Here is a 67,188-nt window from a genome sequence, read left to right as displayed (position 1 = left end):
TTGCTTATGCCTGATAATTCTCTGATTATACTTGTGACTGAAAAATCTTCCGAGTTGAATGAACACTAGGCTAGTTCAACATAAGACCTCTGTATTCAAATTCAAAGATTATATATCAGTTGTATGATCATCATTGCAATGGTAAAACCTATCATGTGCATTAAATTTGTTGACCACCACATAGAGCAAAGGTCATATATTGTTCATTGAGTTACGGTACATGACTGTTGATCATTTTGCACTGATACTCAACTTTTGATTGTCTATTTGATTCTATTTGGAAACAACATCAACTGTTTCAGAAATGACGTGTGATTAAATTATGTTCTACCACACCTGATGCTAGAATGAATAATCTTCTTTTTGGCTGGATAGAAATGATATGTTCAGAGTCTTGACAATCACGGAAAGTTATTTGATACCTTCTTATATCAGCATTGCTTAAATCTGGATCATGACTCGCCAGTCTTTATGAAGGTATTACCAGTGACGTGGTTTACATTTTATTTTTCAGCATCACTTAAATCTTGATGAGTATATCCAAATTCAACTATTCAAGTCTTGTGGAGACTTTTTAGTTTCCAGTATAACTTCATGTACCAAATACATTTCTTCTCTTGAAGAACCTTCATCAAAACGTTGAGGATATGGAAAATAGATTGAAACTTGAGATATAATTTTTTGCCTGGTTTTTCATACTGAAAAGCTTATATTGTAGAAACTATAACAAAGGCCTAGATCACTCACAACTTCATTTTATATTTACAGGAAAAAAAAAAAAAAACAAACAAACAAACCTAAGCAATATGTGTGGTATGTACGTATTCAGTAATAAAAAATTCATATGACCATGTGTAGAGGCATGATTTTGGATTTTAGTGAAATCAAAAAAAAAAAAGAAGAAAAAGTTAGTTGATATTAGGGATTATCAGTTATAAATCATGCATAGGTTCCCAAAAATAATATCATCTATCTGGCCTAGAGGGAGTTCTTTTGTTAAAGCAAATAACATAGTCTAGTGACATTTTAAATGAATATTTTTCACAGCTAAGAACCTACATAAAGCTAAATCCTCGTCAATTCACAAACTTCTCTTTTAATTTTTTTTTTAAGAGAGAGAAGGTTGATTCACCAACAATGTGAATCATGTCAATGAGAAAAATCATCAAAATACCACATTCTGTCGGCCCAGCCATTGCTTTCAAGGTGAAAAGCCCACCATGGTAATTGTCATCAACAGCAGATTTTTGCAGCCCTTCTAACATCAACAGGAGTAATTGTCATCTCATTGATTGAGTGAATAGTTGTTGAATGAGTTTTGGTGCTAGATGATGACAGATGTGACACAGCAGTTCTCTCTTATAAAAGTTGGGGGTTGTGTTGGTTGGGGAAGCACCATTTGCTCGCCTCACAGAATCATTACAACTGGAGACATGCTAGTCCTTTCTCTGGATTTTCCTAGACACAGCAACCTTATATTGATACATTTGATTGCTTCCCCTGTTGAACAGGGACCATCAAGCAATGGATCCATCAACACCATCTCTCTGGCTTCATTCCACAGTTGCCATGCCTGTTGCAATGCAATATAGAGTAGTAAACTGATATTATTGCAGAAACTTGTAATATGAGAAGTAAGTGCATCTTTTAACTTCATTTCAAAAATACTAATAGCTTACGCAACTCAGAAGGATCTGCCCATGTTGCTCAAAATGCGACCGTATTCATTTCCCCACTTAAAATTTCCAGTAGGCGTACTCGGAAGCTATAAACATCAGATTTTAGGGGGTAAACACTGTCCATAGCATACTTTAAAGCCATGTATCGACTGTCTCAAATTTTAGTAAGATTAAAGCCAAGTCTTGAGACATAAACAAGCATTTGGATAGCGTTTACATGTAGAACCTATTGGCACAGCTTTATGACTGAAAAATATATATTGCCCCAAAAATAAGAGAATGAAAAGAATAGATTCACTTACACAATTCCAACAACTGTGTTAGTATTAATTTCGCTTTCCTCTGGCCCACAAATCTTTACCATGGCGAATTCTGATATTTTCGGACTCGTCTCATTATCTTAACGTTAAATTGCTAGCTTTGAGATCTCCGTGAATGAGTTCCAAGTATTGAGTCCTCATGAAGATATAGAGAAGACCCCTTGCAATTCCTGCGACTATAAGGCGGTGTCTCGGCCAACCCAACTGAGAAGGCTTGTTTGGCTCTGGCATCGTTGATGGTAGATTGTTAAATATTCATGTTTTACACACGGTAAGTTTCACAGTTACAAGTAGGGTAATTATTTCTAGGAGCTTGATGGTTGGGACTTGGGATGGTTTGCCAACTTATGCATGTTTGACGATTTATTTATGAACTCTACTTTATGTCGACGCTTCGCTGTCACGGAAGCTTAGAAATATGTTTAGAGTTCAGTAATAAAACATTAAGAATTGACCAGAGAAGGGCAACGAGGCTTTTATCGGGGAGGTATTCATAGTTTGGCAGCTTTCCTTTTCTATGGACAGGGCAACACAGCACCCTAACAGGTTTCCTGTGCTGAAGTTCTGCAATTAGTTTTGTTTCAGAGTAGGTTTATTCTTGCACCCATCTGCGTTAGTGTTTCCTTTGCACTGAGAAATCTTCCCAGTAAAGTGTTTCATCAGCTGAAAGCTTGAAAAAGGTAATCAAACTTGAGATTTCTGATCTTGTCACTTTTCTTTTTCTCATCAATTCAGTAGTTTATGTTCTCCACATGACACATACTTGGGCATCCACATCTCTTTTTTTTTTTTTTGATAAAATGGGAGGGTAACCACCCAGCATTTTATTTCCAAGCAGATTTCTTACATCATAGCATAAATGAGGTACATAGCTTACAAAGACGATGAGACATCGTTTCAAGTAACCAAAGTAATGCCAAAAAAACTGCGTATGGCTGGTTAGAATCAGAAGGAGCATGGTTCCTAGATCTATAGGGCCTAAGTAAAGAGACCCAAAGTAAGGTAGATCACTCTATGATGTTAATCATCCTGCTTGAGACTTACCACCCACTAATTTGAGACTTATCCAGCTTTCTCAGCATATCCTTGAGGCCACCTTGTGCTTGCCATTATAGAGGGTTGCCCAAGATTTCAGCAAAGTGGCTTCTCTATAGAAAACATTTTTGTTCCTCTAACCATATAGCCCAACAAACTACAGCTATAAGACAGTCCATCGCCATTCTTTCCACTTTGCCCATGATATTTTCCCTCCAAAAGAGTCCAAAGCTTTTCAACTGTTAGAAGATCATCTCCAATCACCCAAGTTACTTCAAAGTGGTCCCAGACCATCTTTGAGAATGCACAAACAGCAAACAAATGATCCACTGTCTTATTTGCTTCACCACAAAGCATGCACAATTGTGACCCATGCCACTTTTTCCTCGCCAAGCTATCTGTAGTATGGATCTTTCGATGATAAGCTAACCAATTAAATGGCTTTACCTTTTTGGCAAAGGTATCTTCCATATAGTTTTAGCAAATGCAGATATTATTCCCCCATGACTTGAAAAAGTATAATAATTCTTTACCGTGAAGCTTTGGTTGGTGCTCCATTTCCACCTTGGTATGTCTTGTTCATCCCTTGGTATCATACCACTGATTAAGTTGAACGTGCATGACAGCTTTTTATTACCTCTATTGCCCAATGCATAAAATGCTAGCTCCCTTTGTTGTAGCTTTGCCATTACGTCTGCTACACATTCTTGGAGATACCTTGACAAGGCAAAGACTATAGGGAAGATAATTTTTAGAGGCTCATTTCCTGCCCACACATCATATCAAAAAGCAATGTCTTTCACATTACCCAAGTGGAACATTGTGCTGGAGAAGAACCAACGTCGACACTTCAGAATACCTTTCATTAGTGGTGAGGCATTTTTAACTCTACTTAACAATGGTTGACTTGGAGGTCTGTTTGAAAAGTAGATGCTACTGGCTAGCACTTTCCATGGCCTCTTTGATTCATGAAAGAAACACCACCATTTAGAAAAGAGACGATGGTTACGCAGACAGAGGTTTAGCACGTTGAGACCACCAACGGTTTTTGGTTGATAAACTTGATTCCAGTTTAGTAGGCTATACCTTTTATGGATTTTATATCAGAAAATATGTCTCGAGATTCGATCTATAAGGAGTCCACAGCAAGATTTGCAATGACAAATGAAGTCCAACGAGCTCCAAATCAGCTTAAACGAAGTCCAGATAGAAAAGATGCGTGCAAAAGAAGGTAACACGATCCATGGAGCAGCGGAGGCTGGCGGTGGGCCGACGGAGGCCACGGCATAGCGAGCACGCGGATGCACAGGCATGTGGAGGCACAGCCCAGGCACAGGCGCATGCACAAGCGCGGGCCGTGGCAGTTTTTTGCACGGTCTATCGCAGACCGAGTGGTCTATGGGAGGAGCATAGATCGAGAACCCATTTCCCATGCGGTTCTCGCGGTCCACAGTGAATCGGGGTCATTTTTGGATGGTTTCACATGCGGGATTGCACGATTTGACAGTCCAGATCGTAAGCGGTCTTGATTTGATGGTTTGGGATGCTGTTTTGATGCGATTACAAGTTCTGATGGGACTGAGACTTGGATTGAAGCTTTAAAAGACCTGTGGCGAGCAAAGGCCTCAGCAGATCCGGTGGCATGGTGTGTTTTGGCCGAGGATTCAAAGCAACAGCAGACCGAGAGGAGCCGTCAGAGAGCAGAGGTAGGAATGCTTCAGGCAGACTATCAAGCAGCAGACAACAGTCACTTCAGGAGTTCAACAGATCTTTTTAGAGAGAGAACTTTTGTGAGGGAGAGCTTCTTGTGAGAGAGAGAGAGATTGGGTGTATGAAAATTGAGAGTATGATCTCCTCTTGTAATTTTCTTTTTCATAGTGAAGCTTGCATGCTCCATGGAGGCGAGCCTTTTGGTTTATCTACGTATTTGATTATTTCTGATTTATTTCTTCTTTCTTTCGCTGCACCGAGTGGTATCGAAAAGATCCTGTGGTAGTGGTGTCCTGACCAAGGTATCAAAGTAAGGCAGTACCAAGGCACAGGTTGCGACGGTGGTGAGCAAAATTGAAAATAGAGGAAATAAGCTCAATCAAGATGGAGATCAATAGGTTTGATAGAAAAAGTAATTTCTTCTTGTGGCAAGCAAGGGTGAAGGATGTATTCATCCAGTAAGAGTTGATCGATGCTCTTTTGTGCGAGAAGAAGTCGACTACTATGGAGGTGCAAGATTGGAGATGGCTCCAGATACAGACGGTGAGTACGATCCATTTGTATCTAATGGATGAGATGGTGATCCATATGCTTGACGAGTCTTCTCCGACAGTGCTGTGCTCAAAGCTCGAAGAGTTGTACATGACGAAGTTTCTCACCAATACTCTCTTCTTCTGGAGATAGTTCTACCAGCTACGGATGACTGAAGGATAGAATGTGCAGGAGCATCTCAGCAACTTCCAAAAGATCCTCATCAACCTCTTCAATATTGACGAGAAAGTTGAGGAGAAGATCAGGACATTGATCTTACTAGCGTCGTTTCTTCCTTCGTATGAGTCCTTGATGATTGCTTTTCTAGTGAAAAAGAGCACCATCAAGATGGACGAGGTCACCACAGTGATTCTTCAGAACGAGATTTTCAAACGGAAGAATCCGGCTCGAGCTCAAGCAGCAGCTCAGCTTTGACGGTTTCTGAAAGAGCAGGAGGTAGCAGATAGAGCGACATGAGATCGCGACGAGGGCGATCCAAGTTCAAGTCGAAGGACTTCAGCAAGATCAGATGTTATTGGTGTGATAAATTGGGACATCTAGCTAAAGATTGCTCTCAACTCAAAAATAGGATGAGGGCTACTGCAGTAACGGTCAGTAGTAAGTCAGAGGATGATGTTCTGAAGATATCTGACAAGGTATCTACTTCTTTCCAGTAGTAGATTTTAGATTTTTATGCACCTATCATGTATATTGCAAAAAGGAGTAGTTTGACTTCCTGGAGAGTAATGAAGGTACTATTTATCTATCGGATGGATCGAGCTTTGCAATCAGAGGCATCGTAATGGTCAACTAGAGGACACGTGATGGTGCAGTGAGAAGATTGGAGGAGGTCTGATATATATCTGATTTCAGACAGAATTTTATCTCATTGAGTAAACTGGATTCGAAAGACTACAAGACAGTGGCTGGTGGAGGAGTTCTGAAGGTGTTGCACAGTGATAATATTATTTTAGAGAAAAAAAAAGATGATGAAAAGATATTACTACCTGGTGGGGAGCCTAGTGCAAGGTGAAGCTTCAGGAGTCAGGAGCCCTAAAGGATGTGGAGCTCCAGATGGAGGTAGATTGGATACGAAACTTAAGATTCGAAAGGATGAGAGACGATATCATAGGGTAAGATTTCTATTGCCGCAGGAGGATATCCCGAGCAGATCTCAGATCAGGAGGAGCACAGTATATGATGGAGATGAGATTGAGCAGTCTGATTCGACTTTCATGTTTACCCATCCATGATCGCAGGCGATTGTCCCAGGATATGTGGCGAGGAGATTCAGAAGCTCTCAGAGTTAGAAAGATGACGAATATCGAATCGAGATGAAGATTGTTAGAAAATATATCTCGAGATTCGATCCACAAGGAGCCCACAGTGAGGTCCATGATGACGAACGAAATCCAACGAGCTCAAAATCAATTCAAACAGAGTCCAAATAAAGAAGATATGTGCGAAAAAAAGTAGCACGATCCATGGAGCGGCGGAGGCCGGCGATGGGCCGATGGAGCGAACGCGCACGATGGCGCGTGGGCTGGCCGCGAGCATGAGGCCCAGCGCGCGAACGTGCTGGCACGACGTGTGGCAGTTTTTCACGCTGTCCATCACGAATCGAGTGGTCTATGGGAGGAGCATGGATCAAGAACCTGTTTCCCACACGGTTCTTGCGATCGAGGCCGTTTATGGATGGTTTCACATACGGGATTGCACGATCTGATGGTCCAAATCGCAAGCGGTCTTGATCTGATGGTCTGGGATGCTGTTTTGATGCGATCAGGAATTCTAATGGGATTGAGACTCGGATTGAAGTTTTAAAAGACCTGTGGCGAGCAGAGGCAACAGCAAATCTGGTGGTGTGGTGTGTTCGGCCGAGGATCCAGAGCAGCAGTAGACCAAGAGGAGTCGTCAGAGAGCAGAGGCAGGGATGCTTCAGACAGACTGTCAGGCAGCAGACAGCGGTCACTTTAGAGGTTTAAAAGGTCTTCCTAGAGAGAGAACTTTTATGAAGGAGAGCTTCTTGTGAGAGAAAGAGATTGAGTGTACGAGAATTGAGGGTGTGATCTCTTCTTATAATTTTTTTTTATAGTAAAGCTTATATGCCTCATGGAGGTGAGTCTTTTAACTGATCTGCGTATTTGATTATTTCTATTTTATTTCTTTTTTCTTCCTACTGCATCGAGTGGTATCGAAAAAGTCCTGTGGTGATAGTGCTGCCACTCCATAGAAAACCTCTTCTTATTTCATCAATCTTCTCAATAATCTCACTCGAAAATTTCATGGAAGACATCCAATAAATAGGCGTCGAGCTTAACACTGCATTCACCAGTGTGAGCCTTCCTGCCAAGGTGAGCACTCTTCCTCTCTAGGAAGACAACTTTCTTTGGATCTTCTCCACCAAGAATTGCTAATCTCTAGCCTTAGGCTTCCTAAGATGCAATGAAAAACTAAGATAATTCAGAAGGAATTCATTGTATTGACACCCTATCAAATCCGCAAACCTTTTACTTGTTTCTTTGAATAAGCCTATATCTATTAGAGCACTTTTTTCTGCATTTATCTTCAACCCAGATAGAAGCTCATAGGAAAAAATAATGAAACTTTAGGATTGAAGCCTACTCCTTTGATGTATTGCAGAGGATCAAAGTATTATCTGCACATTGGATGCTCTGGATTTTTCTAGTAATTTCCTTCGGACTGATGCCAGATAAAAGATTGTTTAATGCTGCCTTCTTTAACATCCAATTCAGAATATCTACTACAAGAATGAAGAGAAAGAGAGATAGTGGGTCTCCTTGTTTGAGTCCTTTTGATATTGGGAACCATCTAGTAGGTTCACCATTAACCATGATGGCCATTTTGCTTCTATATAAAGTATTTTTAATCCAATATTGTCATCTGTAATCAAAGCCTCTTGCTTCAAAAAATTTCAAGAGAAATATCCTGTCAATGTTATCATAAGCTTTCTCGAAGCCAATGTTATATATCAAACCTTTAAGATTTTTTTTTTTTTTCCAGTAAGAGATGACTTTCTGTTGGGCATCCACATCTTGTACCAATCTTTTGGTTCAGATTAGCAGTTTGCTTCAATGACTCTTGAAGATGCCTAAACAATTAAATGATGTAAGATTATTTGATAATCTACGGCCTTTTCTCAAACAATTTTTTTATGGATGATGCATGGTTTGTAGATTAATGCTATGCATGTCAGTGGTGTTGCTATGACTATAATTTTCTGTGGCTTCTCTTGTTGCACAAATTGATTGATTGGTTGTATGCTTTTCGAAGATTTCTTCCCTCTTCCCAATGCATTTTGCAAACCCATTTCTTCCACCCCAACCCAACGCTCACGAAAACCGCCCAGTTCATGTTTCGATGGTATTTAGCACCTCTTGCCACTTTATCAGAGGTTGGGGTTCGTTTCCAGCTAGAATCAGCCCCCAGGGAAAGGATATAGGGTAGCAAAAGGGATGATGCTGGCTCAACCGGGGGGGGTGGGTGTAGGCTTCAGGAAAAATCATGATTGCGGTAGGCTTCAGGAAAAATTCGCGCCCAATCCTGCATGGGCGGCCTCTCGAGAAAAGCGGTTCATGAATCATGATTTTTCTGGTCATCAGCACCCATAGCCCACCACCTTCGATTAAGGTTTTAAAAAAAAAAAATGTTGAGCTCCAGCGGAAATCTGAGGTATTCCATTGCATTCCACTTACTCTTGAGACTCGAGCTTTTTCAGTAACGTTGCAACATCGAGCATCTGAGGTCATTGAAGATGGAAGCATGGCTTGTCATGAATACCATCCGAAAAGGCAAAGTGCGTCCCCCAGAAAATACCATCTGATAATTTTTTATCCTAAAACCATCTCAAAGAGCAGATGCCTCAAATCTACAACATATAACATTCAAAATAGACTGGCTGTAAAGGATATAAAAGAAATCATTTGTTAGATCCAGCGCAATACAGCATCGGCCACACAATCCATTTGTACTGGTGTTGTTGCCAACTTGTGCAGATTAGCCAGTAAATCAACTGTAATACCCACCCCTATGCACGGATCTCAAAACAGTATCAAAAAAAATAAAGAAAAAAAAGAGAAAGAAAGAAAAGGAAAAAAAAGAAAGAGACTCTCTCTCTCTTGTCCTCTCTCTTTCCTCTCTTTCTCTCTCTAATTTCTCTCTCCACTTTCTTCTTCTGAAATTTTTTCTCTTTAGATTATTTCTCTCTACTATAATTTTCTAGAATTATGAGAAGAGTGATAATGAGTTTGAATGATCCTAGTAAAAATATCTGATCCATGATCGTCAGGCAGCATGTCAGCACTTGACCTCAGGCAACATGCCAGCACCTTGATCACACCATAAGCCCTTAGATTTGATCATCCATGATTTTATTTTGAATTATCTGTATACTGATTTAACTATGACTTGATTAGATTATTTTGATTGAACCAATCGAGCAGTTAGACCGTATCATCTGATCAATTTGGATGTACCGCATGAATTCTCTCTCCTCTGATTTTCTCTCTCTATTTGATTTATGAACTTAATGAAGCAATCTCGACCCTATTATTTTGAAAATCTGATTTGGTACGATAGCCAAACTTTAGATCATCTATGTCTTAATTGGATTTTGACAAGATGAAATTAGATGATCGGACCAATCTGGACTATAGGATGCGGGTATCCATCAATTCTATCTTTTTTAATTATTCATATCCTTTCTAATTATTGGAATTGATCCTGTATAAGATTATGAATATTTGATCATGGGATATCATGATATGATCTATGAACAAAGGATTTTGGAAGAAAATTTTTGAAATTATGTGGATTTATTGGAATGCGTATGAAGTAAGTAATACTTTATTTTTTCTAGATTATTCAGTAAATTATAAAATATCTTCTATATTGAATTATACATGATTTATGAATATGATGTGTGATGTTTTGAATTGTTGAATATGCTCTTTGTTGATTTATAAATATACATATTAAATTTGATATGGATTATATTGATTGGTTTCGATATCGTCTGATTTGTGATTTTTGAATTAGAATATGAACAAGTATTTTGAATTAAGATGGATTTTGATTCGCAACCTGACTAAGTTTCGAACTCTGCCAGTGGGGATTATATGCTAGTATTTCGATATCCTGCCAATGGGGGTTATATACTGATATTTCGATACCCTACCAGTAAAGGTTATATGCTGGTATTTTGATACTCTGCCAGTAGAGGTTATATGCTGGTACTTCGATACCCTGCCAGTGAAAGTTATATGTTGGTATTTCGATACTCTACCGGTGAAGATTATATGCTAATATTTCGATATCCTACTAGTAGAGATTGTATGCTGGTACTGTGATATCCTGTCATTGAGAGTTATAAGATGGTACTTTGATTTAATTCATATTATTTTAAAAGAAATTAATTTATAAATTTAAAAATTTGAAAATAAATTTTGAAAAACTAAATTTGAATTATTTTATTTTAATTAATATTTTATATTTAAACTGATGCACCTTGTATGTTTATTTTATAGTATATTTTAAAGATTAAATGACTAATTGGTAAAACCCATATTGCTTACTGAACTGTTTAGCTCACGACGAATTTCTATTATTTTTACAAATTCAAAGATCTAGTTTGATCCAAAAATTTAATATAAAAAAATAAATTAGTAAAAAATTTTGACATTTTATTTTAAATTAAAATTTAATTACAAAATTATAAAATTTTATTTTATAAAATATTTAATTTAATTAATTAAAATAAAATTAAATCATAAATTATTTAAATTTTATTTCACTGTGATGCATTGATATCATAATAAGATATCTTGCATATTTTTTTAAAAAAAAATTTATGAATATACAATGGTTGCCATAACCTCCGACTTATAATTTTGGATCGTGACACCAACGGATATAAACATAATTGCAAAAGACAACTAACATAGTGACAAAATCCTAATAACACAATGAAACTTTTTCTGCTTTCAATCCACTCTATTGTCCCACGTTCCTAAATCTCAGCTGTCAGAAAGCAGCAGGAAAATACTCACGTAAAATATCCACACGCTGTAATGACTTCCCCTCTTACATCTAGATTCCATGCAACACTGCCGTCGGTTTGTCACATCAACAAATGCGCTGGTCTAGTTTTATTTTTCTACATAGAGACACAACGAACCAAAGACCAAGGAAAGCAGTTGGCTCCAAATATGATAGGTGTCACCAAATCAAACAGCACTGTAACATCTCAACCGGTATCAGGTTATACTGTCAGGGGTTAAGAAACAAACTTACATAAGCCAACCAGAAAAGTATTTCCACTAGGCCACCCCCACCAGAGAGAATTGTTAGCGTACATCTGACCACTCCGTTCAGTATGTGAAAACCAGAACTCATTGTCATCCTTTTCGTTTTCTATCGAAGAAGCAGCACTCATTGTCATCACTTTGCAACACACACTCAGCACTACACGGGTGGAGTTGATGACAGCCTGTTACAATGATGAGTAACTTGTCAGTCCCTACTCTGTCTAAAGATCTTTTTAACTTAAATAGACTAAACAATATTGGAGAGGGCGAAGAAGAGAGATATTAAAAGCGTATCCGCTAAAGATGACTAGCTACAATAACAAATAAGCAGCTACTGCAGTACCACAAGGGCAATTCATGACAGATGAAGCCGATCACACCAGCATATGTAACATAATTCAAATTGAATAACACTATTGAAAAGAGCAACAAATATTTGCCACTACTGAATGTAAAATGACGATATTTAAGTTCAAGAAATCCAAAAATCCAAAGGTACATTTCCCAGGCTAACCAGAAAAGAGCTCTTGAGCAGACAAGCCTGATAGGTGATGGCAAACAGAGAAACGCACCGATTATCCAATTGGTGGGGAAAATGCCTACACACTGGCAACTTCCTGGCCTCAAGTGAGGTGGCTGCCCAAACGCCTGGGTTGGCGCCCATACAGGTGCCTGGTCATATATGGGCTGTCATCTATGGGAAAGCCTTGTCATTTGTTCATTTAAGACATTAAATTTGATGAGTAATTCTCTATCTTTTTTTTTTTTTTTTGGGTAAATCAGATTGTTCATACAAGTCTAATATGAATACATGCAAAAAAGTGAATACATGCAAAGAAGTAAAAAATAAGAATATCCTTAAAAGCCAAACAAAGATCCCTAATATCAGTCCATATAGTCTCTTTAGTATGCTCTACCACATAAGAAGCCATCCAGTCAGCAGCATTGTTGGCCTCATGGTATACATGACGAATCTCAATGGAGAGACAGCTCCCCGCCATGCAGTAAATATCATGAATAAGAAGATGCACCACCGCTAAAGGCGGTTGCCTATGTAACCAGGCTACCACCGTGGCGGAGTCCCCTCAATCACTAGTCTCTCTGCTCCAAGCCTCAATCTAGCAAAGGTAATGCCTACAGCTCTGCCGTTGGAACCGTGCTGCCGATGAGGTGACATCCGCCAGTAGCCAAAAAACTAAAGTCCAGGCCGTGAATCACAAATCCCACATCCCTCTGCTATCTCTGACACTGCCATCAAAGTTGACCTTAAGATAACCTAGGGATGGGGGCTCCCATATGATGAACACCAGTTGGGGCACTGCCGGAGCAACCAAGGAGTCCCAAATGTCCCAAGTGGCCAAGGTCAAACCGATTGATATACAATGCATGACCTCCATAGTCTGGAGTAACGTCCTCTCAAAGTGAGTCTCGCTAGCTGCCATACCTCCTCGAATATGCCCCTGTTGTTCCTAGCCGACTAGATGTGGTAGGTGATGCAAGCCGCCTGAATGCCCATGGCCCTAGACGAGTCACTCGATGCTCCTATGGAGAGCCTCTAAGAAAGATAGAGTTGGCCCCATAGGAAATGGTCATAGTAAGAAGTCCGGCCATCCTCCACACTTGTCAAGCTTGAGGGCACCGAAAGAGGATGTGATCAACGGTCTCCTCCGTAACGCAAGGACAGGTTGTCAGGAGCTCCATGCCTCTAGCCCGCAGCACAGCTCTGGTTGAAAGACGGCACCAAGCCACCTTCCAAATGAACAGATGGACTCTTGGATCGATATGCAACCTCCAAATCCATGCCCTATCCAATCTTTTGGTCGAGGGCCCCTTGTATGCCTTGTACAAATCCCTGATCACCACTCTCGGGATGTAGGTCGATCCACACACCCTCACATCTAGGCTGGCATGTACTGACAGCACAATAGAAAGCATCCTCTCGATCAAATCAGTGCCAAAGAGGTGGGTCACTAAACCAACGTACCACCCACTCCCTCTCGACTAGAACAACTCACAAATGCACCTTGACTCGATGGTCTCCATGTTTATGAAGGTAAGCCATCTGCTCAAGGGCAACTTAGCAATCCACAAATCTCACAGGATTTTGATCATCTGTCCATCACCCACAAGCCATGTGATTCGGTCCAAGACTGTCTGAGCCCGAGAACAAATCTCCTTCCACACAAAGGAGCTGCGCCAAGCTAGCTGGATATCATCGCCAAGGAATTAGGAACTGCACTAGACCCTCGTCATCACACTCCAAAGACATCCGACTATTATAAAAATCTAGCAGTGTCTGGCAATCAATGCCTCGCATCTCGCCGCAAGAGACTAGACACCAAGACCCCCATCCCTAGTGGGTTGACAAATCAAGTCCCATGCCAAAAGGTGAACACCTCTGCCTCAATGAGACCCCCATAAGAAACTTCTAAAATACTGCTCACACCTCAACATGGTCTTTGGCAATATAGTGTGTGACATCAAGTAGATCAACACATAGCTGAGCATCGATCTCACCAATGTGACCCTACCCAACATAGAGAAGCATCCGACCTACCAGCCCTCCAACTAACCCCGAATCGCCTCCTCAATCCCAGTACACTCCACCCTTCAAAGCCTGCGCCCAGTGATTAGGACCCCGAGATAATGACAGGATCCAATGTGCTCCACAATCCCTAGCCTCTCTTGGATGACCTGCCTCAAATGGCTCTTGATCTTCAGACTGAAATACAAAGCTGATTTCAGTAGGTTCACCTTTTACCCGAATGCCCTCCAGTACTCCAAAATCAATCGAAAACACGCCGCATTCCGAGCAGTGGCCCAACCTACCAAGAGGCAATCATCTGCAAAAAGATGCAAAATCGACCAAGCTCCCAATGCATGCTCATGGGGGTCGAGGTCCCGTGCCATGGTAGCTGCCTGCAATGCCTTGGACGAAGCATCAGTACAAGGTATAAAAGGGTAGGAGAATAAGGGATAACCTTAGCGAAGGCCAACTATTGATTGGAAATAGTCGATCGAAGTGTTGTTAATCAAGAGTGCAAAGAAAGTTGACCGAACACAGTCGATAATCCATCTGATCCATTGTCCATGAAATCCAAAACTCTCCAATGTGTGCACTAGAAACTGTCAGCCGATGCGATCATATGCTCTCTCCATGTCAAACTTAATGACCATGAGACTGCGTCAAACTGAGACCATCTATAAATTATGCATGAACTACGGACCTGATGATCGAAAACATCTGGAACCAGCTGACTGTACCGAAGGCCCTGTCAATATGGTCCCAAATCCTTGCTCCACCCTGATGGTTGTCGCACCAGATAAATCTCGGGCCAGAGAAATCCAAGTCAACCAGATCATTCATCTGGATGAATTCACGAAATTCTCTAGCCTCGATGATGTCAGCAAAGGGCGTGCCTCTCCTCTTCTCCTGAATACTGTCAATGCAATTAAAATCCCCTGCCACCAGCGAGCGAATATCTTGATCAATCAAACTCGCCATCTCACTCCACACCACATGCCTCTCCCTATAATCTGTACTCGCATAGACACTAGATAAAAGCCAAGGAGGATTATTATTCTCATATAGAACAATGATCACAAGCTGGTCACAATTATGGAAAACATCCATATTCACACCCCCATTCATCCAAGCCACAATCATACCCCGAGATAGCCCACCAGACTCAATTGCATAGTCCCTAAGTTCTCAGAAATCTCCGCCTGGCACAGATGAGGTTGTTCCCTGACAAACAGCTTTCAAACAGTACACAGAGCTCTGAATTGTGAAGGTAGATAAGTCTTCGAAAAGTAGACATGATGGTTTCCTAGCCCCTCGATTATTCCACATTAACACCTTCATGGATAACAGATCAATGGTGAGATGCCGGGTCTCCACTCACCCCAGCACGATCCTTAGAGACTGTGTCCAGCTCCTTCGCGGAACAAGCATTGAAACCAGTCCGATCAACATCCAAAGTGGCTTTCAATTTAGCCATTACCTGCTCTTGGCCCTTTTGCAATTGACAACCTGACCTACCACTAGCCAAGCCCTCGCCCTTAGCCATCTTCCCTATGCCATCCAGGGTTCTCCTTGGAATGCTCTCCCCACCTACCTCCAGCCATGAGGGTGGTCTTTGGGGCCCAAGGTCACTGCCAACAATGCCACCAACCTCACCTGTGGGTAGTGAGCCCACGACCAGCCACAGCTCCAAGACACCATCCTTCAGCTCCTTCCGACGGCTGGTGGAAATAACACCCACCACCGATCCACCTCCCTCCAGTCAGCCATTGCCCTTCACATCCTCCTCTGACCTGGTCACTTTCCATCGACATCTGAATTCCGTCGTCACCTCCTTGCCTTCCATGATCAACATGACCCACTATGGGATCCCAAATGCCACCCAATCCAGATGAATGACTGATCCAGGCCCCTCCAGACCCAACTCACACCCGGGCCTAGCATCTCCTTGGCCTTATGGGCCTTCAATAGGCTTCTGGCCTGTCTTAGTTTGGAGGAACCTGCCTCACTCATCACAGTATCGCATGCGCTTGGACCACCCTCCTGGCTCAAGCCAGCCCCCTCCGTTGGGCCACGATCCATGAGTTGAAAAGGCCGATCTAGCCCTTAGCTTCGACTCCGTTGAGCTCACTCACTTGAGTTCCAACCTAGTTATCCTTTTATCAGGTGATTTATGCCGAGCCGCCTTGATTAATTTTTGCCATCTGTCCAAGTCGAATGATGACTTAGTTGAACCCAATTTTTTCTTCAACAAACTCGACATGGAGAAGGACGAGTTAGGGTTAAATGACTCAACCTCCTTCCTCGGCTTCAATCCAACTCTAGGAGCCCGCGGCTGCCAAATCCGAGCCGTGACAATCCAGGGACCCGAACGCGATCGACCGTCGAGCTCCTAAGCACTGACCCCTCGGATGATAATTTTTTTCGATTCGATGAATATCCGATCTGATCTGAACGGGATGGATTTTATCCGATCCGATTAAGAGGCGGGATAGGTATGGATTTTACAAAACATATCCGAAATGAGTTCAGGTCGGATACGAGCAATGGTATGCCCTGCCCCCAACCCACCTCGATAATACTCTTATTTAAAAAATTTAAATCTCTCTCATTTACATCAAAATCTGCCCCCTCTCATTTATATCAAAACCCCCGCCGCCCCCGCCCAACCCCCACTCCACCAGATGACCTGACCACCTCAACATCCAAGCAGCACTACGACAGCCCGACGGGTCCCCACTCCCCTCTCTCATTTACATCAAAACCCGCCCCCCCCACCAGATGACTCAGGCCATCCTAACATCCAAGTGGTGCTGCAACAGCCCAACAGGTAGTGGGTCCCCACTCCCCCATCACTAGCAGCTACCGATAAGTCCCCACCCCTAGAGGCGACAGCTCGACAGCTAGGGTTTCGACAAAACCCTAGCCATTGTCTAAGCTTCCCTATTCGACAGCTCCAAGCCTCCCACCCGACTAAGACTCCTAAGGACCGAAAAAAACAGAGGAAACATCGGAAAAAAATAGGAAAAATCAACCAAAACAAAAGAAAGATGGAAAAGTTAAAAGATAAGACCTTTTCCCACATAGATTGATCTTTTTTTTTTCTTTTTGCTTCTTTTTCTTCTCATTTCACTCTTTTTCAGAGATCTATGGAAAAGGAGAGCCCCTGAGGGAGATTGAAGAGGTTTTTAGGTTCTAATTGAGATTTTTTCTCGAGCATATGAAATTTTGTGCGAGTTGTGGCGGTGTGAGTTGGTCCCTTGAGGTTTGGAGAGCTTAATCTTGGTGGAAGCATAATATTTTATAGGGTTTGGGGATGGTCGTATAGGGCGACAGTGTAAATGGGGAACAAAGAAGGGCGAAATGAAAGATCGATTCGAATAACCCAACCCAACCTGACCCGTCCTTGGAGCCTGACCCAACCCAACGTGAGACAGGTACATGGTGGATACGGATATGATTTTTTTTGGATGCGGGGGGTATGGATATCGATCGATCCGACCAATATCCGATCTGTTGCCACCCCTACTGACCCCGCCATCCTCCATTTGGGCCTCCGATGTCTTCTCCATCATTAGTTCCACCCCCAACCTTCAATCAATCTCACTGACATCCACGAAATTGACCAGCTGCAATGGGCAATTGCTACCATCTGAGCTCACTTTCGTTTGGGAAAAATGACACTCATCGTCTATGTGCCCCAATCGACTGCAAAGATAGCACATTGCCAGGATATTCTCGTAAATGAAGGGTCGCCAGAACACCCCTTTCTGCCCCCTGATCAAGACTTCAGGTTTCCATGGCATCGTCGCGTCGTGACTCGCATCCGAGCATAATCGATCTTTCGAAGTTGACCGGTGAAGTCATCAGTGGCAAATGGCTCCCCGACCTCCAATGCGATGCCCAAGATCTTTGATTCCTTCCAATACTCGATCGGCAACTCCAGCAGTCGGAGCCACACCGTCGTATAGATAACCACTCTAGCTCCAGGCATGAAGTCAACCACCCATGGTTCCATCGCCAATAGTTGGCTAGTGACAAACCAAGGCCTGCCAGAGAAGGCAGCGCTGCAATCCAAGCGGACCGAAAGCGAGGAGATGATCCTCCACTAGCACAAATATGTCAAGGTCATATTCAAGCTCCCCCTTCTCTTTCACCTCCTTCGCCACCCATTCGAGAGGTACCCTTCAGCCTAAGCTCCGGATAATGACTGCTACATCCTTCCATTCCTTCCTTGAAGCTTCCATCTCCTCCTTCGGAAACTCCAATACCTTAGTGAAGTAGTGTTGAAGCCTCTCCACCTCCTTAGTAATCTTGTGGGAAGTCCAGACCGGCTGCCACGGACTATCCTGTGCCACCTTCGCCCAAGATAGGTTCTCTTCACCAGAGCCCACGGACGACCGGCCTCCACCACTAGTCACGTTCCTCCCCTCCATTTCCACCGCCTATGAGTTGTTTGACAGAATGCCGCACAGATTGCACCAAATTTAAAGCAACTATCTCACCATTGCACTAATGCGAGCTCGATGTTGACTAATTATCTATTCAAGGAAAAAGTACTTAATTGAAGAGATAAAGAGTAATTCAATCTAAGATTCATTATTGCACAGTTGACAATCGGACTGAAAACGGTTCGGTTTTAAGTGATTTTTTAAAACCGAACTGACATTTCAGTTTAAGAAGTTCCTAAAATCAAATATTTGACTAAACACAATCGGTTTCTTCAGTTCGATTTTGTATCGGTTCGATTTGTTCATGTAGCTTTTTCAAGTATTTGAACGGTTTTTCGATTTAAGCGAGTTGGTCGATTGATTTCTATTTTTTGTTCTTTTATTATGATCTATAATCAAGTCAAATTTTATCTAAGTTGGATTGAAATAGGATCAAATCAATATTTTAAATTCTTAATTCACATAAAGTATATAGCCCAACTTTGAATATACATATAACATAAGTGTATATACAAATATATAAAGCATCTAATATAGGTGTATATATAAATATATAAAATGACGGTATTTTAATTTTAGCTTATCAGTTCGGTTCGGTTTTAACAGAACATATAAATCAATAAACTAATAACCAAACCAAAATATTGGTTTTTCTGTTTTATTCAACAGAACCGAACCAGTTAAACCGCCAAACCGCCATATTTGGTTCGGTTCGGTTCGGGTTGGATGGTTTAAGCGGTTTAATCAAAATTTACACCCCTAGTTAACAACCTTCCTTTATCAATATGATATCTTTGATATGCTTTTTATGAACTATATACAACTCTACAGACGAATGATACAATTTTTGTAACCTGTACAGAATTCTTTTACCCCAAAACCTGCCTGGTGTTGCAGGCATTTTGCCTAGACCTTTAATGGGCTCATTCCTAGGACCACCTAAGCGATTTGACAACCTTGCAACACTATAATCAAACCATGGGATCCTGTTACAATGATGAGTACCCAGTCACCCTCTGCTTAAATAAAGTCCAAACATATTGAGCTTAAATCCGTTTATCAAGATCAGGCAAGCACAAGAACAAAAGGTAAATTTTGAAACCAACTAGAAGAGGTGACTTGGCTAGCTTCAACAGCAAATTAACAACAATGTTGCCACAAAGTTTTGAATTGACAGCAATTTATGACCTATAATGGGCATCCAATAATTGAAAGGTAAGTCACACAAGCATATGAGTGATACACTAACTTGAAATACGAACAATTAACATTCTAAACTTCATGAAGGTCGCCAAAGTAAGGCATAAAGCTAACAGAAATGCTTGGTACTCAGTCATCAGTTAAAACATCAGTTGGAGATATGACTTAAATCATATGGGCAAGAAAAACAAGCCTGGACATAACTATGAAACTGATGAATGCATAAATCTGAAAGCTCAGCATCAAAAACTTAATCTCCAACACTTTTTTTCGGGTATGTTGTCTTGACTCAATTTTAGCAGTAAAGAAGTTTCCTCAGGGAATGTGTTGGAGAAATTAGACTGTCATACAATGAAAATCAGTTGAATCAATTCAACAATTTGCCGCAGAAAGGAAAAGGGTTAATCTTAAGCTATAAAGCACCATGAGAACTCATGTTCAATTTTAAGCTATATAGCAAGGAATTCCGTGATGTTTTGAAGTCTTAGCCTTGTCTTATCCCACAAACAATTGTCAGGTTATTGTCAATACCTTGGGTAAAAGCGATGCTCCTGCATGGTGGGCAAGTCAAGAAAAATCATAAACCGATTGTGAAGATCCAAAAATACCAAAAGTTTATCATGAAGTCATTGTCAAAAATTCAATAATTAAATCAAGTCTAATTATTTTTTAAATAAAGTTGAGTTTTATCTATTAAGACAGCTGAATATGATGCTTGATAAAATACAACAGAAAAATGAGGTTTATGATTAGGTTTGTGGATGATGGATTTACAAAGCATGTGGAACAAAAAAGAACGCAGCAGTCATTATAATCCAAGTGCTAAATTTTATATTTAAAAGCTAGCGAGGTCATGGTCCAACCTGGTAAGCCAAGAAGAATCAATAATCAAAAGGTAAGGTCTATGTACTCATACATGGGAAAAGAGGATGCATAGCTTCATTTTTGCTTGCATTTACGAGAATCTTTCACCAAATGGAAGCACCAGCATGACATCCTATGGAATGGAGCAACTAAGGAAACATTGAATTAAATTAAGCCATTATGAGCTTAAGGCAAATCATCATGCAGTGTTAAGGCTTAAACTCTGGTGACTATCAGAAACTGCACGGATGCCAAATCACCCTAAAAAGTTTGGCATTCCTTCACATATGAATCCTTCCCTAGATAGCCTCCTTGTACAACACTGACATCAAAGACCTCCGTATATGTCTCCATCACATTGGAACTCTCCTGCATAATGGTCTTTCTATTTCTATTTTATGTTGAACTTTAAGTAGCATTTTCGATTCTTATCTTAGGAAGCTTATAACTTATCTAGTCATGAAGAAGTTTTGGCATTTGACTAAGGAAATTTGATAAGAGTCTGATCTTAGTTATCAAAAGGATTAATTATCTGAAATTAGTAATGTTGTGCAAGGTCTATAGCACCAGTTTCAGTACCCATAATGGTACCCAATAGGCATACTGTTAGTACCATCCTGGTTTTGGTACCGAGTACCAACAATCAGTAAAAAGGATGTACCAAGTATGCATTTGGTTTCTCACCAGTACAAGGTACTGAAAACCATGATTTGGTTAATTGCATGTTTTTCTACTTCCTTTATTCATGGATAGAAACTGTACTAAGATTTATCTATCAGGTTCAGACTCTAAAAAGGGAATAATTTCTTCTGTGACAACATCTTATATAGGTCTGATAAAGACTCAAACCAACTTTTCTTCCATCATGAAGAACATGCTCGTCGAGGTTGTATGCATTCTAAAGTTTTCAATAAGAAATTCAGCATTTCTCAAACCCAGCACATACAAGTCCCCCACCCCCTCCAAAAAAAGAAACAAAGAAACGAAAAGAAAAAAAAAAGGTTTACTTGGCATGAAGTTGCTTACTTCTTGATGTATGTTTGATTCACCAAGTTTCTTACTTTAGTCCCTTGCTGCTTGTTTTATCATTTTTTCCATATCCTTGGTCTGAAATTCAAGTTAACAATGGAATTCAAGTTAACAATGAAGCATTACTGGCAAAACAGCAGATGGCTCAATTCTGTTACATCTCTTTGAGTAAGAAAATAATTTTAAGTGGCAATCAGTCACAACAGACCATAGTTGACTTAAATTGCTGTAATGAAAACTGACATGTGAAAGCATCAAAATATACCATCCCCATTCATTAGACAAACTATTTGCTCTTCCAAAACTTGTATTTATAAAACATGAAATAAAAAGCTGAATTATTTCTACAACTGATGAAAGGAAACAAATCTCTTCCAAGAGTGGATTATTATCCTCAGTTATTGTTATAAAATTTATGAATGGTATAAGTAGATTATCTTGTTTGGACTGTGTAATTACCTGTTAAACAAAACTGGTTAAAAACTAAATGTCAACCAAAGACAGAAGAATCAGAGTCATGCATCAGTATAAAAGAAACAAATAAAGTTACTAATGCAAGCATAGATTATATAATACATACAGTTCAGTCCGTGCTTTCTTGTGTTGATGTCCCCCCTTCTGCTTCTTCCTCGAGCGCTTTCTCTGGCTACGAGGAACCCCATATTGAGCATCATAGGATTGCATAGATGGCCCAGCCAGATCATTCACTTGGTTTTGTTCAGCTTGATAAGATGCATCAGATGACTCGAACAACCTACTCTTTAATCCCGAAGGCAGACCGCCTTGTGCAAGAACTGGTGGTGATGTGTTGTTTCCAATTGGCCCAAAACTTTGTTCACATGGATATTCTTCTTTAGGTTTCTTAGCTTCAAGAAGTGATTTTGTCTCTGCAGCAGCAGGAAGATGCCCCAAGAGCAATTGCTTCTGATTTGCAACACCGGCTAAGTCATCATTTGCTGAGGTAGCCTGAATTTCTTTTCCTTTCACAGCACTGCTGTTAGAGTCATTCCTTGCCTGCTGTCCTGAGGCCACATGTCCCAGAGGCAATAAATATGAGTCACTGTTCTTTTGTATTGCAGCATACAATTTACCCTTGGATTTTACAATTTGAGACATAATAGTCCTTGTATCAGAGTAAGCTGCAAATCATTACAAATGATTAAAGAGCTTCTTCTACAAGTAACTCTATGACTTCTCAATACATGCTCTAAATTAACCAGGTATAAATCAAGTAAGCATAATATAGAGAACCTAAGATGGACTGAATAACAGCACGTGCAGCAATCTGTTCTGCTTCCTTCTTGCTTCTTCCTGCAGCACCTGTGTAAGTTTTTCCATCAAAAACCAAAGATGATATAAAAGAAGGAAGCAGCACCCTTTTTAATTGAGATGTTGTATATGTAGGCTTCTCTACACTCATCTTCACTGCATACTCGTGAAGGATAGACTTGCAGAATGTAGTATCCTGAAAAGTGGTAGATAAGGTCAGATGTTTTAATATATATAATCTTTCAGAAGACGAAATTTATGCTATTAAAAAAAAAAATCAGAAACTCAAACATGATGTCATGAATAACACAAAAGCAAAGTCATTATCAGTACCATCATTATCAAGTATTTCTTCAAGAACACAATTAGCATTTTTTATGCACAAACTAGTAAGTTTACATAGAACCATAAATAATGGTTAGGTGGTATATTGTGATGCTCAAAAAATATTATGGGTTAAATATTTGTCATGACTAATGACAATACTGATTACAGCTGAGAAAGACACCTCAAAATAGTGGTGAATGTCACAATAATAAAAGTAGAAATAGTTGCATTCAGTTATAGCTGAATAAAAGATTATGAAGCTCCAAACTAAAAGTCTACAGTATTAGGGGCTAATTTCAAGCAGTTCCAGAGCTATATCAATTAGTTTTTAGTATGAAAATAAAGTGGGTAGAGTGGCTTATCTTGCCCTTCAAAATGGTAACAAGTTGTATTGCTTTATTGAGAAATTAACTCGCAACGTTCTCCTTTTTAAGTAATGCAATGCTGGAGATAATATAGCGGTGCAAATGAATTGAGCTTGCATATAAGCTACTCAAGCTTCAACTCAAGTCCAAGCTCAACTTGATTCGGCTATTATTGAGCTCAAGTAGCTTGAATAGGCTTTCAAGTCGAGCCCGAGTAACAAGATACTCAGCTCGAAAGCTCGTGAGTGTATTCAAGTTTATATATATTTTTAATAATATTATTTTTAATTTATAATATATACTTATTATTAGTAGACTAAGGCTCAAACTCAAGCTCGAGCATAGCTTTGTTGATATTCAACTCGGATCGATCAATCTTGAGTCAAGTTTCGAGCTCGAGTATTTTAAATCGAGTAGAGCTCGAGCTTCTAACTACTTCAAGCTGCAAATGGGTTGGGTTGACCCATTATCCGATCCAATCTGACCCGCATAGACCCAACCGAACCATTTTAAAGGACTCGTGGATCCGAGTCGGGTTCTAAAATAGGATCCGTTTCATTTTCCGGATCGGATCCATTTCATTGGGGTTATCATTTATATTCCACGATTTTGATTCTTTTTGTTGGATAATCTTAAATCATCCAAACCTTATTGTGCTTTATGAGCAACATACTGAATTCACAAACAAACGCATCACTTAGCAAAACAATCACAAAAAAGGAACAACACATTTCTTAATCTCCTTAGTGCATGACAATATAATTAAAGAATAAAAGGAAGGCTTAAATGTCTCAATAAAATATATTAGGATATGACATCTCTTGCATCATTTTTTTCAATGATCAATTGATCTGCAAATGTCCTATAAAGCATAGTGGTTATGATTTATATTCCAAGATTTTCATGCTTTCTGCTGGGTAATCTTAAAGTTACCTACATGGAACATATATGCCTGCCTAACCCTTAATTTGCATTATGACCAACATAATGAATTCACAAACAAATGCACAACTTAGCAAAACAATAACAAAGAAGGAACAAAAATATTCTTAAACTTCTTAGTAGATGAATATATAATTAATGAATAAAAAGTAGGCTTAGATGTCTCACAATAATATTATAGCAGGTCTTTTTGTTTTAGCTCTCTTGTTTTCTTTACAAGTATCAGAACAAAATAAGAAACAAATAACTAAAATTGCAAGACAGTGGTATCAATTTTTGAAGTATGGACATACAGACACCAAAAAACATTTGGAAGAGTAACAATGTTGCAAGGACAAATTTAAATGAAACCATGATTAGATACATGCAACATACTGCATGAATTAGGGGAATTCCTTCATCCTTTATCTTCCTAGATATGCCTTCAAGAGCCAGTTTTGCCACATCTTGCTCTGCTTCTTTTCGATGAGGAAATGTACGAGACGATATGAATGTCACTCCATCTATCAGAACAGTAGATCTGAATTGCGGTGCATGTGGATGCCCTTCATTAACAGTTTGATATATTGGCAAAGGTATGGATGACCTTTGAGCATATTCTTGTAAGCGATTTTTATGCATGAATTGCTCTGCCGATACATGAAGATCGAAATTAAATTAATCAAAACAATAAATATCCATTCAATTAATTGAGATCGCTCAACCGTGTCTATAACAAAGAAAAGCTATAACATTTACACGAAACTAAAATTAGTGCAGCATGTATTTCCTTTTCATTTATAAAGAATCAAATTCAAATTACATAGTCAAAAACAAAAAAAGAACCAAAAAGATAATCTGATCATATTTATAAAAAAAATCAAGAAAACCACAAGAATATTAGTCAACTCCTGCCCTACTCAAATATATAATATTCCACCATTTTACCTCCAGCAACAACAATATACAATCAACCCTTAGAAAAATCCACCTCAATAAGACCATGCCAGCTTGGCATTATTTGAGAATACCTATCACAAACAAAGATTTTAAAGTAGATTTAAAAAATATTTGCAAGTTATTTATGAAATTAACCAGACAAACCAACAAATTAACATTATAATTTCTTTCACGCAAGAATTGCAAAATAAGCAAGCTGAGAAAACAAACCAATAATCTTCTGCAGCATTGATTTTGCTAATAAAAATGGAAGCAAAAGTTACTATCCTGCTATCCCGTAGAAATGGTCACAGTTATTAACTTAAATCAGTACTGCCTGCTGATAATCATGAAACACAATGCTCTGAACAATGAGAGGGTGAAAACAACACCCGACATCAGTAATAATAAAAACCAGGTGATCTCCCATATACTCCATCAGTAGAGCAATTAAACAGAGGAGGTTAAGCCAGTCAATTTAGACTGGTTAGATTTGCCATTCAGAATCTAATTTTTCATGACATATATAACTTCTGCTCAACTAAATTAAACGTCCCACAGGACTCTTGGAACTTTCTCATAGTAAACTTCTGGAAAATCCTTGGTTAACTAATTATCTTAGTTTATATAGTCCTAGCCAAGGTTCGTGAAACTGTCCCGAACCAGACGGTTCAGGATGTTCTAAGCCGTACCGGCAACAAATCAAGACTGTTCGGACAGGTAAATCGAAATACCAAATGATGGATAGGGAAAGAGAGGGAGAGAAAGAGAGAGGAGAGGAGGGAGAGATGGGACAAGGCCACCGGAGGCTAACAGTGCCCCGTTGAGGCCATCGGAGGGCCGCAGAGGCCTCCACAGCTCGGTGTCGTCTGATAGAACGTTTAAACAAGAGAGAAAGAAAGAGAGGGGAAGCAACGATATCGGAGGGTCGTGCAACTGACGGAGAAGCTAGCGAAGGATGCCGAGTGGCCGCTGTGGCTACTGGACGGTGCAAAACGCACAGGTGGAGCCGCAGCTGTAGAATAGGGGCAACCACCCATGTTTCCTCATCGCATTTTTTTAAAAACGTCTATGAATAGTGAAGCCGGCAAATTTTTTAAAAAAAAAGTTAAAAACAGTGAAGCCCGTAATGGATTTGCCAGCTTCACCGTAATCCAGATTTAAAAAAAAAAAACTAATGAAACAGGGGCAATCGCTCCTATTTCACGCCCATGGCACCGCAGGCATCGATTGCATCGTCCGATGACCACGACGGCCAATTGGAGGCCATTCGACGGCTTCCCCTCCCTCCTTTTAGTGAAGCCGATAAATCCATTGTCGGCTTCACTGTAATCTGAATTTTAAAAAAAAACTGATGAAATAAAATGATCGTCCCTATTTCACGCCCACGGCACTGCAAACGTCGATTGCACTGTCCGGCGGCAACCTCTCCGATAACTTCTCCTCCTGCCTTTTCTTTCTTTCTCCCCCTCTCTCTTTCTCTCTTTTCCTCCTCCCCGGTTCCCTTCTCTTCTGTGTCGGTTCACACCAGTCTAGTCCAGTACAGACCCGTACCGCCGGCCGGCCAACACAGATCCCGATTCCGATTCCGCCTTCTTTGATCCTAATACTAATAATGATAGGTGATCTACAGACAATTTAATTTTCAGAGTTTTAGTAGAAATCAGTGATACAACTGCATACTTCCTATGATCCCATTCTTCGCCCTTATACAACTTCACCCTTAGGCAGCAGAACTCTTTACACCATGGTATAACATGAGTCAAATGATATACTGTTATTGAGTAGCTAGTGATATTAGTTACAAGACCTACTAGTAGGGCCCATGACCCAGAATATTAAGGCACAGATTGGATCAGATTAGTATTGAAGTGTGCTGAACCAATATTTTGATGATATTATTCAGCACCTCATGATTAAAGATAAGTTATTCAAATCAGAGTACTGTTCTGCAGGCTGCTTCAAAACCCTTCACATTCAGACGTAGATCAAATCCCAAATGATACAATATTAAAAAAGCCATATCAACAGTTCCTGCGAAAAAGCAGTTCAACCAGAGGATCAAGATATCAAAAATTGGATGTTGATCTTTGTCAAATTCTTTAAAAGGTTTTTCTTCAAATATCATACATCTAAAGAGGCCCAGCTCAAATAACTAGTCTGGAGAAAATGATCAAAAGCTTATTGCATGTTCATGTTTCGTTCTGGAAACTATGTGCGTCTTAAACAAAGATTTTATCAGTGTTATTTTATCAACAAATTTTTAAATTGAACCATTCCTAAGTATCAAATCAGATATATGGTATGATATTTATGCTCTTAATTGAATTGACTGTACCTTAGTTCATAAAATAGCAGTACAAGTAGCGTCTTGGAAATTTGTTCACCAAAGGCTGATGTAGAATTTATGATTGTGGATGAACTATCAAAAGGTCTTCCAATTGGCAAGAATCTGTCCAAAAAAACTTTCATATATAATAGCAAAAGGTATTGATCCTTTTTTTTTCTTTTACTATGCCCAGATAAAGTAATTTCTCCCATCAAATAAGTAGTTCTATTTGGCATGTTCATACACCCGGCAGCTGCAAGAGAAATTCTATTTAGGATGATGTCATTCACTTATCCGGTACATGAGCCAATGTCTACTGTGCTTTCATGAATAAACCAGCACAAGACCCTAGATGACATGCCATGGCACCATCTGTTATTATAAGGATTTGCATTAGGAATATTTCATGCAAGAAAATACTATCCAATAAGTTATTTATTGTTTAAATTTCAAAAAGAATTACATCTGAACATCAGGTACAAAGAAGTAACTCTGAAAATTACTTGCTCGAAGTGTCGAATTCACTTAATAGATGTCACTCATGATAGCACATTTGGGTATGATGACTTTTCAAATGAATTAGCATGCATGGAAACTCGGAAGTCAAGGAAATCAAGAATCAGCAATTTACTTTGATTGAAGTTCAACTGATCATTTTGATTTAGTGGGAGTCATCAAATTTGACAAGACAAAATAAAAAGAGTTTTTTTGGACAAGCTCAACCAAACAAAAAAAAAAAGATATACATTAGATGGTATGCTAATGTAATGAGAGCCTCAGAAGTCCCGCTAATAAATGGTTTATGATAATCACAGACAATAAAAGGGGTCCATTGATAACAACTTTATTGGTGTGGCAAGAAATGAACTGAAGAAACTCAGAATATGGCATATAATACAACCATATAAAAGTATAAAGTATGACAAGATATCCACACATAAACCAATTAAAGGACAATGTAGCGTGCGTGTGTGTGTGTGTGTGTTTATGCAAACATGCGTGGAGCGGAAACCTGCAATGAACATGCCTCAACAAAGTGCCTTTCTTTCACTTAGAAAATTAGGACCGGAAAAAAAAGACTCATAATTGATAAGGAGAGAGAACTCAAAAAACCCCGAGTCCAAACCCGGAGCAGGGGTGTCCACCCTGCTGCCAACCGAGAAAGTAGCCTTGCCCTTGGTAAACTGGCAAGGGGTGCACCAGATCGCACAAAGGAGACTCAAATCAAAGTATCCAAATTAAATATATGATATACATTATAGCAGATATACAAGGAGAAACAAATAAGAAAGAAAACCTAATGATAGAAACATATTTTAAGGAGAAAAGGAGAGAAGAACTGTAGCCCAAAAGAGAGAGAGAGATAGGTAATCAAGAATTCATTAAGATAACAACGTCCGGGCAATCTTCAAACAATCTTGTGAAAAGACATAGAGCTCTACTCCGACTGGCAAGCACAAAATTCCTTTATTCCAAGCATTGTGATTTACTCAAGAAACAACAAATAATACAGGTCACAACCACATGACTACCACCACATTGAACAAAAGAAAAAAGAACGCTCACACTCGGTTCACAACGTCAAATCGTGCAGCATTAAACTCAATAAACAGCAGTGTCACTTCCACGATAACCTCTCATCAACAACACTTCATTAAAATCACAAGAACCACACATTTATCACATATTTTTCAAATGCCAGCTATCTTGAGTGCATTGAACAACGTACAAACAGAAACTTCTAGGGGAAAAAAATACAAGCAGAAAGCCAGATAATAGATGAAATAACCAAAAGAAAGCAGAAAGAATACGAGTGAGCTCTGGAAACAAAGAAAAAGAGATCAAAAACAGCCGATGGGAAGGAGGAAAACAAGAATCCATCTACCAGATCGAAGTGGAGAACGTTTGGAGGTGCTTACCGGGGTTCGGTCGCGCCGCGACCTCCATCTGTGGGATGGCTGGAAGAGAGCAAAGATAAAAAGGGATCGGGGAAAGAGAGGAAAGAGAAAGAAGGGGGTTAAGGGGTTGGGATCGCTGTTCTTGGATCCTAGAGGAAGGGAAACAGATAGCGGCGTGTCAGAGAGAAGAGTCCACCGTTCTCCCCCACAAGAGGAGGAACTGTAGGAGGCTCACGCCGGCGGGGAACTAGGACGGAAGGCGGCCGCCGCGAGGACGCCTAGAAACGCCGACATCTACAATGGGACAAACAGATAAACAATACGTCTGACGCCGTTAATGTACACGACGCTTGGACTATCAGGGGCTGGAGTTACGAGGACTTTTTAGGGTTTTGGTGATAAAAAACGGAGCCTAGACCTTTCAGGAGCGGGAAGGGGAAATTGATATCTCAACATGGATAATGATCATTTTCGTCTCTTTATTAAATTATTTTTTGTATTAGTACGCTAATGCAACGGTGCTAATCACACAAAAGAGAGGATGCGATAATAGCAATTTGGCAACGGTGTAAAGAATAATAACAAGAAATTATTCCTCCTTGGACTAACCGAAATACTTGTAATGAACATAGCGCAAAAGTAATTTACTATAGAAAAAAATTATGGGGGTATCCCTTTAAGTTTAGATGAAAAATATTTTGATCTCCAATTTATAATTTTTTCAATTAGATCCTACAATTTATTTATCAATACAATATGGCCCAATCATTTACTTATCTACGAGGGTTATTGATAGAAGGAAGCTGCTTTTCTTTTTTTTTTTTGGATAAAAATGGATAGTCACACTATTCTAATGCGAGAGCACTCCAAATGATCAAGATCAAAATATCCCGCAGGTCTGATGGACAGACATCTCCTGGCCTCCAAATTCAATCCTCCGAATACTCCGTCACAAAGACAGCAACCTAGTGTACTGCACTGTTTGCCTTCCGATAGACGTGCTTAATAGACGACGTAGCGAAATAACTAAGGAAAGTCCAAATGTCACAGATCAATGGATGAGCCTTCTACTACCCCAAGCCATCCTGGATCCAGATAGTGAAGGGCACTGGGTCGTGCTTGACACGGTCCGACCCAAGCCCACTGGGTCTAAGGCTAAACAGGCCATGTCAAGCACGACACGATTAGCATCAGGCTCCAGTCCGGCACGATCCTAGGCTCGGTGGGTGGCGGACTGTGCCTGGTATGGTCTGTTGGCCCGTGGGCCTCTTTTTAAAAAAAAAAATTACAAACGAGCTGTGCCAGGCACGATCCGTTTCTGGCCATTACAAACTGTACTAGGCACGGACCGTTTTGGTCCGTTACGGGCGTGGGGTGTGGGCACAGCAATCAGGGGAGGGCAGAGAGGGTTTCGGGGGGACGGCTTTGGCGCAGACGGACGCTGGGGCCCGAGGGGAGAGGAGGGAGGGTGGTGGTCGTGTGGAGCTGGAGGTGGATGGCGGGTGCGACACGGACGGGGGTGAGGCAAGGCCGCGGCAGGTGCGGCACAGATAGCCACGACGGGTGCCTCACAAGGGGAGAGGGAGGGGAGGGTGGAGGGGGTTCCGAGGGGGCCGGCTTTGGTGCAGACGGATGTCGAGACCCGAGGAGAGGGGAGGGGAGGGATGGTGGTGGTCACGTAGAGCTGGAAGCGGACAGCGGGTGCAGCACAGATGACGGTGGGGCGAGGTTGCAGCAAGTGCGGCACGGATGAATACCCCCCCTCGAAACCCCCTCTGCCCTCCATCGGCCGCTGCGCCCGCACCCCATACCCCAAACTGACTATGCCAAATGGCCTGTTTCAAAGGGACCGAGCTGGCATGTGGGCCGTGCCATGCCTAGCCAATGGGACATGCCGGTCTAGACCCTTATGGGCCGTGTCGGGCCTGGGCCGTGGGTCAAAAAACTCCAGCTCGGCCCGACCCCCCTCTTATAGGCCGTGCCAAGCACGGCACGGTACTGTAGCTGATGGGACGTGCCTGACACGGTCCGTCTCGTGCTGGGCCGAGCTGTGTCATGGGCAGCCCCACCCATTGCCCATCTCTAGATCTAGACAATGACAGTAGCAGAGTCATCTTCAATGAAGATCCTCTCCATACGAAACTCCCATATAGCAAAGTTGATGCCAACCCAAGCAGTGTGAAGCTCCACTCTCAAGACTGAGGGCTCATAAAGATGGAAACCTCCAGCCACCGTAGGAGTCCTCCCCCTAAGTCATACTCTAACAGATCGTGCTCAGGAAAGACTCCAGCCATGAGTCCCTGCTTGACTCTCAGGGGTAGATACTGACCTATCTTCAAATCAGCCTCGCCCACAGACAACATAGGATGGCATGCTTGGTCGACTCTTCCACGAGTCCGCACACCAGATAGGAGATTGGAATGTCCATCCCCTCCTTCTGAGAAGAGTGCATGTCGATAGACAATCCCAGACAAGCTTCTAAAGGAAGAGCCTCACTCTGGGGTGGGCTGCCACTCTCCAGATCCAGGCCATGTCAATCCTCCTAACTATCATCGTTCTGCACATCTGGGTCAGATCACACAAGAGGATCTTCAGACAGCAAGATCCACCCCAAACACTTACATCTCCGTAGAGATGAATCGAAATTGGTGTGGCAAGAATCCGATCAGCAAGGATACCTCCTAACAGGTGGTTGACCTCCAAGACTGGCCAATTTTTACCATCCTCAGACATCAAGTTGCAGACTCACCCCCGAGCAATCATCTCGCTGCTAACAAATGTTAGCCAATGAGAAGGGGCCAGTCTCGAGATCCAAGCATCAAGAGTCATGTCAAGCGAACGGCCATCCCCAATTAACCAACTAATCTCATCCATCACACTGGGCCCCTGAGCACAGATCTCCTTCTAAATGAAGGAGCAACCACGAGTTGCCTGGATCAAGGGCCCCTGGCTCTACTTCCCATATCGGACCCTTATCATCCTACTCCAAAGGCAATCTGGCTGAATAAGAAATCTGACAGTATGTTTGACAATCAAAGCATCCCTCCTGATTAAGAGAGACTGGATCTCTAGACCACCATCTCTCATCGACTAACAAACCACCTCCCAGGCCAAAAGGTGTATCCCATGACGGTCATGACTCGAGCCCCAAAGGAAGTTCCGAAACTGATGCTCCAACTCTCTGAGGCAAAAAATTGGCATAATCATGTTTGGCAGGGAAAAAAACTAGGAGAGAACTCAAAACTGACCTCATAAGGATCGTCCTGCCCATCAAGAAGAGGGTAGAGGCTTGCCATCCCTTAAGGTGCTCCTATATCTGCTGCTCCATGGGCTGCACTCAGCTCTCTGGAGCCACCTCCCAATGATCAGAATGCCAAGATAGGTCAGCATTCCAATCTACTCTTGGATCCCAAGTCTCATCCGAACCACCTGCTTCGTCTGGATCCTCATCCAGGGGCTGAAGATAATTGAGAACTTCTGAAGGTTCACCATCTGTCCAAACAATGCTTCAATTATGATTTTTATTGAGAAGAATGGGAGTTGAGGGTTTGGAGAGGAAGGAAAGGGTGGCTAGCTTGCAACTTCGATGAAAGGTGGCAGTCTGATCAATATGAGTGAGAGAGAGATAGAGATAGAGGATAGGAGAGAGCTAAGAACAAGAAGAAAGAGGAATAAAAAGATAATAGAGAGAGCAAAGGGATTGTCATGCATTATAGTCAAGAGAAAAAGGAGTGGAAAAGGGAAAAAGAAGAGCTCCCAAAAACCATGATGGTGATAGGAGGCAGTCGGAGGATAGGTGATGCTGGCAGAATGTGATGGTGAGTGGCCGACGGAAAGGAAAAAGAAAAGCCGGCAATCTGCTCAAATTGTCGACAATTTCAAGTGGGCCCACCAAGTTACTATGTTTGGTATGCTTTTTAGATGACAATCCAGATTGTCTTCCCAAGAGGTAATCTTGAAAGCCTTGGGGAGAGATCGCTATCAAGATTACCATTTCTTTAGCAATATTGCAAAAAAAATTTTGAACAAAATTATTCCTCAAAAAAATACATAAAATCCGTCTCTTCGACCGTGGTGGTGCCATCGGTGGAGGCTAGCCCCGCCACTGCCTCCCCTTTCCTCCATCCCAAAAGGCTCCTCCCATTCCTCCCATAGCCGCGGAGACGATGACGATGACGAAGAAGAACACGGGCTCCTCACAAACTCGAGGACCTTCAAAGAGAAAGTCCTCAAGTAAGAGCCCGAGATCCTCCCATGCTGCACCGCTGCCTTTTTGCTCTCCCTCCCAACACTCTATCGCCTACACCCTGCACCTCTTTGGTCCCTCTGTTCAGATCTGGGACCCTCCCTCCATCTCAATAGGCTCCTATTCCTCCCACAATCGTGGAGACGGTGACAATGGCGACGACGATGAAAAGGAGCACGAGCTCCTCACAAACTCCAAGACCTCCAAGGAGGAGGTCCTCGAGCAAGAGCCCAATATCCTCCCATGCCACGCCACTGTCTCTCTACTCTATCCCTAGCTCTCCGTCACTAGCATCCTACACCTCCTTGGCCCCTCTATTCAGATATGGGACCCTTCCACCATCTCAATGGGCTTCTCCCATTTCTCCCATAATCGAGGAAATGATGATGACGACAACGACAATGAAGAGGAGTGTGGGCTCCTCGCGAACTTTAAGATCTCCAAAAAGAAAATCCTCAAGCAAAAGCTCGAGGTCCTCTCATGCCGCACCGCTGCCTCTCCACTCTCCCCCTAGCTCTCCGTCACCGACACCCCGTGCCCCCTTGGCCCCTCTATCCGGATCTAAGATCCATGCAACGTCCTTCTCTCCCCGCCTCTACCTGCGTCTGTGATCTCATCCAAAGGCCCCATGGACTGAGCCACCGAGGTGCTCTTTATTGCTCATGGCAAGTGCTAGGCTAGCCTGCGATTGACAGACGGTGGCCGATAGCAGGGTTGACATTCAAGGGGGAGTACTAGGCCAGAGCTTTGATCATGTTCAAAGTGTGAAGTTTACTTTCGTGTACATATCGCCGTTAGATCGGATGAAGGCCACTGTGATCTTTATTTATACCAAACATAGTAATTTGACTTAGGAGTATTTTAAAAATTTGATTTTATATTACTGATAATTTGATTGTCATACTAAATATATCAATAAAGATTTTCAATAATTTTACTATAATATTAGTTGTGTGTATCAAATATAATAATTAATATTATTAATAATTTAATGATGATAATTTATTTTAAAAATAATTTATATTATCTTCTAAGATTACGATGATGTACCAAATGCAATCTAAATTTTTTAGATAAAAAATGAAGCATAATCCTTTTCGAAGCGGGTAGGGGAAATTGATATCCCACCCATGGATAGTGATTATTCTCGTCTCTTTATTAAATTATTTTTTATATTACTCTCTGTACACGAATGCAATGGTGCTACACAAAAGAGAGGATGCACTAATAGCAATTTGGCGATGGTGTAAAGAATAATAACAAGAAATTATTCCTCCTTGAACTAATCGAAGTACTTCTAATGAACATGCTCAAAAGTAATTTACAATAGAAAAAATTATGGAGGCATCCCTTTGAGTTTGGATGAAAAATATTTTGAGCTCTGATTTATAATTTTTTCAATTGGATCCTACAATTTATTTATCAGTACAACATAGCCGAATCGTTTACTTACCATTTTCTATGAGGGTTATTGATGGAAGGGAGCTGCTTCAATTGTGATTTTTATTGAGAAGAATGGGAGTTGAGGGTTTGGAGAGGAAGAGAGGGGTGGCTAGCTTGCAATTCCAATGAAAGGTGGCAGTCCAGTCGTATGAGTGAGAGAGAGAAAGAGATAGAGGATAGGAGAGAGCTCGGAAGAAGAAGAAAGAGGAATAGATAGATAACGGAGAGAGAGCAAAGGGCTTGTTATGCGGTATAGTCGAGAGGAGGAGGAGTGAAAAAGGGAAATAGGAGAGCTCCCAAGAACCATGGTGGTGATAGGCGGCAGTCGGAGGACAAATGATGCTAGCAACATGTGACGGTGGGTGACCGACGGAATGGAAAAAGAAGACAAAGAAAGGCACCAGCAGAATAGGAGATGGGAGAGGGCCTAACATTGATTTGAGCTTCAACGCTAGTAGCAAAGTTTTGGCATTGATCCCGCAGGACTTCATATCAAGATGGGAACGTAGCTATTGAGGGAAAAAAAGGGGGGTCTTGCTTCAAAGAAAAAGCTGGAACCTGAAATGGGAGAGGCGTTGGGGGCTTGGATGTGACAGCGAGATAAAGGTTATCATAGCTAAGGGGATAATGATGGAGGTGAATGGAGGATGAGATAAGGCAATGAGGGCTTGGGAGATGGGCATGAGGCTAGAGGTAGGGATGGAGGTTGGAGGAGGAAGGGTTGATGGGGGGGTATGGGGACGAGGCGAGAGGTGGCCATGTGGTGTCCTGTTCGAGGCCGGAAGTGAGGAGCTTGTGTTGGCTCAGATCCCAGAATGGCATCAACGATGCCAACTTCATGGCACCTGGTATCCTAGATGATGTAAGAGGCTACTTGCAAATGAAGGGCTTCACGATCTTACGAGCATCCCGATGCATTGGTCTTGTTGGAAAAGACACGTCGATGCCATTCTCTCGGCTTTGTGCTCACCTCCTCTTCCTCTTCTCTTTCTTTTTCATTGACTACATGCTAGAGGGGAGGTTGCCATCGGACCGTGCATCCCCTCTCTCTCTCTCTCTCTCTCTCAAATTGGCATCGAGCCCTCGCACACCACCTCTCTCCTCAAGAGAACACAACCCCATCGGAGAGGGCACAAGCATCAACCCCTTCCCAATTTTTCTAGTTTTAATCTATTTTTCCTTTTATCATTAATAAGAAACAAAAAATACAGAAATTAGATGTTGTGATTATTTTGAATTATCAATAGATATTGGGATACTAATTTATCAATTTTTTGTATATTTTCTATGAGCTCCATGCAATCTCTCTGTCTTACCATTAATTATAAGAAACAAAACTCTGCTGCTAATCTAAATGAAAAAGGCATTAAAAGAATGGGAAGCCTGATTTTTTATAGCATGATAATTACATGATCATAGTTCCTAATGGAGATGTATGGTGACTCATTTAAATAATTTAAAATTTTTGGATCAAAATATTTCTCATGCAAATTGTGTCAATGTCAATTTTCATTTAATACAATATATATTATATATGTGTTAGTATGCTCATCCTGCGATAATATAAGGAGAGATAATAAAAAAGAGATGACTTTAAGACAAAAGATAGAAAATAAAAGTATCAGCTAATATGAAGCATCTATTGGGACATATATCACTCAACTACTTAAGCATACACCGTCCGAGATGCTCCAAAAAAATCTCACACCTCCCGACAAGAAATGTACGTGGCTGTCCAACCAGACAAACTACTATCAAACGATAAATTGCTCCCGCAGGGGAAAAAATGCAAACAAGAATACTAATAATGGAAAAACACAATTACCAATCACTAGAATTCTTCATGGTTGAATAAATTAAAAGTAAAGAAAAAACTCATGAGACCCCAATATAAAGTCGTTGTGAAAGCCTATTTCAACATTAGAACAGGGGACATGATTACAGAGATGTGTTATCTTCGTAAGACATTCTAATATACTGCTCAAATTATAAGGGTCTAACTCTATCACAAACTCGCTTCAACAATAACTTTAGTTTGATAAAATTCCATAAAAATCATAGGCAATTTTTTCAAACATATCAAGATTATTCAAGATATAAAATCTCCAAGAACCCTGACCGGAATGTGCATGATAGTCCAACTAGAAAAACTATAATCAAACGATGAACTGCTCATTAAGAAAAAAACCTACAAATTAAACACTGATTACATTGAACAATCACGTGATTACCAATCACTAGAATTTGTTATGATTGAAAGAATTAACAGTAAAGAGAACTCACGTGACCTCAAAATAGTGTTGTTATTGTTGCGGCCAATCGCCTCGTCGCCCGATCGCCGGGAAGCGTGCACCTGCAAAAGGAAGTCCGCACTGACCGGAGGCGGCTCCGGCGGAGACCCTCCGACGGTCAAGTCAGAGAGGTGACTGGGCAACAGTGAAATGCAGACAGAGAGCTCTGAGAGGGAGAGAGGGAGAGAGAGGAGCGAGCCTGCGTATGTGGGAGAGACGGGCGGATCGATCGCTTGCACTGTTGCCTTCTCCGGTATATATAGTGGAGCATGGTATGGCGCCATCATTAATGGCGCGGACAAGTGAGGAACTGTCAACTCACTGTAGGCTGTCAGAGCCGCCGTGAAAATGTCATGTCGCCGTGTAGCCGTCTAATCACCAGGGTTGACCCGGTTCTCGGCGGGACAATGCCCCTAGGTAACTGTGCCGCATGTCCGTGTCAGAGCTGACAACGTCTGGCGGCCGTACGGCGGTTGGTGGAGTCGGCCGACCCAGGGTCGGTGGCCAGCAGAGTGGCGTCGGACTCCTCCGTCGGTCGGCGAGCTTCATGTGGGTCGGCTACCGGACCTCTGGGTTTAGTCGGTCGGGAATGGACCGTGGAATGGCCGCAGTTAGCCGCTGATGGCGTCCGTCGGCCTGTCGCCCGACTTACGATCGGCCAGTCAGAGTCGTCCGTCGGGCCGTCGGTTAGTCAGTCGGGCTGCCAGGTCGGGCCCTCCGATAGTCGGTTAGTCGGGCCCTCCGATAGTCGGTCGGTCGGGCCGCCAGCCGGTCGGGCCCTCCGATAGTCGGTCGGTCGGGCCGCCAGCCAGTCGGGCCCTCCGATAGTCGGTCGGTCGGTGGGTATCCCCCAACAGTTGCCCCCCTCCACTCCCAAGTCGGGTGGAGAGCTGGCCGATGCCTTCATTCGGGTAGCAAGGCCGGACGACTGGGAGTGGATTTGTCGCATGTGCAGATCCGACCGTACCGCCGGCTGATCCGTTGTCAGACATCTCACGAATCCCAGTGATCCGAACGTCTAGTCGATGCCGGAAGTCGCGCCGGCGTCAGGTGTCAGACGCCACGTCTTGTCGTTGTCAGCCGTCACGTCGGTGCCAGAAGGTCGGGTGCCGGACGATACGGCGTCAGTCGATCGGATATTCGGCGCCGATCGTGGATGAGGCGTCCCATCGGGAACGCGGACCGGCGCGGGCGGCCGACTGCGGAGCCAACCCCCGCGCGCCGCGTGTCAAGGTGGTTGGCCGGCGCCCGCTCCGGCATTTAATGCGGGCGGTGCGGGCGTCCCGGGGCGAAGCGCGCCGAATCCTTAGCCAACCGGCGGGCGCCACGCGTCGCGCATCTGGAGGACCTTGGTCGGCGCGGGAGCATCTCGGCCGTCGGTCGGCCCTATATATATAGGACCTCCCGGACCCTGACCCACATTTGCCATTTGCTGGGGAAACTCTGTCCGGGCGATTTCTCGGTCGTCGCGGGCAGAACTCTTCTCTACTTCCGGAGGGTCCATCGGGTTCGTGGTCTTCCTTTTCCTTTTTTGCTTTCTTCCCTCCTTTCCTTTCTTTCGGTTCCTGCACAATGACCAGGAAACCGACTCAGGGAGCTCGGTCGGGGAACCCGACCGACGACACCCGATCGGCTCCGAAAGATGAGGCCTCCTCGCTTTCGGGGCCGAACGTCGATCAGCTTCGGGAGCACTATCGCATCCCGGAGCAGTTTCGGCTCTATGCTCCAGGGGCCGGCGGTCGGGTCAACAACCCTCCGCCCGGCGACCTGGGGCTGTATGTTGAGGACCTTCGTGCGGGTCTTCGACTTCCGATTCCGGAGTTCGTCCGGAATCTGCTTGATTACTACGGACTCTGTCCGGCGCAACTGGCGCCGAACTCTGTCCGGCTAATCATTTCTTTCGCGCTGTTGTGTCAGCTCTTGCCGACCAACCCCCGCGTTTCCCTCTTCCGGGCCTTCTTCGTGCTCCGACCCCACCCTAAGGCCCGAGGGTGGTGGCTCTTCAACCCCCGGAAGGGTCTTGCCTTCATAACCGGTCTTCCATCGTCCATTCATGGATGGAAGAACCAGTTTTTCTTTGTTTCCTCTTCCTCCTCTTGGGGCTTTCCTTCTCGCTGGGGTGTACCCGAACTGAGGCCAACGACAACAGTCGGGTCGACGTGGACGACCGGGAGGACTTCCACCGACTCAAAGACATGTTGGTCCCGAAGCAGAGGGAGCTTGTTACCGAGCAAGCTCTCTATGATGCCGGTCTGAGTCTGGTCCCCCGAATAGGTATCGCCCGATTCCTCAGCTTTTCTTTTTGTTCGGCTTTAGGGTAGTTCTGGTCCGGCCTTTAACATTGGTCGGTTTTGCAGGGACATCGCCGAGGATGAGGCTGACCGACGCCGAAATTCGTCAGTTTGCCGCCGCGAGGAAGAGGCCAGCGTTGGGGGCAGGCCCTTCGCGCCCTTCCAAGAGACCAGCCCCAGTCCCGCCAACCGTGGAAGCGTCGGCGACCGAGGGGTCGGAGCCGATTATAGCCCTCGCGGCTCCGACCGTCCGAGTTGAGGAGAGGCCGACCGAGGAAGTGGCCGAAGGAGTGTCGGCGGTTTCGCCGCCGCGGGTGGAGCCGGATGTCGTTCGGGAAGCCGAACATCGTCCGGAGGCGTCCGCTGGCGCAACGGGGGGCGCCGGGTCGAACTCCAGCGTCCCATCGCTGCCAGCCCCGTCGGTCGGGGCAGCTGATCGGGGGAAAGCCCCGATGGAGCCCTCGGAGGAGGAGAGATCAATGCCCCCCAGCGCATACTACCCCGAGGGTGCATCGGCCTTGGCCGACCACAACCTTGCGAGGAGGTTGTGCCAGGGGATCCTCCTCCCTACCGACGTTCAGTCGTTGCGATCTCGGCAGGTGACCGAGATGCTGTCGCGGTTCTACCCGTCGATGGTGGAGGTAAGCTTCGCGTCACCTTTTCCCTTAAAAATTTTTGCTTGCCACATAATTCTGACAAAGCTTTTTTCCGTCGGCAGCTGATCTTCACCATGTCCGAGTTGGAGGCCGGATACCGAAGGTTCGGCGACGTTCGGGCAGCCTTCAAGGAAAGGTCGGCGGCGGCCGAGGCCGAAAGAACGATGCTAGTCGACCAACTACAGGAGTCGGTCGACCGGGAGGCCAAGTTGACGGACGAGGTCTCCCGGCTTATGGCCGAACTGAAGTCGGCCAAGAAGGAGGCCAAGCACAAAGGTCGGGTCGTGCGTCGTCTTCGACGCGAACGGGACAGTGCCACCTCCGAACTCCAAGGGGAACGCGAGCAACTTCGGGTCAGCCTGGGGAAGCTCGCGGAAACCGAAGAGGACTTGTCCATCGCCCAAATCGACGCCGAAATTGCCAGGGCCGAGGCGGAGTTGGCGAGGGAGGAGCTGGCCCACACTGAGGACGAGGCACGGTCGGCGAGGGAGTCGGCCGATCGTGCGGTTGAGGACTTCCGGGCCTCCGACCGGTTCAAGGAGGAGATGCTCGAGTCGGGCTTCGCCTCCTACCGGGTCGGGTTCGAGGATGGTCGGGATGCCGTCCATGCCTTGTACCCGGAGGTGGACGTCAGCCGAGTCGTCCCATCGTTCGTCGAGGAAGGAGCCGAAGAAGAAGGAACGGAAGAGATGGCCGACCAGCTGTCGGGAGGCGTCATCGTGGTGGAGGAAGCCGTCCCGGAGCAGGTGCCGACCGAAGTTCCTTTATCGACCGAAGCCCATCTCTCGGCGGCCGATCAATCGTCGCTTATGGCCGAGACGCCGATCATCCCCGATCCTCCGTCGGTCGAAGAGATCGATCAGGACGGGTGATCGGCCCTGCCGACCATCTTTATTTTTGTCTTTTTTGAAAATACATGTAATCGGGCTTCGGCCCAACTTTGTAATGTTTTTTGATCAATGAATGAAATTGTCTTCTCTTTTGCTTCTTGTTTGTAATGTTTCTTATCGCTGTAATGTCGAACCCTAGTCGCCAACTTAGAGAAGTCGCCAACTCGGGTAAGTCGGTAGGACTTAACCGGCTTGCACAGCTCCGAAGTAGCTTGTATCCCGACTTTAGATCGGTTTCCAAAAATTGTAGTCGCTATTCGGGCGCATCTGTTAAGCCGGGATCCGACCGAACCTGGTAAAGGTTCGGTAGTCGGACTTCCGTAGATGCGTTCAGTCGAACATCGACCGGCGCAGTGTCGGGGGAGCGATAGTAAGTCGGATCCCCAAGCTCTTGCGTCGGGTTCTCATGTCCTTCGACAGACGGTGGCGAATCGAGTGTCGTTCAGTCGGCCGCAGGTCGGTCGGCGAGTAGTGGGTGCGACTGAGGTCGCATCATATGATAGACGGTGGTAAGCCGAATATCCCTCGACCGGCCGTAGCCTGGTCGAAAGTCGCGGCAATAGCCGCGCGGGCTTTTAGCCTTTCTTCGGTCGGGGTCCGATCGGCCAGTCGGCCGATGGATTCTGCCCGAAAATTCGACCGTAGAAGGAGTATAAACTCCCGTCATCGTAGATGCATCGGTCCGAGTAAGAGGCCGATGTGTCGTCGGTTCCAAGACCGTGTCGATGCGTCGGGGCTGAGCGCCGATCAGTAGTCGAAGAGTTAGAACTCCAATTTTTCAAACTGAACTTGTATTCCGATGATTGAATTACAGAATTCACTGGTAATACAGCTTCAAGTTGTCGGCGTTCCAAGTCCGGAGAATGGTTTTTCCCTCAAGGGTTTCCAGCCGATAAGCTCTCGGCCCGAAGGTGTCAGCAACCTTGTAGGGTCCTTCCCAGTTGGGAGCCATCTTCCCTTGGTCCAAGGGCTTCGACACCTCCGCCTTCCTCAAGACTAGGTCGCCAGGTTTAAAGAGCTTTGGTCTGACCTTGGCGTTGTAGTACCGGGCGACCCTCTGTCGGTATGAGGCCATTCGGATTTGAGCCTCATCTCGCAGTTCGGAGAGGAGGTCTAGGTCGGCCCTCCGGCTTTCGGAGTTGTCCGGCTCGCGGTACTGCTCGACCCTTGAAGATGGCAGGCCAATCTCGAGCGGGATCATAGCTTCTGTCCCGTAGGCCAAACTGAACGGCGACTCCCCGGTCGGGACACGGGGGGTCGTTCGGTAAGCCCATAGGACGGAGCCCAGCTCGTCGACCCAGAGACCTTTGGCTTCGTTCAGTCGGGTCTTGAGTCCATGGAGCAAGGTTCGGTTCGTCACCTCAACCTCGCCATTGGACTGTGGGTGCCCGACTGAAGTTAGTCGATGACGGATGTGGAACCTGGCGCAGAAGTCCTTGAAGTCTTGGTTGTCGAATTGCCGTCCGTTGTCGGTGATGATGGTGTGCGGCAATCCGAACCTGAAGATGATGGACTTTTGGACGAAGTCCTCCATCTTCCGCTCGGTGATCTGCGCCAAGGGCTCGGCCTCGATCCACTTCGTGAAGTAGTCGATGGCGACAACGATGAACTTCCTTTGGCCCGACGCCGGTGGGAAGGGGCCGAGAATATCGACTCCCCACTGAGCGAAGGGCCACGGAGCGACAATGGGAGCGATTTGGCTGGCCGGTTGGCGCTGAATATTGGCATACTTCTGGCATGGCTCGCACCTTCGGACCAACTCTGCCGCATCCTTTCTCATGGTCGGCCAGTAGTAGCCCTGTCGCAAGACCTTGAAGGCTAAGGACTTGCCCCCCAAGTGATTCCCACAAATTCCTTCGTGAACCTCTCGGAGAGCGTAGTCGGCGTCGGTCGGTCCTAAACACCTGAGCAGAGGAGGGAGAACGACCTCTTGTAGAGTCGGCCGTCCATGATCACATATTGTGACGCCGACCATCGGAGTCGCTTGGCCTCCGCGGGATCTTTGGGACTGGTCCCGTCGGACAAGTACCGGACGATCGGGTCCATCCAACTTGGTTCGGACGTTAGCTGCCGCACTTCTTCGACCCGATCAATGCTCGGTTGTTGGAGGTTTTCGACAAACGTCCGACCCAAAGAATCATAGGCCGACGTTGCCAATCTGGAGAGAGCATCGGCACGGGCGTTCTCCGTCCTGGGGATGTGGGAGATCTCGAAATACTCGAGGCGGGCCACGAGATCCTTTACCTTCTGAAGATACTTGATCATGGTCGGATCTCGCGCCTCAAAGTCGCCCTTGACCTGCCCCACGATCAGCTGAGAGTCGGAGAATGCCCGGAGGCTGTCGACGCCCAATTCCTTCGCCATCCTCAAGCCCGCGAGGAGTGCCTCGTATTCGGCTTGATTGTTGGAGGCCTTGAAGTCGAACCGGAGGGCGTATTCGGTGACTACCCCATCCGAGTTCGTGAGCAGGAGCCCGACCCTGCTTCCCTGAGCGTTGGAGGCTCCGTCGATGTGAAGTACCCAGGTGGAGATCGGGTCCCGCTCAGAGACCGAATCTCGTCCCGGGCCTTCAGCTCCCGACCTTTTGTCGGTCGTCGGGCATTCGGCGATGAAGTCGGCCAAGACCTGAGCCTTCAAGGCAGGCCTTGGTCGGTACTGAATGTCGAACTCGCTAAGCTTCATTGCCCACTTAGCGAGTCGTCCGGATGTGTCGGGTCGGCGCAGTACGGCCCTCAGGGGCTGGTTGGTGAGTACCACGATGGCGTGGGCCTGGAAGTATGGTCGGAGCCGTTGCGCGGAGACGGTCAGGGCGAAGACCATCTTTTCCGTCTCCGAGTATCTGGCTTCGGCGCCGTGGAGCACTTTGCTGATGTAGTAAATGGGCTGATGGGTTCGGCACTCGTTTTCCCGAACGAGCACCGAACTGATCGCCTCAGAAGATGTGGCCAAGTAGAGATACAAGGTCTCCCCGACCTGCGGCTTTACGAGCAGCGGCGGGGAAGCCAGGTACTTTTTCAGGTCTTCAAAGGCCTGTTCGCACTCATCCGACCAAGAAAAACCATTTGCCTGGCGCAAGGTTTTGAAGAACGGGAGGCACCTTTCAGCTGATCGGGAAATGAATCGGCTAAGAGCGATGATTCTCCCGTTCAGTTGTTGGACCTCCTTCTTGGTGTTCGGATGACGCATGTCGAGGATCGCCTTTATCTTCTCAGGGTTGGCCTCGATCCCTCTCTGAGAAATGAGGAATCCGAGGAACTTCCCCGAGGTCACCCCGAAGGCGCATTTGGTCGGATTGAGCTTCATTCGGTGTCGTCGAAGGGTGCGGAAGGTCTCCTCGAGATCCTGAACATGGTCCGGGATCTGCGTGCTCTTCACCAGCATGTCGTCCACATACACTTCCATGTTGCGGCCGATTTGGTCTTTGAAGACCTTATTGACGAGTCGCTGGTAGGTGGCACCGGCGTTCTTCAATCCGAAGGGCATCACCCTGTAGCAGTAGAGGCCCTTGGGGGTCACGAACGCGGTGTGCTCCTCGTCTTCAGGCGCCATCCGGATCTGATTGTACCCGGCGAAGGCGTCCATGAAGCTGAGCAGTCGAAATCCGGACGTCGCATCCACCAGCTGGTCGATCTTTGGGAGTGGAAAGCTATCCTTCGGGCATGCTCGATTGAGGTCGGTGTAGTCGATGCAGATCCTCCACTTCCCGTTGGTTTTCTTGACCATGACGACATTGGCGAGCCAATCGGGATACGTGGATTCCCGAATGAAGCCCGCTTCGAGCAGCTTGTCTACTTCCTCGTCGATGGCCTTCTGCCTTTCTGGGGCGAAGGACCTTTTCTTCTGCCTCACCGATTTCATCGTCGGATCGATGTTGAGTCGGTGAGTCATTGTTTCCGGAGGGATGTCCGACATATCTGCTGCCGACCATGCGAATATGTCGGCGTTGGCCGTCAGGAGCTCCGCCAGTCGGTGGCGTTCGGCGTCGGGCAATTGAGACCCGATCCAAACTTTTCTGTCGGGATTTTCTCCTATCGGGATCGCCTCGAGCTGCTCGGCCGGCGAACCCCGCTCTTCCTCCTCCCGTTGATCCAGTTTGTCGATTGTCAGGGGATCCTTTGTCTCGTCGCTTTGGGCGGAGATTTGAAAGCATCGTCGGGCGAGCTGTTGATCTCCGCGCATCTCCCCGACTCCGTTTCTGATCGGAAATCGAACAAGGAGATGGTACGTCGAGACGATCGCCCTGAGGGCGTTCAGTCCGGGTCGCCCGAGTATGGCATTGTAGGCCGAAGGGACTTGGACGACCGCGAAGATGAGGGAGACCGTGCTTTGCCGTGGTTCGGTACCGACCGTCACGGACAGGGTGATTTCTCCTTCTGTCGTGACGGTGTCTCCGGCAAAGCCGATCAAGGGCGTGGAGACCCCACTAAGTCGATCCGTCGGTAGTCGCATTTGGGAGAAGGTCGAGTAAAACAAAACATTTGTCGAACTTCCATTATCAACAAAAATTCGTTTTACATCGTAATTGGCTATTGTCGCCGACACAACAACAGCGTCGTCGTGGGGAGTCTGGATGCCCCGAACGTCGTCTTCCGCGAAGGTGATTACGTCGTTCGGTCGTGGCTTTTTCGTCGGCTCCCCCCCTGTAGACGTCCCCGATCCCAGCCGCTTGGAAATCATGTTGATGACTCCGGCCGTCGGCTGGTTAGTCGGTGCCTCTTCAGTCGGCTGGGGGCGTCGATCGGCAGTCGTCGGGTCGGCGGACCCTTTCGAAATTTGCCGAGATACCCCCGGCGGATGAGATTTTCGATCTCATCCTTCAGCTGGATGCATCGCTCGGTGTCGTGGCCGTGGCTCCGATGGAACCGGCAGTACTTCCGATGGTCGAGGCCCTTTGCCTTCAGAGGCGGAGGCCGTCGCAGGTATTCCTTCCCTTCGATCTCCATCAAGATCTGCGCACGGGGAGCGGAGAGAGGAGTGTAGGAGTCATACCTGGGACGCACCGACCTCGGAGTCTGTCGGCGGGGTGATTTTTGGATCTGTCGGGGTGGAGAAAGCCGACTACCGGCCGGGGGCCTGCTTGGTTCGGTGGGCTCCCGACCTTTTCTTCGCTTCTCCTTCGGACCCTGGGCTCGACCAGCGTCGGTCGGACGCTCCTTCGTCCGCGCGCATATACTTGTATGCGCGCTCCAGTAGCTCGGCGTATGTTCGGGGGAGGTCTTGTCCAGGAATAAGTAAATCGGGACGACCTCAGGCCCCTCTTCATGGCTGAAACGCCATGTCTTCGTTGAGTCCCGGACCTCGAGCGTGGCAGCGTTGAATCGCTCCACGAAGTGTCGGAGCGTCTCGTTTTCCCCTGCTTGAGGGAGAAAAGGCTATCCGACGTTCGCGGCGGCTTTCGGCTGGTGCTGAAATGGGCCACGAACGAGTGCTCGAGCTGCGCGAAGGAATGGATACTGCCCGATCGAAGACCGGAGTACCAAGCCCTGGCAGCCTTGCGAAGTGTGGCGGGGAAACCGATGCAAAAAGAGCGTCGGTTGCCCCTTGAATTGTCATGAGAGCTTTATAGCTCTCGAGGTGGTCGATTGGGTCGGTGGAGCCGTCGTAGGCTCCACGTGCGGCATCTTGAACCGACTGAGAATCGGCTCGTCGAGGACCAGTCGGGAGAGAGGTTGGGCGGTCTGGAAGTCGACGTCGTTCGAAGACTTCTGGCCGTCCATCTGCAGTTGGGCGAGTCGGCGGTCGATCTCCTCGAACCGTCGCTCGTAGTCGTCCGCTCGTCGATGCTGGGAGACCCCAGGAGTGGAGCCTCCGGAAGACTCTGAAGGAGAGGCCGACGGTGTGCGCGGCCGCTTTTCCTTCCTCGCCCGTTCCAACGGGGAAGGAGAGGGCCGCTGGGACCGTCGGTCGTCGCGCCGAGGTCGACCCTCCTCCTCCCCATGGGAGCGCTGTTGGGAGTGCTCGCCTGGAGGCGGCAGGGGTCGGCGCGACCGTCGGCGGCTGCTCCTGGAGGGCATAGGCCGGGCCGCCGGTTGTTGCTGGAGGCTTTTGACTGCGTCGGTTAGTACGGTCATCTGCCGTACAATGGCCGCAATCTGCGCCTCCGTAGTCACTGCAGGGCGCGGAGAGCTAGGCTCCGCCGCCGGTGGTGGTGGAGAGGCCTCTTCCGGCGGGAAGAACGCCTTGCCGACCCAGTGATTCTCGATCGTTGAGCTCTTGTCTTTGTCATGTTGACCCCTTCCTGGCGCGCCAATCTGTTCGGCCAATCGCCTCGTCGCCGATCGCTGGGAAGCGTGCACCTGCAAAAGGAAGTCCGCACTGACCGGAGGCGGCTCCGTGGGGACCCTCCGACGGTCAAGTCAAAGAGGTGACTGGGCAACAGTGAAATGCAGACAGAGAGCTCTGAGAGGGAGAGAGGGAGAAGAGAAGCGAGCCTGCGTATGTGGGAGAGACGGGCGGATCGATCGCTTGCACTGTTGCCTTCCCCGGTATATATAGTGGAGCACGGTATGGCGCCATCATTAATGGCGCGGACAAGTGAGAACTGTCAACTCACTGTAGGCTGTCAGAGCCGCCGTGAAAATGTCATGTCGCCGTGTAGCCGTCTAATCACCAGGGTTGACCCGGTTCTCGGCGGGACAATGCCCCTAGGTAACTGTGCGCATGTCCGTGTCAGAGCTGACAACGTCTGGCGGCCGTACGGCGGTTGGTGGAGTCGGCCGACCCAGGTCGGTGGCCAGCAGAGTGGCGTCGGACTCCTCCGTCGGTCGGCGAGCTTCATGTGGGTCGGCTACCGGACCTCTGGGTTTAGTCGGTCGGGAATGGACCGTGGAATGGCCGCAGTTAGCCGCTGATGGCGTCCGTCGGCCTGTCGCCGACTTACGATCGGTCAGTCAGAGTCGTCCGTCGGGCCGTCGGTTAGTCAGTCGGGCTGCAGGTCGGGCCCTCCGATAGTCGGTTAGTCGGGCCCTCCGATAGTCGGTCGGTCGGGCCAGCCGGTCGGGCCCTCCGATAGTCGGTCGGTCGGGCCGCCAGCCGGTCGGGCCCTCGATAGTCAGTCGGTCGGTGGTATCCCCCAACAGTTATTAAAGCCCATTTCATTATTAGAACGAGAGAGACGATTAAAGAGTCGTTCTATCGTAGTGAGACATCCTAATATACTGTTCAATTCTAAGATAAAGCTCAATAACAAAACTCACTTCGGCAATAATTTTTAATATATAAAATTATACAGAAAACACAGGCAGTTTTCAAATATATAAGATAGTTCAAGATATGAACCATCTCAATTGCAATGAACCAAGGCAAATGAAATCTCAAAGGAAATTTGCCATCCACCCTACAAACTAAGCAACAACAGATATTCTCCTATTGCAGAAAAACGACAAAGAAAACAAAACTAACAAGAGTAAATAGTCCATCATAGGAAGACAAGATCTAAATCACAAGGCTGGAACAAAGAAAATCTTGAGGCACTCACTGGGAATCAACTTTGTCGGGTCCTCCATTTCTGGCAAGGGAAAAGGTGATGGGGAGATGGCGTTGGAGTGTGTCCTGGAGCAAGGGGGAAGAGCCAGAGAAAGATACCTGAATTGTGTCTTGGTACCATTAAATATGCATGCTCCCCCTTTTTTTCTCTTTCTTATTGAGTGGCGCATGCCTGGCTTTTAGCGCGACAGATTCGGTTATTTATTTGGGTTAAAATTTCAACTCTGCCCTTAGCAAGACGTAGAGAACCATGGATTATAACCGTCTTGTTGAGGCCAATCTCCTCGTCGTCTGGTCGCCGAGAACGAGCGCCTGCAAAAAAAATTCACACTGACCGAAGGTGATTCTAGCGGAGATCCTCCGACAGTCAAATCAGAGAGGAGACTAGGCAACAGTGAAAAAAAACAAGGAGCTCAACGAGAGAGGGATAGAGAGAGAGGAAACAAGTCCAAGAGTTTCGAAGGACCTCTAGCACTGTTACCTTCCTCGATATATATAGTGGAGCGTGGTATGGTGCCGTCATTAATGACGCGGACAATTGAAGTATTGTCAACTCACTGAAGACTGTCAGAATCGTCGTAAAGATGTCAAATCACCGTGGGACTGTCAAATCGCTAGGGTTAACCCATACCTTAAGTGGGATAACGTCCCTAGACGACAGTGCCGCATGCTGTTGTCAGGACTGACAGTCTCTGGCAGTAGTATGGTGATTGGAGGAGCCGACCGATCAAAGGTCGGCAGTCAGCTGAGGATGTCGGGTGAAAATTTGGACCCTCCGACAGTCAGTCGGGCACGTCACTGGAGTCGGACATCGAACTCCATAGTGCAGTCGGTTGGGAGAGCGAAAAAAGTCTATCCGACCAACGTATCCTCGGTCAGTCGATAGCGCCGATCGATCGGATAAAGTCGGACGTCGGACATGTAGGCCGATGATGAGTCGACATGAGTGGGATCGATATTTCCAGCACGTCTAAACATAAATTAAACATTTTCCTTCTCGATTTGGTTTGGTTGAAACTAAGTAGAGGTTTTAGATTTCGCGATGGGGGTAACATGGAACTTACAGCATCCGCACAAAATATTTTATAATTATTTACTAGTTTAAAAAAATAATTTCTAACCTACGAAGAACTTGAACTTTCATATCATCAATATTGTTTCAAGGAAAGAAGATGTAAGCAAAATTACACTTGGCGAGGAAAAAGGTTCCAGTTGTCAGAGAGCATATAATTTTGAAGCCGTCCTCCCAATTTTTTTTTTTCTTTTTTTAAATAACGTCTATGTCAGCCTGGCAATTAGGAAGTAAATTTTAGACTGCTTAGAATAAAGGAAACAGTCTGGTTACCGGAGAACTGCAGATCCAATCAAACAGATTCTCTAAAAAGAGGGAATTCCTGTAGAGTTTGACGAGGGCAGCCCAGCCATCGCGTATTTATCCATCTTTATACCAGAAAGATGGTTTAACATTCCCATTTGACCTAAGATTTTGATTGGACTTACTACTTATCCAATGTTTGAGGCCATGCAAACTAATACAATTGCAGACATTTCTTGATATTCCTCAGCTGATGTTGGTAAACTAATTCAATGGAAATGGAACTCGGAATGAATCTCCGGCATTGTTTTAAAACCTGAACTGGGCAAAACTGGGTCTTCATTTACCTGATGGGGGCTGAGAACCATACATACAGAGTGGTTCCACATCTTAAACATCAAAACTTAAAAATTACTACTGCAATCAGCGATTCAGCATAGGGATGTTTCTTCTCCATAGACTATCAGAACAGAAAATACATAAGTAAATGAGATTAATTAACAAATTAAAAATCTGGGATGAACGAAACGCGGGAATGTTGAAATTACCTACTGAATGAAAGAAAAATTTTCCCCCTCAAATAATACAAATACCAGCAGCAGGCGCAAGCTACACATTGATGTTCCAGCAACAATTGGAACATACAGTATAGTTGAGAAAACAACATTCGGGATCTAACAGATGCAACCCCAGATCATAATTAACAACAAATTCACCCCTATTAGCAATAAAAGTGAAGATAATGCCATGTTTAATAACAATCTTAGATAATCTGACCTGAAACTTGGAGTTTAGGACATACATCCTAATCTGTGACTAATCATCCAATTATGTATTCTCATAACTTTGTTGTTAGGCACATAATTCAGCTACCTTTTGGGACAACCCTCAGCCGTCTCTTCTGTGTTCTCGGCAATCGGTTCCTCCTGAAACAGTTGACCAAGTCCATATTACTCATGGTTTTATAAATTAAAAAATAAAAAACTAGCCACATTTATGTAGTACTTGTTTCCCTTTACCCATAGAAATTCTTAATTAGCAATTAACTCTGAAGCACAGGTGATTCTGCTTTCATGCTCCCAATGTCCATAGCAATTCCTTAAGTCAAATGAGCCAAATTTTGACTTTCTAAGGCTATGGGTAGATGTTAGAACTAACCAAACAGACAAGTTTAGGAAGTTATCTGATAGTGGGCATGAAAATGTCAACTGCTAATGCATAGTATTACTTTGACAGGATGTTTTAGATGCTGCTCATTAAGAGTTAGAAAACAATAGAATAAGATTGTTAAATTGGCAAGAACATCGAACAGGGTGGAAAGCATGAAGCAGTTGACCTGTGCTTGCATAACAGAAGAATTTCATCATGGAACACGCACACGCACACAAAGAAAAAGGGGAAAAAAGCTGCCATTAGTCCAAGGTTGCTTTGTCTTCGTCTATCTGGAAGGGTAGCTAGCCCAGAGAAAGACTTATAAACAACCTTGACTGTGAATCAGCCATCGGTGAGAAGAAACATATCAGCTCCACCTAACATACAGCATCATTTCTTTTCCTTTAATGAAATGAGAATTAAGAACAAGCCAAAAGGAAGATATAGTGATGTGTACTTACTTCTGAATCCTTCCTTCCTTTGACAACTACACACTTGGAAGCGCTGATGCTAGCACTCTTCAACAAGCTACGAGCACTGTACTTTGGCCTGTTTATGCCATCTGTAACTGATGCATGATCTGATCTCTCACCCTGCTGTGACCTTGTAGGGCTTTCAAGTGTACTACGAGCAACAGAATCTGCACTTCGCTTCTCGAAATCATTATTTTGATCCGGGATCTCATCTTTATTTGCACCCACCCTCTCCCTACAAAATGAACAGATACAAGGCACACTTAAACAAAATGAATTTTGCAACTGCTGACAAGTTAGAATTCACTACTTGAAATAGATTAAGAGAAAAATGTTACACTGCTGGCACATATTTCTGGAAAGAAAATCTAGGATTCTAGATTGTTCCCTTTTTTGCTGGACATACCTGGGCAAGGATGCATGTTGCCGCCCAAGTGGAGTGCTTCTTTCCCCTTACCAAAGTGTTCTTCAAGATGAGCAAATTGTCGCTTAAAACGATCAACACCACTGTTAAATGAATTTAATGGTCATCCAACTAAATATGTTAAGCTCAACATGCGGACATAGCATAGAAATAGAACAATCAAGTCAAACAATTTCATGGTAAACGAGGAGGAAACTTGCTCTCAACAAAATTATTTTGGGCGTTGGCATTCATTAGTCATGAAAATTTCTACAGTTCTATGCAAATTGTTGTTTTAACATGTTCATCTTGTTTTTGTAAGTAAAACATAGATGTATACACATAAGCAGCACAAATAACTCAAAATTCCTTATTAACTATAGTATGCAACTATACGTAACCACTAAAGACATTGTTTCCAGTATATGCCAACATCATGATGCTCAGCTATATGATGGGAAGCTTATGCATTCCAAGTTTCTTTCATTCTAATATTTGTGATTTTGTTCCATTGTAAACTACGATTTTTTGCTGTACAATGTCCAAAGTATGGATTGGGACCTCAAATTCTTTGAGAAGGCAAACAGCAATCAACAAGAAGAGTTCTGGACTGTCTGACATAAAACTAAAGCTACTCACAACAGTTGGCAATGGGCATAGACTTCAAATGGTAAAAGTAGGGTACAGATTTAAATTTCTATGTATTGATATGTACACTCTGTTGTTTTTATACATGTAATTTACAGGCTGGCAGGAATAGCGTAGAGGTAGCCACCTTTGTACAGTGCTCACGATTTGTTGGCATGGTAAGTATCATCAACAAGGTTGTGCATTTTCACACCTCAAGTTGAAAGACAGTACAGGAACTTTGCAACACACAAAAAAACCCTCCTCTATTACCTATGTTTTCGGTGTCACTGGTAAGAGTGCATAGAAATTCAATGCCTTAAACATTCAAGGATAATATGCAGGAATAATCTAATCACTTTGCAAAACAGAGAAGATCTATGAGATCAGCTCAAATTCCCAATTTTCTTTTAGTGAATACATCATCAGTCTTTCCAACATACTTCTTTTTTGAGGTTTTTTAATAACTTACTAATTGAAAGTCGTTGTTTTTTGCGATTATACACTAAAGTCATAATTTAGGCATCACTATGAACCAAGGTAATGTAGCTTGACCTTAAAACATGCATTAGTTGACCAATTACAGGTGGTAACAACGTTTTATTAACAGAAGTACCTGAGATCCTTATTGGATCAGATATGACTTTGAATCAAATAATGCAACCACACTACTGATGCTTGTCAAGGGGCAGTAGATAAGTACATATATGGATGACAACAAGAAATCATTAATATGGACAATATGTCGTTCATCTAAAAGACATGGATCTTTCCAGCCAGCCACCACAGACCTTTAAGAACTTCATGGCGGTTATTCATCTCTTATGATAACATAGAGATCATGAGAATGTAACAATTTAGCATAAGATCAAGGTAGACCTCAGACATAATGAAAAAGCAAAACAGAAAGTAAATTTCGGATCATATAATGGTCTCAAGACTGTTAAACTGAAAAATATTAAAACAGAATTGTAGGATTCCTTGAAGTGAAAAAATCAGCTTCACAGATGCTCTAAGAATATGAAGGGACTCGCAATCTCAAGGCATCAGTATGATCTGTTTCATGCATGCACTCAAAACATAATTTTGATGCAAAGATGCTGTCCAAAGAGTATTAATGTGTATTGAAGAAAAGAAAGAGGAGAAGTAAAGAATAAGAAATCGAAGACTTGAAAGAGAGAGAAGAAAATCAGATAATAGATTTTACTAGAACAATTGAGGATTACATTTACGGTGGTCTCATAACCATAATGTCCCTGAAGAAGGGATATAACATTGAAACTACAAGTTTGGACCAGTCTAAATGAGTCAAAATCATGCTAACACCCAAAAAACATAAAAAAAACTAGACCACCATGTGATCTTCCATAACATTAGATCCATAGGAAGATTATTGATATATCACAAACCAAATATTGATAGGCAAAAAGGAAGGAAAGTAAGGTTCAATAAGGAAATTGCATTTATCACTGAGGCATATACAAAGCCAAGAAGCCAACTGAACAATTACCATACAAGATAACAAAATTGTTTCCATAAGGTCTTACTCCTATCAGTTATCACAGAGGATAAATCATGTGAGGAGGTGCAGAAGAAAGAAACCTAGCATTGATAATCTTTTACTTAAAAAGACTTCTGAGATATAACTGAGCGCTCAAGCCCATGCAAGAAAGAGACAAGCTTTTCAAAAATGATCTCTACCCTTAATATAATTTTCTTATTACATGTGAATGGACTTTTTATCTGGAGGTAAGAAGAAAAACAATCCTATAATAAATGATTTTTCTCCAAAGAATAAGATGGCCAAGTTCTTGCTCCTTTAAATGCTGAAACTTTTCAGAAAAACTAGTGAGGAATTCAAGAAGCCAAAGTAGCATATCTCCACCTAAGGTAGAAACAGATGAGAGAATCAATCTTCTACTAGGTAACCAAAGAAAACAGTAGCAACCCAGAGATATGGACAAAATTGAGAATAAGGCTTGGAAGATGGAAATTGTCGGTGTCAAAAATGAGAAAATGGGAAATGGTCTCAGCATATTCGGAGTAAGCCAGAGGATACATTAAGCAGCAAATTGAATCCACAGTTGCAGAAAACATTAACTTAAAATGAATTACATGCTGTAAGACAAGTAGAGAGAAAGGCAAACAGAGAGACAGACAGACAGCACATGCTACTGAACCTGAAAACTTGAAACCTACAAAAAGAATCTGAATTCCAGCCAACATGAAAGAACCAATTCTAGAAACCACCACAATTCTACATAGAATAACATTTCTAAGAGTCTTGTGTTGTCCAGAACATTGACATCAATATGTCATAAGTCGTAATGCAACTTGGGAACTCATATCAAGCTAGATGCTTGTGACCAACAATAATAAGAAAAAAGACTCCATCTTACCACTTATTTTTTTAACTCCAAGACACGAAGAGCTCTCATAGTCTTCTACAATAACAGATCTTCATAGTAATTGATGCTTTACCAAATATCAATAAAAGTAAATTTCAGAAATCGAGATTGCTACTACTTGTCTCTCTCTCAGCTTTCAGAATAAACCCCCTTCTATTTAAGAGAATGATATTTTCATTTCTCTTAATTATCGTCCCATAAGAATTCATCTGAACAATACCTTAATTATTTTGGGCTCAACCTGGAAAAGGTACAGAATAACTTTGCAAAGAGGAAGAACATAAACTTCCACATGTTTATTTGTCTCCACAAGAAAGGCATCTTCTTTAAGAGGCAACTTTGCTCTCAGGTTGCTCATTTTCTTTTATCACTCTTACATCTTCAAAATTAAGTTGAAATCTGATAATGCATAATCATAGGTGTCCACTATTTACTTTAAAAAATGAGATAAAACATTTGTTGGCAATAAAAACCCTTGCTCATCATTTTTTATGATGGAATTATTTTGTAGAGTAATAGTTTTCCTGATATGTACAAATAAGTGTCTCACCTTGGATACATAAAGTTAGTCTGATCCGCACCACGCAGATACTCCTGCAGCATCTGAGGATGGTACTCCAATATCTGCTTGCTTTTAAGAAATAATCCATTATACATGAAACAGGTAGCTAAAAAAGTGATAATCATACAGCAACCAGTCTTAACAATTTGTGAGAAGTACCTCTCGATAAATCAGCTCTCTTACATCATCTTTTGACAATTTCCTCCTTTCAAACTCAAATTCAAGTTTTGATATAGGCTGCGTTGAAGGTTCACGCTCAACATTTGACAGACCATTAAAGTATGGATCGGCTAGTGCCTGCAGCATAAGAAAAACAGGGTTGGAATATAAAATTTGCACTCCAAGACTTTAATCACACTTCAATTTTATATCTATAACAAGCCATCAGGGTTACTGAATCCTATCTCTTCAGCAGTTGGTCGATCTTTAGGATCAAATGCAAGTAGGCGCTCAAGCAAATGAAGAGCGAAAGGATCCACACTAGGAAACTTCTGTGAGAAAGAAACTGGTGGTTTTTTTCGCATATTACTTAAATATCTTCTAGCCTTTTCATTTCGAATCTGCAGAACAACAGAAACAATTTAAATGTCACATGAAAGTGTTTAACTGAAAAAGTAAGAAATTATTTTTTCTTCATTCATAATGAGAATTTAATTAAATAAATGAACACAAGTGGGAATATCAACATGTATAGCAAATAGATAATAAAAAAAATAACCATTAATAAAGATATGCTTGAGGTTCCGTAGATATTTCCTCTTTTTTTTTTTTTCTTTGTTGGGTGTGGGGGGGTGGCATATGCTAACTATAAACACAGCAAAAGTGAACCAACCCTAGCAATGGATTCAGGTGAAGGAGTTCCAAGCAGATCAGTCATGAGATCTAATTGATGCACCACATTCTTGCCAGGAAACAATGGTTTCCCTGTAAGCATTTCTGCAAATATGCACCCTATGCTCCAAATATCAATCGCAGGTGTGTACTGAACAAGTAAAATAAACATAGTTCATCATTAGAATCCCATATGCAGCATATTTCATGAGACACAAAAGCATACAAGTAACTCGTTACTTTATATCAGATTTATCAATAAAATCGGTATCATTGCCAATGTGTAACAAACTTGTCAGATCACAGATAAGCACACTTCGAAATCCAATCTAAATATACAAGTGATGCAACCTAATTCTAATAAATACCCAAAACAAGGATTAAGGGCCCTTGCAAATACTAGACCAGTAATGGCCAGTCACTTCCTAATGCTACATAAAACAACAGCTTCACAAGGAAAACCATTCATGCTTAGAAAGGTTCATGCTACAGTGAAAATGAAGCATTGCAAGTTAGGATGCCAAGAGCACATGTTTTCTTGATTTTGCTTGGTCACAAATTAAAAAGTATTGACAGGTTAAGTTCCTGAATGATGATAAAATTATGAGTCTATAGGAGGACCTCGATGAGATTGTTAATATGCTTCATGAAAGAGGTCCATGAATGATTATCAGAGCAGTTAACTACAGGAGTACTTGAGGATATAGCGTATATAAGATGCTGTTACCCTTTCTTGGAGTGGCACCTCCTTGAAGCACTAATGCTAACAGTACATAATAAACGAATGCACATTAGCTGCAAAGCTCTCAAGGTATGATAAGCTTGATGGAACTGAAAAGAAGCTCCATGGTTACCTGTAAAACTGAGACTTTGTTTGCCACCTCAGAAAAGGTACTTTCAGTCATAAAAGGTATGGAACATTTGGAAAACATAAAGCCAGAATTGTTGAAAGAAGCTTCATCAAAACCTGCTACTGCCATTTACAATTCCTGTCATGTGTAGCAGAGTGACACTAGAATAGGTTCAGTTTGTATGGATGCCAGACCTCTACCTGGATTGCAGTTCATACAAGCATACATGTGGATAACCTACACTTGCATTACATCAATAGGCCACAGTGCTGGGAGGGTCTATACCCTTCTGAACTAAATGCCTGGTTGCTTTCAATTCCCTAAACTGTGGGTTCTTATGAGATAGTAGGGTGTGAGGCTTGCCTCTTGTCAAAAAAAAAAGAGGGGGGAAAAACTAAATTTGGATTGAACAAAAGTACATGCAAAACATAACAAATCATAATAGTAACTCATGCTAAATTTATATGCAACTTGTAAGCCTATGTCCTACTCAAGAAAAGCCCAAATCCCAAGAAAAAAATTGGGTGGGTGTGGTGTGGATGGGGTACAGAGCCGTTGAGCCCATTAACCAACCACAGGGAAAAAAACTTCAAACCATCTCACCTTGGAGAAAAAAGAGCCACATAATTCAGGAGCACGATACCATCTTGTTGCCACATAATCCTAATGAAAATAGTGAAATACTGTCAACAAAGTATTTAAGAAATAAAAACATTATTATCATGTATGCAAGTTTCTAGCAAACAAATACTGAATTACATAACAAAAGAAGAGACCTACATTGAGCACCACCACCCACCATCTATATTAAAAGAAATGGAAAAAAAGAAATAAAGAATTATTGCACTATAAGAAATCACATACAGTCCAAAAAATAGCTGATGGGGCATCATTAAATGATACACGGGCAAGGCCAAAGTCACAGACTTTTAATTTGCAATCTGCATTGGCAAGGATATTTTTTGGCTTTAAATCCCGATGAAAAACATTAGCTGCAGAGGAAACAAAAGGCAAATGACGGCCAACATTCAGAGTTACAAAATCAAAATGGCTTCGAGCACAAAAACAAATAAAGAAGCAACATTCACCTGAATGAATATACTTCATGGCTCGAAGTAGCTGGTATAAGAAGAACTGGTGGTGCTCAGGTGTGAGATCATCATTTGCCTTTATAACTTGATGAAGGTCTGATTCCATCAGCTCAAAAACAACATAAATGTCTTTAAATTCCCTCCTAGATGGGGGAAGCATTATATGCTTAATTTCTACAATATCAGGGTGGCGAAGCAGCCTAAGCAATTTGATTTCCCTGAGAATGCGAGTGGCATCAGAAACATGCTCAAACACATCGTTGATCTTCTTGATCGCCACCCTCTCTCCAGTATGGGCGTCTATTGCAGCCCCAACTACCCCATAGCTTCCCTTGCCGATGACCTCTTGTACCTGATATCGGCTTGCTTCACCGTACTCCGTGAAGAATTCAGTCTCAAGCATGTTCTGAATAAATTAACAATTGAAAAGGCTAAAATCCATACCAACCAGAAAAGATGAAGATGCGCAGATTACATGAAGGATCTAAATATCCAGAAAGTCCATCGATTATTTGTTGAAAAAGTAAATGGAGAAAAAAGAGACAGATTATTGAAAAAATGAGACTAAAATGCATGAGCAATTTCAAGCATGGAACAAACAAAATAAGCAGGAGGAAAAGAAAAAAAAATACAGATCTTGCAAAAAAAAAAAAAGAAAAAAAGAACTTGGCAGCCAAACTTTTAAACAAATTAAAAAAAAAAAACGTTGGTTTTTACGGAATCCGAAAGAAGGGTGATATGAAGTAGAAGAACCCGAAAAAGTATTCCTATAACCCGGACTTCTTTGAAAAGAAGGCAGTATGGAACTCACAAAATAACGCGGAAGAATAAAAATTCAATCTTTTTCGGAAAGAAGTTGGCAATTGGATCTGCAAACCAAGAAATCTTTCTGATTATTTCCATGGCATTCTAATGAAAAGTGATCCAAAGGAGAATACCCCATAATAAAACTTTGTAAAGAAGACTTCTTGAAATGAGGAGAGAAGATTCATGATCCTAAGGGCATGGAGCAAAGGAAATGAAGGAGAAAAAGGCAAATATTCGATCTTTGGAGAGAAGATCCGCCAAAAAGAAGGAAATTTTTTAATCGAACATTGATACAAAACGATCTAAAGTAGAAGAAGACAAAAACGGAACGTTGAATAGAAAACTCATTTAATGACATCGGTTAATTAGAGAGAAAACCCTAACTTGGTATTTAACAAGGATTAAAATGTGGACGGCGTCAAATTAGCAAGCAACGAGACTTGTGACGTAAAGAAGATGGATTGGACTAAAGAGATCGAAAGATTCGAGCTTTATCATCGTAAAGAGAAGAGGTGATGTGAACGGACCTTTTTGTGGGCATCCATGGCGACCAGCAGGGAAACCTGAGGAATCCAAGACTAGAGATGCCGGGGCCCTCTATAACTCTAAACTGATCCCCTTTCTCCTCCTCCTCCTCCTCTTCGTCCCGTTCTTGCTCACGGCTAAGGCGCTGGCGATACGGCGGTGGAACCAGCGATGGACGCCACGAACGAAGGCCTCTTTCCCCATATAAAGGCGAAGTCGACGGCGACGGAGCGGCGGGGCGATCGCGGCATTGCCCGCCTTCCCTCGCCCTACCTTCGCGCGCGACTCGCCACCGCGGGCTCGTCTCCTACGCGGAACGAGGAGAGAGACCAGGGCGATCGTATTCTTTAGGTCCTGCACGCCGCGCAAAAAAACCGAGAAAGGAAGCAGTGGCTGGGGGTAAAACCGGACCACGTGATGCCCACACAAATCTATTTCCGTGGCCAAACCCATCTAAATATTAATGAAAAATTTAAGCACCGTACAAATATTAACATATTTAATAAAAAAATAAATATAAATATAGATAAACTACTATACAATAAATATCAAAATGCTCATCTATGTTTATATTATATATAATTTAGATAAAATTTTTAAAATAAATAATTATATTAATATATTGTTAATTTGATTTATTTTTTATTTAATAATTTTTTAATTCTATAATCATAAATTTTAATTATTTAATTTATATTTATATTTATATTATATTTTTTAAATAAATATAGATATAAATTTTTGACATATACATGTTAGATAAATTGAATGACTATCATTCACATTGTAGTTTTATCAAGATATCTTTTTATTATTTAAATATTAAAAATATATTTTATTAAAGAGAGATGTTATGTATAAAATATTAACAGATAGAAAGTTTCAAATACACATAATGACCGGCATGATTCGGTTATGGCGGGAAACTAAAAGGAAAGTCCTGGTGATGTGTGAGTGAATCCCATGCAAAAATTTTGGATAATTTGCATTGCAGTATGTTATTATTATTATTAATTTTTTTAAATAATATTTTTTTAAAAAATAATTTTTATTATTATTTTAAAATTAATATTTTTCTACTTTAAATTATTATTAATAATAAAATAATAATATATTTTTATTTTTTTCTTCTTTTCTCAAATATTTTTTAAATTAATATCTTAAAAAATAATATTTTAAATTATTATTACTAATAAAATATTAATATTTTTTTCTCTTTTTTTCAAATATTTTTTTTTTTTTTCCCCTTCCTCCCATCGTCTCCCCCCCGCCCCTCGCTGCCGCCTCCACCACATCCCTTGACTTCGATACCACCAACCCCCTCCCCCCTTTGTGATCTCGTCCTGTCATCGTCCCCTTTTATTTTCTCCCTCGACTCCGATGAACTTGAACCTCCTGACTCCGCAAGAGCATCGGCGACCACCTCTCTCTTCTCCCGGCTCTAGCGCTACTAACTCGACCCCATCCCACCCACCATCTGTGCCACACCCAGTCCTGTGCGACCACCAAACCCCCTCTCCTCTCCTCCCCTCCCCTCTCTTAGCTCCGACACTACCAAACCCTCTACCCTCTCCTTCGTGGCTCCACTCCATCGCCGTCCCCTCCTGTTTCCCTCCTCCGGTCCCAACGAACCTGAGGCCCCATCGCTCCGTGCGAACACCGATGATTGCCCCTCCCTTCTCCTAGCTTCAGCGCCACCAACCCTCCTCCCCTTCCCTCCTCCAACTCTGACACCGTCAACCCCTCTCCCCTCCCCTTCTCCGGCTCCGGCACCATCAACCCCCTCGCCTCCCCTCTCCAACTCCAGCCACGGTGGTTATTGATATTCCCACGGTCGCTAGTTTGGAGTGGCCGAATTGAGGTTCGCTGGAGCTCGTGTAGAGCCGCGGGGGTTGAAATCGTGATATTTTGTAGGGTGCTTCTCTAAATCGATGGAGATTTTCAATGTTTTTCTATCTGGGCGGCACAATCAAATTTATTTGAGGAGTTGAATTGGCAACACTCCATGCTCTTCCATAAAATATATATATATATATATATATATATATATATATATATATATATGATAATAAATTTATTATAATAATTATGACTTTTTATTAAATTTTAACAAAGTTCACACTAATTATGTCGCATGGACTTGGCAGTCGTTATTTTTTTGCTATTATATGTTGGTATTGCCCTTTTTGCTTGGCTTTGTGTTAAAATAATTTTTATAATTGATACATTTTTTTAAAAAATATATTTATTTTGTTTTGTCCATATTGGAGTGGATCCACACGTAGAAATGGTCGCGAGGATGAGGATGTAGTGGCGCGGTGAAGCCTGAAAATGGACCAGCGAGAAAAAACAATCTTTGACGAGAATGGAAATATTTTTTAAAATTTCCATCAAAATTGATCACACGCCCTCCAGTCCCCGGTCCAAAATCTCAAGTTGTTGGTTCTCTAAAGAAAGACGAGTCACGACAAAGTGAAATAATAAACCATAAATTTAATAGCATTTCACTAGCAACTACTCTTTGGGTATATTGGGCCGGCCCATCCAAGGCAAACCAAAAGAAATACTGACGCAGATGAAAGTCTCTCCCAGTTCCTCCTCCCTTCCACGTCTTATGCTGGCATTTTCACGAGCAACTAGGAATGGATAGTCTAGCATATTGAGTTGGGCCAGCTTCAAATCAAAAGAAATATCGATACAAAGAGTAATTTTGTATATAGTGCATGTAGTGTAGAAAAAATACACCATCTCATCTGATTTGGTGATGTAGCCATCGTTTTTTAATACACATTTAAATTTTATAATTTTATTTTATCGTTTGAAATTTTGAATGACGAAAATATTTCTCTTCTTTTAAAAAAAATTATGACATTCTATAATCATATTATGACATCCTGCTATCAAATTATGACTTACTGTTCATAATTTGGTCATAGGAATATAAGGAAAGAAGAGATATTTTTATCATTTAAAAATTTCATAAATTTTCAATGACAAAAATATCTCTCTTTATGATTTTGAAAAAAAAAAAATATTTTTTGTGTACAGGAAGTCATAAATTGACTGCATGATGCCATAATATGACTATAAGATGTCATAATTTTTTCAGAATAGGAGGGTTATTTTTATCATTCAAAATTTTAAATGAAAAAGTAAAACTATAGGTATTAAATGTGCTATTAAATATATGTTGGAAAACAGTGGCTACGTGCTCCAAGATGATTGGTTGGTGTCCTCTATGTCACTTTTATTGCACTACACGTAGTGCATAAAAGCTTCATCCCGATACAAATAATAAAGATAGCCCCGTTGGATATCCAACCCATAGCAAATCCAGAGTAGATGCAAGTAATGATAGAACATGCTTTGAATCCGATCTGGATATACATAAGTCTTCACAAATTACTCTCCTTAATGCAAAAAAATTGATCTGCATGAATAATATATATATATATATATATATATATATAATATTATATATATATATATATATATTATATATATATATATATATATATATATATATATATAGTTTTGCCGGACTCTGTCTGCTCGATCCATTCCATTTAATTCTATCCATCTCAGCGCAAGATTCTACCCGCTCCACCCCACCCCAAGATAAATACACTTATCCGTATAATGCTTACATCGGCCAATTGCCATCCTCCACGGTATCTCTAAATCATAACCACGTATTTGATGATATCTTCAAGAGCAACTAACACTATATTACCTCAGCATGTTGGAATATGGACTAACCCAAGGCAAACCAAAAGAAAAACTGATACACATAAATTTTTCTTTAATGATTTCATGTTTTGATATCCACTTAAGTTGAGGCCACGCTCATGCTGGCAATGATGAGTTCCGTGCCCAATAGCCAGGTCCGACTTGGCTTGACAAAATAGCGCACTAGCAGACACTAGATGGTAAGTTTTGGTGCTAGGTGGCTTTGTTAATGTGTCTCAAACTCGAATTGCAATGATGATAGCTTGGCATACAACGTGGCCGATATAGCCCAGCATGTGGAGTTCAGGTAACCAAGTGAAGGCCTAGACTGACCCCCGAACCAGAATTATCCAACTTTATGGTGACTGATTTAAGCATCATAAAATTTTTTCGATATCCATGATCTGACCAACTAAAACGTCGTCATCGTGCTCTTATATTTTACATATGCAAGTTTTAGGGTCGCTAGAATCCTCATTTTAATGCTAAGAAAAATATTTTGTTATCGATTAAAAAAAAAAATCTAATACAAGATATAGAATTTTAGCTAAGTAGCATATTAAGAAGAATTTTTTTAAAAAAGAAAAAAAGATGTAAAAGTTCACATTACAAACCATGATCAAGTGATGCGCTCTTGAGTGCCAGAATCACCAAAACACAAATTATTTTGCTTGACATAAGCGGCCATATCAAGCTCAACTTGGTAGCTTTTGAGAAAGCTGCTGACAAATGTTGGTCCCGACAGACGTCAAACTAGTTACGAGGTGGAGCAAGAAGGTTGGGAGTACCATGTGTCATAGTTCTATATTTTTGGTACAAAGTCATAGTTCTACATTGCTTAAGAAAAAAGATACCACATAGATATATGAGCCAGAATCAGTCCTCCCAACATTTCAGATTTTGAGTTGCGAGTCCCTGACAAATGGTACCAGAGCATTACTGCTTAATTTTATTCGTCAAATGGTCAAGGAGGATCTGGGCCGTAGATTGCCCTCTTTGAAGTAGGAGTTAATCATGGCAAGAATATTATGAGATCGAGATTTGAGACTGAATGGGAGAGATCATCATAGTCTCACACGGACTAATAAAAAAAGGCTGGCACCTGGGAGGGAAAGTACTTAGTTCATGGATGTGGATGTATTTTGTGTTATTAAGAATAAAACATGCATTGCCCTCGATGAGAGAAACTAACAGCCAATTTGGTCAGCAAATAGAGGGTCAAAATGTTCGGAGGATGTGTTTATCACCGCAGATCAAAGAGAACTGCTGAATGAATTATGAAAGCTAACCACTGTACTCCACTTCAAATCACATGCACACAAATGACGACGCATTGCTGTAACTCCTAAAAGCCATCGACCATGGCCCAGCCGCGGTCCGTTTCAATTCGCACGTGTGGAGGAGACCATGACCCGAATGGAGAACAAAATCGGGGCGCTACCTCGTAATGTGAAGGCCCTGGCTGACCATATCCTCCGTTGCAAAGAAGTATCTTCTCGACGGCCAGGTTTAAAATTCGAAGCATTGGCGTGACAAACGGGAGATATGACGTGGTATTCTCACCTTTTTCTCTAAATTTTTTTAAAAAAATCATTGTTACTGGGTGGAGCCGGCGGCAACATAGCCATGGCCACGGTTTCTTAATATTGCTTCTTAAACCACACATCAAGAGAGATCTCTTTTGCAATTCCTCCTGGTCTAAGGTTCCCCGCAAACGAAGAAGTCGTCAAAGCCTCATCTCATCTCCAAATCTCTTTCAGCTGCTCTGACGTAGTTGCAGACGCCATGGCGAAGGAGCGGACCCACCGCCAAAAGCTGCTCTCATTGCTACCACCCGGTCCTCCATCTCGCGCTATCTTTCTCACGCATCCACGGCTCTGGGGATCGAACCGGCAGCGGCCATGCTCTCCAAGTTCGCGACTTTCCAGAGCAGGAGAACCTCCAAGCAGGTATCCATCTATTTGCTCCTCTCCAATTTAAGCGACGAAAGGTGATCTCTTTTCCGGGTTTTTTGAGCTAATTCCGAGATTTGGAAGCCCGTAATTGGTTAAAATTGTTTCTCAATACGGTGACCGTTGAGTTTTTTTTTTTTTTTGGGGCTCTGGGCAAGCAAGGCACTTGCGGTCTATTAATATTGTATTACTAGATTATGTCTTGTGCTTTCCCAGGAGATGATCCATATAGAGATATTATATAATCTTTTTTCCCCTTTACATGTAGTTTAATGGATATATATGATCCATTATGTATGATATTCACATGTAATTCTTAGTCTTTGGCATGTATATATGTACACACAACTGCACAAACTTGATATATAGTATATGAGATACAGTTATTTAGATGTTTAAAGCGTTTCAATCTTCATTGCTGTTCGTTCTTAAATCAGAAAAGGGACCATGTATGAGTTTTAATTGTATCATGACAACTTCTTTGATGATAATGAAAGATTTCATCCACTTGTTGCAGAAGGGAAAGCAATACGACAGATTTGGTTCACAAGCTCATTCTAAAGAAGCGGTTTTGACTTCAAAGTCGAATATACCTTATGATTTATCGGAACCAAATACAAGATGATAAAATAGATTCTGAAGCATCCTATGCGAAAAGTGTGTTGCCAAATTCTGATGCCTCGCCTGTAGTAACCCATATTTCTGACGGGAGCTCAAGCGTGGGGCTCCTTCCGAAAATATGCCATATATGATGGTAAAGAAAGCCAAACCACTTCGGTCTTATCTGAGGAACTGATGCTGTCCCTTCTGTATTGCTTCCCTATGAGGATGCTGAAGAGCAGTTCTTAGAAGACCATGAAGGTTACTTTTTGCACCTGTCGGTGGACAATATACGTAAGGATCAATACCCTAAACTTGAGCTGCAAAGAATTGTCTACCTGGATTATGCATCTTGCCCGTTGTACTCGCGGTATCAGGTATCTGTCCTTCACTGGCAGAATGTTTATAGCTTTGCTTCCAAAGCATGACATGGTCGTGCTTGTCATTTCTTTTATGGTGTTTTGATGTATTGGTTTTTGTTATCTTTCTGCAGCTATTGCTTATTTCTCATAATTAGTTTATGAGAGAGTAATTAAGCCTGTTTTTGAAAGTTCAATAGAGCTTCTTGTGTCGCATGCTCGTTTACTCCTGAAGAGGGCACCTTCATATTCTGTCAGATCCTGTGAAAAAGGAAGGGAAAAAAAAAAAAAAAAAATCATATCTGAAGACTGGCTTCTTGGTCTTTAAAGAAAATTACATTTCCTAGTAAACAAGTCAAGTTCTCAGCCATGCCTACGTACTTATTCTTACTGACCTGGTGTTTAGGGTCTGAGCAGTTGCAGATATACTGCAAAATTTTAAGGATCTTCAATTCCAAGCATCTGCCAATGATTCATATATGCT

At 43.1% G+C, this 67,188-nt stretch overlaps 1 protein-coding gene, 1 long non-coding RNA gene and 1 pseudogene across 2 annotated transcripts; 1 reads left to right on the top strand and 2 right to left on the bottom strand.

Moving 5' to 3' along the window:
• Positions 1-11,475: 11,475 nt before the first annotated feature.
• On the bottom strand, positions 11,476-30,099 carry LOC105047565 (uncharacterized). Its single transcript, XM_073252601.1, is given in 7 exon segments — positions 11,476-11,783; positions 21,667-21,747; positions 22,250-22,328; positions 22,330-22,808; positions 22,921-23,134; positions 24,948-25,201; positions 29,739-30,099. Coding segments are annotated over 6 exon segments (1,104 nt in total). The 5' UTR covers positions 29,767-30,099; the 3' UTR covers positions 11,476-11,783; positions 21,667-21,697.
• A 20,754-nt stretch (positions 30,100-50,853) lies between these two features.
• LOC140855786 (mitogen-activated protein kinase 9-like) lies at positions 50,854-60,435 on the bottom strand (annotated as a pseudogene).
• Positions 60,436-65,365: 4,930 nt separating this feature from the next.
• On the top strand, positions 65,366-67,180 carry LOC140855489 (uncharacterized). Its single transcript, XR_012138407.1, has 3 exons — positions 65,366-65,742; positions 66,263-66,722; positions 66,839-67,180. It is a non-coding gene; the product is annotated as an uncharacterized lncRNA (long non-coding RNA).
• The last annotated feature ends 8 nt before the right edge of the window (positions 67,181-67,188 follow it).

Source organism: Elaeis guineensis, chromosome 2, assembly GCF_000442705.2.
Source record: "Elaeis guineensis isolate ETL-2024a chromosome 2, EG11, whole genome shotgun sequence".
NCBI lineage: Eukaryota > Viridiplantae > Streptophyta > Magnoliopsida > Arecales > Arecaceae > Elaeis > Elaeis guineensis.
The sequence above is the reverse complement of the archived record's forward strand: the minus strand, read 5'-3'. Positions and strand labels throughout refer to the sequence as shown.